General features: G+C 42.5%; 1 protein-coding gene across 2 annotated transcripts; it reads right to left on the reverse strand.

Annotated features, from left to right (window-relative positions):
- Window positions 1-3,512: 3,512 nt before the first annotated feature.
- On the reverse strand, window positions 3,513-32,345 carry LOC138764544 (zinc finger protein 420-like). Of its 2 annotated transcripts, XM_069940633.1 has the most exons (4): window positions 31,998-32,345; window positions 17,433-17,543; window positions 9,889-10,049; window positions 3,513-8,893 (listed from the first exon to the last, which is right to left on the reverse strand). In XM_069940633.1, the coding sequence occupies exon 4, from the start codon at window positions 8,650-8,652 to the stop codon at window positions 7,333-7,335; it is 1,320 nt and encodes a 439-aa protein (XP_069796734.1). In that variant the 5' UTR covers window positions 8,653-8,893; window positions 9,889-10,049; window positions 17,433-17,543; window positions 31,998-32,345; the 3' UTR covers window positions 3,513-7,332. The 2 variants fall into 2 exon arrangements, with proteins under 2 accessions (XP_069796734.1, XP_069796735.1); XM_069940634.1 differs by lacking the exon at window positions 17,433-17,543.
- Between the last annotated feature and the right edge of the window lie 39,744 nt (window positions 32,346-72,089).

Consider the following 72,089-nt stretch of genomic DNA (forward strand, 5'->3'; position numbering starts at 1 on the left):
AGGACCAATATACTGACAGGAGGGTATGCTAGAGCTGTTGGGGAGGGTTTAAACTAGTTTGGCACAGGGGTGGGGGTTGGGAATCAGATCGTGAATGCAGAGACTAGGGTAGTAGGACAAAAGCAGGATGCTACAAGTTGAGGAAAGACAGGAAGGGGACAAATCATAAATGGAACCAGTCAGAAATGTGTCTTTCAATGCTAGGAATAAAAGGGATGAGCTTGGATCAATACGTGGAACTATGATGATGTGGGCGTTACTGAAACCTGGCTGGAGGAAGGACAGGATTGGATGATGCAGGTTTCAGGGTATCGCAGTTTAAAAAAAAACAGGGGTGGAAGGGGGGTTGGGGGAGTGGCATTGCTGCTTAAGGATAGTATCACAGCTGTACAGAAGGAGGACACTGAGGAATGTGAGTCCACTGAGTCGGTGTAGGTGAAAATTGGAAATAGGATGGGAGCAATCACTGGCTGGGAGTTATCTATAGGCCCCCACATACTCTCCCGGGCACTGAGGAACAGATAAGCAGGCAGATTTTAGAATGGAGCAGGAAATACAGGATTCTTGTCATAGGAGATTTTAACTTCCCTAATATTGACTGGGACCTCCTGACTGCAAAGGGTTGTTAGGTGTGTTCAAGAAGGATTCTTGGCACAGTATGTGGACAGGCCGATGAGAGGAGAGGCCAGACTGGATCTGGTGCTGGGTAATGAACGGGACAAGTGGCGGACCTCTTGATGGGGAAGCACTTTGCTGAAATTGATGACAACTCCCTTAGCTTCAGTATAGCTATAGAAAAAGATGAACTCTGGTTAAATGGGAGATTAGGGAATAAAAATTGGAAAGAAATGTTTGGGGTGGGGGGGGGGGGGGAGTGAAGCACAGAAGTAATGTGGAGAAAGTTAGGGGACCAATTGAGCTGGATCCAGAACAGGTTTGTAAAAAATGGTAGGAAAAGGGAAACAGTTAAGGTTACTTGTGGAGAGGAAGAAGCAAGCCTATGTTAGATATAGGAAGCAGGGAACAGATCGGGCTCATGAGAAATATATAGAAGCCAGGAAGAGCTTAAGAAGGAAATTAGGAGAGCTCAAAGGGGGAATGAAAAGACCTTGGCAGGTAGGATTAAGGAAAACCCCAAGGTTATCTTAGGCATATGTTTAAAAAAAAAATGACAAGAGTGAAGGTAGGCCACTAAAAGAGGCAACATGTGCTGAGAGGATGAGGAAGTAGAGGAGGTCCCGAATGAACACTTTGTGTCAGTATTTACAAGAGAAAAGGACCTTGATCAGAATGAAGTCAAAATAGAGCAGGACTATGTGGTGGACAATGTGGTGATTATGGAAGAGGAAGTGCTAGATCTTCTAAATAACATCAAGATTGATGTCCCCGGGGCTGGATGAGATGTACCTAGGTTGTTGTGGGAGGTAAGAGAAGAAATTGCTGGAGCATAAGCTATCATCTTTGTCTTTGAATCCTCTTTGACTATGGAGGTGTCAGAAAATAGCAAATGTAGTCCCTTTGTTTTTTTAAAAAAAAAGTAATAGGGAAAATCCTGGGAATTATGGACCAGTGAGTCTCACAGCAGTGGTGTGTGAATTATTGGAAAGGATTCTAAGGATAGGATCTACCAGCATTTGGAGAGGTATAATTTACTCAAGAATAGCTTTGTAAAGGGAAGGTTGTGCCTCACGAGCCTAAATTAGTTATTTGAGGAAGTAACAAAAGAAAATGATAACGATTGGATATGTATGGATTTCAGTAAGGCATTTGATAAGGTCCCCCACAGAAGGTCAAGAGGCATGGGATCAGTGAAACTTTGGCTGTCTGGATAAAAAATTGGCTTGCAGGAAGAAGACAGGGTAGTGGTGGAAGGGAGGTTCTCTGCATGGAGGGCAGTGATTAGTGGAGAGCCACAGGGATTAGTTCTCGGTTACTTGCTCTTTGTAAATTTTATAAATGATTTGGATGATGATACAGAAGGTTGGATGAGTGAGTTTCTGGATAACAAAGATTGGAGGAATTGTAGATGGAGCTGAAGGTTGTCAGAGGATGCAAGAGAACATAGACAGGATCCTGTGTTGGGCATAAAAATGGCAAATGGAGTTCAATCCAGACGAGTGTGAGATGATGCATTTTGGTAGGACAAATTGAAAAACTGAATACAGGTTAAGTCGGTTAATTCAGAGCATGGATGAACAGAGGGATCTTGGAGTTCATGTCCATATATCCCTCAAGGGAGTTGCTCAGGTTGATAGGATAGTTTAAAATGCCTTTGGGATTCTGGCTTCATTAATAGGGGATTGTGTATCAGAGTAGAGAAGTCATGTTGCAGCTTTACAAGTCTTTATAGGAAGGATGTGGAGGCTATGGAAAGGGTGCAGAGATTTACTCGGATGTTGCCTGGATTGGACGGCATCTCATGAGGCAAGATTGGCAAAGCTTGGGCTTTTCTCTTTGGAGCTTAGGATGAGAGGGGGCTTAACTGAGGTTGACAAAATCATGAGAGGCATTGATATTTTTGACGGTCAATACCTGTTTCCTAGGGTGCGAATAACAATCACTATAAGATTAAGGGGGATACATCAGTTCTAATTTTTTTTTTCCACACGATGTTGTTGAGGCCTGTAATGCCTTGCCAGGAGTGGGGATAGAGACTGAAACATTTGGGGCCTTTAAAAGGCTATTAGATAGGCACATGGACAAAAGGAAAGTAGAGGGTTAGAGGATAGGAAGGGTTTAGCACTTTAATGTGGTTCAGCACAACATGGAGAACTGAAGGGCCTGTACAGCGCTGTAATGTTTAATGTAATGAAGCATGCACTGCACAATCACACTCAATTAACCTCGCAAACCTCATTCAACTGACTCTGGTTTTAATCCAGTCCTGCCTGTAAGGACTCTGTAAATTCCCCCTGTGATTGACAGGTTAATTGGGCAGCATGGGTTTCATGGGCTGGAGAGCTGTAAACGTGATGTATTGTTAATTTTTTTTAAATTTAATCGGAGACACTAACATTGAGGGAGAGAATCCATTCCACCTCCACTTCCCGCTGCCTTGGAAAAGCAACCAACATCGTAAAAGACTCACCCCTCCCCAGACACACTCCCTCTACCTTCCACCATCACATCCATCAGATTCAATGACAGTTTATTTGCCATGTTATCAGACACTTGAATGATCCTTGTAAAATGCTGCTTTTGCTTTGTACCAACTGATCTGTCCCTGGAACTTGCACTCCTGCACTGTGACTTATTTGCTAGGTGTCTTGCTGGATTGCTCCAGAAGAAAACTTTCTCACATGTGACAAACTTGAACCTGAAAACAAATTGTGAAGTGACAACAAAACCAAGACCCATTTTGATATGTTGCCTCAATAACCACAAGACTACAGTCCCTCCTGGTATTTGAGTGAGTGATGTTCTTTCTTTTTATAATATTTTTAATGATTTTAATAAAGAACATACAAACAAAAAGGGTACAATTCAATAAGATCATATGAACAATTACATAAACTAAATAAAATATTCTGTACATCACTAACAGACACAAATTGTAAATCAGATCCATTATTCACATCCTAAATAGTATAAACCTTTTTTTCTTCCTTTTTAAAATATTTTGTTGATGTTTACATTATACCCAATTGAACAGGACAATTATATATTGTGTTGACCAATTTAGAAGAGAAAATCTTACAAGCTGACCCAATCATTCTTGACTTTAACGAGGCTATTCTTAAATCAAGCAAATCATTATAAATAAGAGATTTATGAATTTACCTTGGGGATTCACGGAAAGTCAGGGATCTGAGATTGGACAAAATGTCTAACTTGTAAAAATGAGTGTTTGGCAAGTTAAATTTTTACCACCAAAGCAAAATTGTTTCAAATAAAAAGATCTTTAAAACTTTTAATACCCAATCTGTGCCCGTCATTAAAGACAGTATCTGACAAAGAAGGTTGAAAAAGGGCTGGGAAGAGAAAAACTCTGTAATCCAAAAAAGTTGTGCCCATTTTCTGAAACTATCTCTGATCATCAGATAATCAATTAGTTTATATAAAGAGGATAAAAAAAGACCCAAGAATTAACAACAAAGAAGTTTTTCTATCTATGAAAGGCGGCCAATTAGATTATTAAAAGGTAACAAAAGAAGCAAATTCTGTATATTGAAGCCCAATAATAAAATCTAAACTTAGGAAACGCCAATCCACCATTCCTTTTAGCATTTTGAAGATGTGCTTTACTTAAATGAGGGCATTTTATTTGCAATATGTAGGAAGATATGAGTGAATCAAGTGAGTCAAAAAAGGATTTGGGAATCAAAATTGGTAAAGATTGGAAAAGTTACAAACATTCATGTTTCATGTTAAAATGTTCATTTTAATAGAATGAAATAGATGGAAATAGATCAAGGTGACCATCTCGATAGCAGTAATTTCACCTGATTAAATAAAGTAGAAACATTTTCCTTAGAAAAGATGTTTATAACTCCTAGTAATTATAATACCGAGATAGGTAAATTGATCCCTCAGAATCTTAAAAGAAAATTTGGACCAACTTGGTATAGAACTATTTAAAGGTGAAAGTTAACTTTTATGAAGAATCACCTTGTACCCAGGAAACAGACTAATATGAGAAAGCAAAGCTAATTTGCTTGGTAAAGAAACATCAAGATTAGATACAAAAAGCAAATGATCACCTGCATATACAGAAACCTTGTGTTCAATACCGTACCTATGATGCCCTGTAAAATCTCTACTTTCACGAAGAGCAATTGCTAAAGGTTCTAATACCAAGTCAAAAAGTAATAGACTTATAGGACATCCTTGACTAGTGCCCCGTTGAAGATTAAATGGTTTTGACTCCTGCAAATTAGCAAGAATTGAGGCACTGAATCCAATATTGTTTTTATTGGGTAATATTTCAGCAATAAGACCAAGATTGACATTGAACTTGTATCAAAAAGAATGAAAATTGCATTTGCAGTTGCAAGAAAATGTATGGCAGTGATGTGGAAATTGGATTCACAGGTTTGGAAAGATGGCATGAAGGAATTGATAGTTACATATAATTTAAGGAATAAATATGATGTTTTTTAGAAAATTTGGTGCTCATATTTACATAATATAAAGTTTTCCCTAAACCTTGTGAAACCTTGTTAACTCCTTGGAACAAATAAATAAATCTCAAAAATAATTGAGGTAGTAGGACATAAATATAATAATTTAATCCATTTAATAAAACATGGTCCAAAATGGCAAATAGATAACCCCATTCCACCCGATCAAAAGCCTTCTCTGCATCTAAAGAAAGGACACATCCAAGGGCCGGAGTAAATATGAAGCATTCAATTAACAATTTTTAATAAAACTGGATTGATCCTCAGAATTATTAATGATAAAATATTCTTCAGTCTATGGGTTTTTTTGATTTTTTTGACAAAAATCTTCATATATCGAAAGAAATAGGCCAATAAGAAACACATTAACAGAATAAGAGAAATACAAGCTTCATTAAAAGATGTTGGAAGATTTCCTTGCTTAAATGAGTCATTAAACATCCATTATTTCAATGCTGACCACATTTTCCCATGTTCCTAGAATAAACTAACTGGACACACCTACTTTCCCACCATCTAATAATAAACTGCATACATTATATCACTTACGGAGTTAATAAATGAAGAAGTAACATAGGTAAATACTGTCCACGTTAATAAGATTAATACAATCTATTAAATGTTTAATATCAATGATAAACTAAACAAGCCTAATGAAAATAAAAACCACATCATTATTAAATCAATTGACACAAGAAACAAATGGTCAGACTTCCCCCACTCGAAAAAAGACCCCCCTTCAAGATAGAACAAACTTCAGACACAGACTATTTGTTCATATTAAGCTTGCTGTTTGAACAGAACCAACCAAAACTTTGCAAGCTTCATCCACTGAATTAAAAAAATTCTTGTGGCCGTTTTCCAAGGTGATCCACAGATGAACTGGATACAACAAAGCAGGTCTAAATCCTTTCTTGTACAGCTTAGTCATAACCTCTCTGTAATCTTTCCACATCTCCACAACTTCATGGCATAAATTTTCCACAGATCTCATTTGTTGACCCTAATCATTAAAATTTCTGATCGGATGAGTTTCACGAATAACACGATCTTTTTCTTGGTAATATTGAAAATGAAGAATTACTGAATGTAATCGATGTTCCGAGGTTGCCTTGGGAACCAGAGACCGACATGCTCTGTCGAGCTTGGGCTTAGCAGCAAAAATCTCTCTTCCAAACACTTCCATGAATAGATTTGAGAAGAAGTCAGTTAATCGCCTTTTTCAGCATCTTCCTTTCAGCCCAGGATCTGAGTATTGTGGCATCCGCTCCTACTCTCCAAATCAAACATCTTCCAGGCCAACTTGGAATTGGAGGCTGACATTACTTCACATCGAGTTTCTAGCAAGAAGGCCAAACTTTTGAGACTTCCGACCTCTTTGGAGACTATATGGTCCCAAGCAAGGAAGGAATGCTGGTGTTGGACTGGGGGGTGGGAAAGAGGGTTGAACAGGTGGGCTGGATGGCTAGAGGGGGCTGAATAGGGTGACCAGACATTGAGTTTTAGGCCACCTCGAGCCAGATATTAATTTGTCCTCCATTTGGATGTGTAAATGCTGCAGCCTGAGATAGAGGACAAATTAATGGGCAGAAAGGGCACTTGTTAAATGCAGCATCCCAGGGTCCACAGGCTGTGCGTGTCCAGCTGGCACATACACGATGAGGGGGAAATGTGATGGTGATGCTCGAAGTGCTGGCTGGCTGGCACATGCAGGTCGAGAGGGAAGTGCAACGGCAGAGCATGACGGTTCCTGGCAGGTCAGCCTCCTTCCCCCCCCACCCCACCCCCCCCACCAACACCACCTTGCCAAACTGGGGAGGGGGAAGGGGGGCTCTGTCATTGTGGGGAGTGTCCCTCCCGCATTATTGACCTACTTACATTTATCGACTCCTGGATGGTCCCATTGCCCCTGGGAGTTGATAACAACCATTTTGGAGATTCCTAATCTATATGGTCATTAACAGACCAAACCATCCTCCACAGTTTTCAAATGCTCTTCAATTGCTGAAATCACTTGTTAAACCTTCTCAATTTGACAATTAATCTCTCATTGACCTTCTTTCACCGATGTGGTTATTTCTCATGTTATCTCCTGTGATTGCTTTATCACCATTTTTTGATGCTTTAGTTCAGCATCTGGGAGGACTGGGTGAAGCCTTTCCTATACTAGGGGAAAATGAACGGCCTCTTCCTGAGTGAACCCGCTGGTGGGTCAGCAGCTTAGAGTACTGGATGAAGCCTTTTCCACATTCTGGGTAGACGAACAGCCTCTCCTGCAATGGACCCGCTGGTGGGCCAACAGCTCATATGACTGGATAAAGTCCTTCCCACACTTGGGACAGGTGAAGGGCCTCTTGCCGGTGTGGACCCGCTGGTGTCTCCTCAACTTGCTGGAGTCACTGAACCTCTCGCTGCATTCAAAGCAGGTGAAGGGCATCTCCCCCTTGTGCGTACGTTGGTGTGTCTCAAGGGTGGACAGCCTGGTGAAGGCCTTCTTGCATTCGGGGCAGGCGAAAGGCTTCTCCCCAGTGTGGACCCGCTGGTGCATCCGCAGACCGGACATCTGGATGAACCCCTTGCTGCACTCAGGGCAGGTAAAGGGCCTTTCCCCGGTGTGGACGCGCTGGTGAATCCGCAGGTTAGAGGACCTGGCGAACCCCTTACTGCACTCGGGGCAGGTGAACGGTTTTTCCCCAGTGTGGACCCACTGGTGGTTCTGCAGGGTGGAAGAAAAGGTGAAGCCTTTGCCGCACTTGGGACAGGTGAAGGGCCTCTCAGCAGTGTGGACCTGCTGGTGTACCGCAAGGTTGGAACTGTTGGTGAAGGTCTTCTCACACTCTGGGCAGGAGAATGGCTTTTCCCCAGTATGGACCCGCTGATGCATCCGCAGGCTGGACATCTGGATGAACCCCTTGCCGCACTCTGGGCAGGTGAAGGGCCTCTCCCCAGTGTGGACCCTCCGGTGTATCTCAAGGCTGGATAACGTGGTGAAAGCCTTCTTGCACTCGGGGCAGATGAACGGCTTTTCCCCAGTGTGGACCCGCTGGTGGGTCAGCAGGTTGGTTATCTGGGTGAACCCCTTGCCACACTCGGGGCACGTGAAGGGTCTCTCCCCAGTGTGGACCCTCCGGTGTGTTTCAAGGCTGGACAACCTGGTGAAAGCCTTCTCACACTCGGGACAGGAGAATGGCCTCTCCCCGGTGTGGAACCGTTGGTGGGTCAGCAGGTTGGTGATCTGTGCAAACCCCTTGCCGCACTCATGGCAGGTGAAGGGCTTCTCCCCAGTGTGGACCCGCTGGTGGGTCACCAGGGTGGAGGACTGGGCGAATCCCTTCCCACACTTGGGGCAAGTGAAGGGCTTCTCCCCAGTGTGGACCCGCCGGTGTATTTCAAGAATGGAAAACTTGGTGAAGCCCTTTTTGCACTCAGGGCAGGTGAAGGGCCTCTCTCCAGTGTGGACCCGCTGGTGTCTCGTTAACTGATTCGACTTTTTAAAGTTTTTCCCACAGACGGGGCACTGAAATGGGTTCATCGCTGTGGGGATGAGAGAATGTGACTCGGGGATAAATAAATGCAGTCCTGCCCCAGGGCGCTTGCTCAGCCAGATGGAGGCTCCCGGAGAGCTAGGCAGTGGGTTAAATCAACACCAAGGCTGGGACTAGGGCCAGGACCCAGGGAGAAGCGTCCTCAAGCTGGGCGTTGCAAGCTCTGGAACCATGGGAACCCTCGTTGCAGAACCTGGTGCTGTGCTCTGTTCTTGGAGAGAGGGGAGGCTGAGAGAGGGGAAAAAAGAGAGGGAGGAGGTGAAGGGAGGGAGGGAGAGGGAGGGGGAGGGGGAAGAGGTGACAAGGGGGGAGAGAAATCAGAGGAAAGGGGAAAAGGAGAGAAAAGCGAGGTGGATGGGGAAGGGGAGGAATGGGGACAGAGGGAGTGGGAAGAGGGGAGAAGAGGGGAGGGGAGGGGGGAAGAGGGATGATAATGTGGTAAATTGGATCAACTTGGCAGATGATAAAGAATGATGGAGTTGTGGAGAGTGATCAAGGTTTTCCAAGCTTATAGGGCGAGCTGAACTTGATGGAAAAATGGCAGATGGAATTTAATGCAGACAAGTGTGAAATGTTGCATTTTGAAATGATAAACCAAGTGAGGACATATATGGTAAATGGTAGGGCACTGAGGAAAGTCATAGAAAACACGGATCTGGGAATATCGATGTTGCTGGGATCTCAGGAACGGAGTTACAGGGGAAAGTTAAACAGGTTTGGACTATTACCTGGAGCGTAGAAGAATGAGGAAAGATTTGACAGAGGGAGACAAAACCATGAAAGATCTGGAGAGAATAAATGCAAGAATGCTTTTTCCATGGAGCTGTGGTGAGATACAAACCAGAGGACATGGGTTAGAGGTAAAAAGAGAAAAGTTTAGGAGGAACATTAGGGGGAATTTGGAACGAGCTACCAGCTCAAGTGATGAATGTGGGTATATTTTAATATTTAAGAAAAATTTGGACATGTGCATGGATGGGAGTGGAATGGAGGAATTTGGACTGGGTATAGGTCAGTGAAACTGGGCTGATTATAGTTCATCACAGATTAGATGGGCCAAACACCCTATTTTCTGTGCTGAATGTTCTACGGTTCTAATATTATATTTACGGAACCCTAATTTATAGGAATTTTATACCTTGAATGCACAATACTACTCCATATAACAACAAATTTCGTGACACATGCTCATAACAATAAACCTGATTCTGACAGAAACTCACTGTTCACTGCCCAACAGGCAGGAAGAGAAGACACCGACCCCACTTCAGTTCAGGCCTTGAGCTCAGGCTCCAATTTTCAGATGGAAAGAAAACACTGCAGATGCTGTAAACCCCATATAAAGTCAGAAACTGGTGGAAATCTTCAGTCACTCAGGCAGTGTCTGTGGAGAGAGAAGCAGGAGAAGATAAGAAATAGGACCGTCGAGCCTCTACCACTATTCAACAGCTGAAGTTAAAGAAAGGAGACCTCAAGGAGGGATAACAGAACCTACTTTTGATGCAGTTTTTACAATTCTTGAAAGCATTGCTCAGCAAATGGCTAACAGATAGATCGAGGATTTATGAATATGACAGTGAAAATGAATAATATTTGTGATGAGGTGGTGTCTGTGAAGAAAGATATGTCTGTTGTTAAGGTTGATGTGAATAGACATTTAAAAATGGTGGATACACTTCAAGATAATTTTAAGAAAATTGAAGGGGCATTTCAAGATTGGAGATAACAACTGGAATGAAATAGAGAAAAAATAGAAAAAGTGGAAGATTTGTTCGTAGGATGGGAAATTCAGAAGAGGGAATTATTGAAGAAGATTGACTCTTTGGAAAATCAAAGTTGGCGGAATTATGTGAAAATAGTCGGAGTTCCAGAAGATATTGGTTCCAGAAGGGTTTGGATCCAGTGAAATTTTTTTAAACAATGGATCCCTGATGTACTAGGTGCTGAATTTTTTCCGGATGGTTTGGAGTTGGATAGAGCACATAGGGCATTGAGAAGTAAACCATATCCTGGTCAACCACATCAAGCAGTTTTGATTCATTGTTTGAAGTATCAAGAAAGGGAGATCCTTTTGCGAATTGCGGTGCAAAATGCACGCAGACATCAATCTCCATTGATGGTTCAAGGTAATAGGGTCTTTTTTAAATCTTGATTTGAGTCAGGAGATTATTAAGAGACATAAAGAATTCAATTCTGCAAAAGAGGTGTTGTGGAGGAAGGGATATGCTTTCTTTTCGATATCCTGGGGTATTGAAGATCTTTTATGGTAATTTTCAATCTCAGTTTTTTGAGAATGACCATGATGCTTTAATTTTTGCTAATTCTTTGCCAGATAGGGAAGATGTCTGATAAGAAGAATGGAAATGGGAATGGAAAAGGGAAAATGTCAAAAAGTCTGATTGATATTGATGACTTTGGGACTGAAATCATTGCAAATATAATATGATTCAGATTTATGATTGTTGGAAAGTCCGTCTAGATGACACTGAAGCTTTTGGAAGTCATCTGCCACTAGTGGGTTCTTTTTTACCACACCCAGTTAATTGGGGATTTACTACTCGTTTGTAGTTTTGGGGTTCTGCTTTGCTTGTATTTGTGTAACTCTGTTGATAGGGTTTGTAATGGAGGATTTAGACCAGCTTATGCAAGAACGGATGCAGTTGCATCAGAAGACATAATCTAAATTCCACCATGGGACCCAGGGATGCATTTGAATAGGAAGACATAATTTACACCATGAGGCCCAGGATGCATATGAATTAGTAGACACTAAAATTTCACCATGAGGCCCATAGATGATGCAGTTTTCTTTTGTTGGTTGCAGACTGTCAGAGACTTGAAGATAATTAAATCATTTGTTTAAAGAGATTAGCTATGAAGTAAACAACTTTTGGGTAATATAAGGCATGGTCTCACTGCTGAAGTTTGAGACTCTCTGAGAGGTGGCAAGATCTCTCAGCAAGAAGAAATTCTAGAGTCCAGCTAACGTCCCGGTCGAGGGAGGTGGAGAAGCTGCTACCGGTCAGTGCCCTAACACCCTACTAAGTGTGCAGTCATTGCCTTGCTTCAGCAGTTGGGACCAGTCCAGGCGTTGATAAGTATAGTTGGGAAGGGCTAGCATATTGTAGTTTGAAATCAGCTTTTGAATTTGTATAAACTGAACTGCTCTCGGTGTGTGTGTTATTTTCTTTCGGTAGCTCAAGCACTGTGACCAATCTAAAACGAAGAAAAAGAGAGGTACAAGTTGACCCAGGACAATTCATCAATTACATCAGGATCGTCGCCATTCCTTATCATGGCACGAATACGATGTGGATCGGGTTCTACTCCATGCCTTTCTTTATCTGCACAGAGCTGCTGCCGGAGTTTAATATTACGGCAGATCGTTTGGACTTGCTTATCCTCCCATTCTTCGGCTCGGTCCTGACTGGTGCGAACAATCTCGATCATCATGGAACAGCATTGTCGCAGGGCTTCTAGCTCCTCCTCTTGTTGCTCTCTCTTATGCTGAGATTCTACTTCTCGCTGAACTGATTCTGCTTCACGCTGAACGGAGTGGCGTAAGGCTGTGGCCAGCAGCCAAAAACCATCCCTCAGCATCCCCTTTTTAACAGGAAATTTACTTTCTCGAAGGAGAGTGGCAACCCACTCTCCCAGAGGCGCACTTGATGCATCTATCTTCTCATCCCAACAAAGGGGTGGTCCCAACAAAGACAGGGTATTGGCCAACATGCCAAACCCATTGTCTTTGGAAGTCCATCCTGGAATCAAGAACTGCTCAGGGCTCACCTCTTTCTTTCGGCGAAACATCTTGAGACCAATCCTGTCGACTACGCCAATTGTCCTGGGTAAATTTGTACCTCTCATTTTCTTCATTTTAGATTGGTCACAGTGTTTGAGCTACCAAAATAAAATAGACACACACACCGAGAGCAGTTCAATTTATACAAATGTTTATTACAAATTCAAAAGCTGATTTCAAACTACAATATGCTAGCCCTTCCCAACTATACTTGTCAATGCCTGGACTGGAACCAACTGCCGAAGTGAGGCAACGACTGCACATTTGTAGTAGGTTGTTGGGGCGCCGGTAGCAGCTTCTCCATCTCCCTCGACTGGGACGTTAGCTGGACTCTAGAAGTTCTTCTTCTTGCTGAGAGATCTTGCCCTCTCGGAGAGCCTCAAACTTCAGCAGTAGAACCATGCCTTATATTACCCAAAAATTGTTTACTTCATAGCTTATCTCTTTAAACAAATGATTTAATTATCTTCAAGGTCTCCTGACAGTCTGTGACCAACAAAAGAAAATTGCATCCCTGGGCCCCATGGTGGAATTTAGATTATGTTTTCTGATGCAACTGCATCCCTTCTTGCATAAGCTGGTCTAAATCCTCCATTACATTCCACCCCTTGGTCGCAGCCTGTCACTTACGAGACCTAACAACCATTTGAGTACAGAAGGAGCGAAAAAGAGAAACTAAAACTATAATAAGCACAAAAATAAGCAATAATGTGAGCAACCAACGGAGAATATTGTGGCCCAGTCCCCCAAATGTACCAGCTAACCATGAAAAAGGATTCCAATCAAGGCTCAAACTATCATTGTGGCCCACAATACCCAGATACTGAAACTCACGAACAGATTTTGAAACATGCTTAACAATATCAGATATACATCGGGCCGTGTCCCCCACGGGCAACTCCCTCGGAACGTCCTCGACATTACAAATCCAATTGCTGGCATCAAAGCAGCTGTTAAGCCAGATCAGCAGGAGTGCAAGACAGTGGACCTGGAACAAAGAAGCCTGACATATGTCACTCACAATGCCGTTAGCATTCAGTATTTAAACAAACTAAACCATCCTGTCCCTCAATAGCTACCCACCGAGTGTTACCCTGGGCAGGAGTCACTATTTCCCCTTTTACAGGAGGGCCACTACCTGCTGGTGCCACCCATACCTTTTGTCCGGCATTCTCTGGCTCGGGAATGGGGGGCAATGACTGTTTTTCTTCCAGAATAGGCTGTAGTTCAGAAGCGTGAAGAAGTTGGTGGAAAGGTGTACCTCCCTTCAAAGGGTGATGATTCAAATTGTCGACTGCCTGCTGCAGCACATGACACCACCCCTTCAAGGTCCCCAGTGGTGTTAACAAACGAATTTGTTCCTTCGTTCAACTAACCCTGCGGGTAATAAGGAAATATGGTGGACCCATAAAATACTGTTGTCAGCTGCCCAATCACAGATTGCCTTCCCGGAGAAGTGCGAGCCATTATTTCCGGAGAAGTGCGAGCCATTACCAAACTGAATTTCCTCTGGTACATCATAACGAGAAATTAAATGATTTAGTCCTTGAATAGTGCTAGCTTGGTCAGCCGTCTTGGTGGGAAAAGCAAAACCCAGGCCTGAAAAGGTGTCAACCATTACTAGGACGTAACGTTTACCCATACAGTCTGGCATAGGGCCTATGTAATCAATTTGCCCGACCGCAGCTGAGAGAGCTCCCCATCTTATTCGGCCATGCGGACCAGGAGGAACGGTGTGGGACATCTCAAGCCGGCATGCTGGGCACGTATGCACGACCTGATGGACGGGTAAGGCATGTGCATGGGCCCACATAGCTGATCCCTTCTCCCCCAAATGGCCACTCTGTTCGTGTGCCCATCGAGCCAGGGGGACAGTATCGGTGCGGCTGATAGAGGCAAGCTGATCTGCCACTGCATTATGTTGTGGCATGTTCGTTGTCGTATTGGTATGGGCGTCAACATGATATACAGTTATCTCACGATGATGGGAAGCATCCCACAACAGCTGCCACAACTGTTTGCCCCATACTGGGTGGTCATGTACCAGCCAGTCATTCTTTTGCCAATCAGGCATCCATACCAATAGTTCATTAGCCACAGCCCAGGAATCAGTAAACAAGCGAAGAGGGTGATCATGGGGGTCTAGTGGTAAAGTGACCACCTTCAACTCAGCATACTGACTGGAGCCACCATCCCCCTCCTCCAATAAGTGAGTTCCTGACCTGGGATGGTAAGCCACCGCCTTCCACTTCTGCTTTCCTTGCACCCTCCGGCTGCTATCATCAGTAAACCAGGCGTCCTCTTGTTCTGCTTTCTGTACCATCTCTTCCATGGCCCCTTGGATCATCACATCATCAATATAATGGTGAATTGAGAGGGAAGGCGATTCTGAGACCGTCTCCAAATCACGGGCAATTAGGCTGTGGCAAATAGTGGGAGAGTGTACATAGCCCTGAGGGAGGCAGGTGAAGGTATACTGACACCCCTTCCAGGTAAAGCTGAACTGATCCTGTGAGACCTCAGCTATAAGAATACTTAAGAAGGCGTTAGCGAGATAAATGACAGCATACCATGTTCCTGAGTTCCCAGTAGCAATGTTTTCAATAAGGGTAACAATGTCCGGACCTGCCGAAGCAAGTGGTGGGGCATGTTTGATCAAGAAACAATAATCAACTGTCATTCTCCAGGAGCCATCTCTCTTCTTGCCCCTAGGGAAGCAATATTGTGGAATGCATACTGGTTTCGGGCAGGGGGAGAGGGTCCATCACAGGATCCCACTTAGCCCGACCCACCACTAGTCTCTTAGTAATAGTCCGAATTCCAAATGCAAATCCCCCTTGGCTAGTATTAAGGGCCGTACTGGCCAACATATTAATACCCAGGATACATTCGTCAGTGGCAGCCACCAGGGCATGTAACCATATAGGGGGCCATCACCCACCGTGGCGTGGACTTTTATTTCCTTCGCCAGGGTGATTGCTCCTCCCATCCCCTCTATTCAAAATGTCGGTCCAGTCCAGAGGTCGGGATTACCAGGAATCACTGAGTGCTCCGCACTGGTGTTGACCAAGGCAAAATATTGGCGGTCATTACCCCCACCCCAATGGATTGTTAACAGTATATAGGGCCGCAGGTCCCCGTGTATCCGCCGTGTCTCAATAGAGTAGACACGGGGGCCCTGCCCACACCCTCATGCTTTAGTAGGGTTCGGGGGCTTCCAGGCCCACATGCCACTATTATCCATGAGAGCCTTTTTAACCAATTGTTGTATCTCATCAAGGGTAACTGGAGCAAGAGAAGCTGGCTCAATAGGAGCAGCAGTGGGAGGAGAAGGCACAGCTGGGCCAGGAGGACTCAGCAGCTGGGGATGATGTTCCCCTACTTTTCTCTTATAAAGGGCATAAAGGACTGTAGTAGATTTCCCATCAATATCACTTTTAGGTACGCCTAACTTTAACAAGGTTAGAAAAAGGTCCTTTCTTGTCGGTCTGTTATTAGCAGCAGACCCTCTCTTTTCATCCTGCTTGTCTGATTTAACCTGGGCTGTACGTCAGTTGATTTTACCTCCCAACTCTAATTCTTGAAGCCCAGATAAGGCGTGCAACGCCTCAGACACAGGGTGCCCAATTATCGGACTCGTTACGGACAGAATCAGTCCCCGTACAGTGGGTTGGGCGGAACGAACCAATCTGGTATGCATTCCGGCCGTGAATATCTCTTCATCAGGGCTCCCCCCATGTACCCACAGCCTCAAATGCCCTGCATACAAGGCAGAGGCCAGGGTCTGTTGACGAATTACTGCTATATCCTCCTCTGGAGTGCCCCAATTGTTCTGTAAATGTAAATCCAAATCTACTGGTGATGGGTATACTCGTAGCAGGGCATCCCCTCGAGTAGCAAGTAAGTAATCCACCTCTTCCTCTAACCCGCAGCTCAGCAGTGACCCGGATATCAGTAGTCAATGTTCCTAATCCCAACAATTCCTCAGGGGTTAAATATACATTACCCCCTCCTTGCTCCCAAACACACAGGAGCCAGGCCACCAGAGTTTCTCCCGCGTTTTGCCTAAATCGATCTCTGATGGCAGCCAGCTCTTTTATAGAGAAGTCACATATTAATGACTGCTCTAGACCTCTGCTCCCACTTTGGCCCACAGGGTCCTTTGCCCAGTGGACAGGACGAGGCCTAGGCCATCCCGTAGAGGGGGTAGGTCATAGAGCATAAGCAGGGGTTCGGGTATTATCCCCTGGGTCCGCTTGGGGGATCGGGGTATCTATCCCTTCAATCTCTACCCTTACATCATCCCCCCTTCTGTCTGTTTGAGAAGTCTGCTGCCGTATGGGGTGGGTGTGAACAGCAGGTGGAGAGGGCAGTATGTTAGACACATGCTGAGGAGTATCTGCATTATTACCATGGTCATCATTCCAGATATTCCCATCCCATTCATCAATTACATCAGGATCGTCACCATTCCTTATGGCACGACTACGATGTGGATCGGGTTCTACTCCATGCCATTCTTTATCTGCACAGAGCTGCTGCCGGAGTTCAATATTACGGCAGATCGTTTGGACTTGCTTATCCTCCCATTCTTCGGCTCGGTCCTGACTGGTGCGAACAATCTCGATCATCATGGAACAGCGTTGTCGCAGGGCTTCTAGCTCCTCCTCTTGTTGCTCTCTCTTATACTGAGATTCTACTTCTCGCTGAACTGATTCTGCTTCACGCTGAACGGAGTGGCGTAAGGCTGTGGCCAGCAGCCAAAAACCATCCATCAGCATCCCCTTTTTAACAGGAAATTTACTTTCTCGAAGGAGAGTGGCCACCCGCTCTCCCAGAGGCGCACTTGATGGACTTCTCATCCCAACTAAGGGGTGTTCCCAACAAAGACAGGGTATTGGCCAACATGCCAAACACATCGTCTTTGGAAGTCCATCCCGGAATCAAGAACTGCTCAGGGCTCACCTCTTTCTTTTGGCGAAACATCTTGAGACCAATCCTGCCGACTACGCCAATTGTCCTGGGTAAATTTGTACCTCTCATTTTCTTCGCTTTAGATTGGTCACAGTGTTTGAGCTACCGAAAGAAAATAGACACACACACAGTTTATACAAATGTTTATTACAAATTCAAAAGCTGATTTCAAACTACAATATGCTAGCCCTTCCCAACTACACTTATCAATGCCTGGACTGGTCCCAACTGCCGAAGCGAGGCAATGACTGCACACTTGTAGTAGGTTGTCGGGGTGCCGGTAGCAGCTTCTCTACCTTCCTCGACCAGGACGTTAGCTGAGAGATCTTGCCACCTCTCGGAGAGTCTCAAACTTCATCAGTGGGACCATATCTTATATTACCCAAAAGTTGTTTACTTCATAGCTTATCTCTTTAAACAAATGATTTAATTATCTTCAAGATCTCCTGACAGTCTGCGACCAACAAAAGAAAACTGGATCTCTGGGCCTCATGGTGGAATTTTGATGTGTCTACTAATTCATATGCATCCTGGGCCTCATGGTGTAAATTGGATTATGTCTTCCTATTCAACTGCATCCTGGGCCCCATGGTGGAATTTAGATTATGTCTTCTGATGCAACTGCATCCCTTCTTGCATAAGCTGGTCTAAATCCTCCATTACAGGGTTCTTGTTTGCAGTTTATTAGTTTAGTTTATTTTTATTATTGTGCAAGGGGAGCCTTATTCTATTGTTTTTTTGTGATTTGTAAAGTTTTTTTTGTTAAAATAAAATGTCTAGTTTGAATTTTGCGACTTTAATGTTCAGGGTTTAAATAAATTGATTAAGCATAAAAAGATGAAAATGGACGTAGCTTTTTTGCAGGAAACACATTTAACCAAAAAAGAACATTAAAAATTGAAGAGAGATTGGGTGGGTCGGTCATGTAATTTTATCTTCTTTCAATTCAAAAGCACAAGGAGTGGTGATTTTGATTCATAATAAAATACCATTTGAACTTGAATCTTTCTTGGAAACAGCTGGTCGAATTTTAATGATTTGCGGAATCATGGACATTGTTAAATGTGTATGCGAGTAATTTATGTCTGAAATTTTTCTAATAGAGTCAAGCTAAGGAAAACATTTTAATTGGGGGTGATTTTAATTGTGTATTGGATCCGCTATTGATAAACTTCTGAAAACTTTAAAAAAATCGAAGGCAGATGATTTGAATCTAGTAGAGATTTGGAGAAGGTTAAATCCTACTGAAAAAGGTTTTTCATTTTATTCTTCTCAGCATGATTCATTTTCTAGGATAGATTTATTTTTGGTATTAGCACATTTGCAAGCTCATATTACTCAGGCTGAATATAAGAGTAGAATTCTGTCGGATCATTCATTGTTACTTATTTCTTGTGTTGGATCTGAGGTTATGCAATCAACCTTTCGTTGAAGATTTAATGCATTGTTATTGAAAAAACCTAAAGGCTTACTTACAAGGTCAAATTATTACTTATTCATCAAAAGATAAGAAGAAATTTTTGGTAGAAAGTCCGACGTTAGAGAAACAGATAACTGAGTTGGAAAAGGAATTTCAGAAGAATTGCATGGAAGATAATAAGGCAGCTTTAACTAAATTAAAATTACGTTATAATACATTACAAATGTACCAATATGAGCGTTTGATTCAAAGATCTAAACAGCGTTACTATGAATTAAGTGATACAGTTCATAAAGTTCTAGCCTGGCAATTGAAAACAGAACAAGTTTGAGAACTATTAATTTGTGAGAAAGAACTCAACAGTTACTTATAAACCTCAGGAAATTAATGATCAATTTTTATCATTTTATCAGAAATTATATACTTCTGAGGGAGTTTGAGATGATGATTCTATTGAATCTTTTTTTGTCTGGTTCAAATTTGCCAGTATTAGGGGAGGATGACGTGAAAAAATTAGACTCTCCATTTACAGATTTTGAGATAAAGGATGTTATACAACAGATGCCAAATGGTGGGGATGGATTTTCTGCTGAATTTTATAAAGTATTTTACGAAGATTTGTCTCCTCCATTTATGGATGTTCTTCAACCGGTAACACAGGAACAAGCTTTATCGGAATCATGTTCAAGTGCAATAATAACAGTAATACCAGAAAAAGATAGAGATCCATTGAATGTGGCTTCTTTATTGAATATGGATTATAAAATAATAGCGAAAATATTGGCAAACAGACTTCCTAAATATTTGTCTCAATTAGAACATGTAGATCAGGCAAGTTTTATTAAGAACAGGTATGCTTCTGACAATATTCTTAGAATGATTTCATTGATCAATGCATTAAGTCAGCAACCCAACTGGATGCGGAAAAAGCATTTGACCGAGTTGAATGGAATTTTTTAATTAAAGTATTGGATAAGTTTAAATTTGGATCACATTTTATTGGTTGGTTTAAGGCATTATATGAGAATCCAGTTGCGAGGCTGGTGACAAATGGTTAAACCTCTTCATTATTTAAATTATCACGTTTGACACATCAAGGTTGTCCATTGTCACCAGCTCTATTTGCATTGGTCATAGAACTGTTAGCTTAAGCGATAAGACAGAATGAGAATATTAGAGGCATAAAGATATTAGATGATGAATATAAGATTAATTTTTTTTGCTGATAATGTTTTGATATATTTTGATATATTTAACATATCCGGAACAATCTTTAAAATCTTTAAAGATTTGACTATCTTTAAAAACTTGCAAAAATGTTTGGAACAATATAGTGTATTGTCTGGTTATAAAGTAAATTGGGACAAAAGTGAAATATTGCCTATTTCAGATGGAGATTATAATCAATGTAGGAAAATTACTAAATTGCGATGGACTGATAAAGTTAAATATTTAGGGATAATGATTGATGTAAAAATTCAATCATTATATAAATTAAATTTATGTACCTTTAATGAAAAAGATTAAGGCAGATTTGATTAAATGGAAAGATTTACCGCTATCATTAATAGGTCGAGTAAATTGTATTAAGATGAATATTTTTCGGAGGGGAGTGGCCGGACGGTGAACTCCAGTCCTCTCCAGAAAAGTCGGAAAAAACAAAGGAAAACACAAAGGCACAGAAATAAAAATTAAAGAAAAGTGAGTATAAAGGTGGAAAGAAGATGGCGACGAAAAAAGAAAAATCGAAATCAACGGTAAGAAGAGAGGAAGAGAAGACAACGGAAGAAGAAGGAGAAGGCCTTACCTGTTCGAAGAGGCCCGCGGTGGAGAGAGAAACCCGCTCCCTCAGGTCGGTAGAAATTGGACTACAAAAATGGCTCGCTGAGCCGAGTAAAAGTGAGCAACTGCGCATGAAAAAAAACACCGACGGGAGGGGTGACCAGCTGGGGAGTCGATCTCCACAGCCGGCAATGACAGCTGCAGAACCTGCAGCAAGAGGAGAACACAGAAGACAACGAAAACAAGAAAGAAGAGAAGAAAAGGGCAACAAAGAAACAACAGATGGCCAACCCAGAGGAAGAAGAAGAGGAAGAGGAAGAGTACAGTGAAATAGAAGAAGAAGCGAAAGGCAAGATAAAGGATATACTTTCTCTTATTAAAGAATACATGGAGTCATTTAAAGAATGGCAAGCGCAGGAATTTAATGATTTAAGAAGAAGAATAAACAACACAGAAGAGAAAATGAATGAAATAGATATGACCTTAACAGAAATGGGAAAGAAAATGGACAAGATGGAAGAGCGGGAAGCAGCAGTCGAAATGGAGGTAGAGGACTTAAAAAAGAAATTAGAGGAATCTAATAAAAAAATTATAGAGACACAAGAACTGTTAGCTCAGAAAATAGATATAATGGAAAATTATAACAGAAGAAATAACATAAAGATAGTGGTCCTTAAAGAAGATGAAGAAGGCAAGAATATGAGAGAGTTTATAAAAGATTGGATCCCCAGGATCCTAGGATGTCCAGAACTACAGCAAGAAATGGAAATAGAAAGGGCACATAGAGCATTGGCCTTTAAACCACAACCACAACAAAAACCAAGATCTATTTTAGTAAAATTCCTAAGATATACTACAAGAGAAAAGGTACTGGAGAAGACAATGGAAAAAGTAAGAGAGGGCAACAAGCCACTGGAGTACAAAGGGCAAAAAATCTTCATTTATCCAGATATAAGTTTTTATCTCCTGAAGAAGAGAAAGGAGTTCAATACAGCAAAGGCGATTTTATGGAAGAAAGGGTATAAATTTATACTAAAGCATCCAGCGGTATTGAAGGTATTTGTTCCAGGACAGCAGAACGGACTATTCTCGGATCCAGAGGAGGCACGAAAATTTGCAGAACAATTACAAAATAGACTGAGGGATGAAGATGTGTAATGAGAGTACAAAAGACTGAGAACTAAAAAGACACATAAGTTTTGAACTCCTGAAGAAGAGAAAGGAGTTCAATACATCGAAAACGATCTTATGGGAAAAAAAAAACAATTCTCGGATCCAGAGGAAGTAAGGAAATTTGCAGAGCAAGTACAAAACAACCAGAGAGATGAAGACATGTAATAAGAGTAAAAATGACCACGATTTATATGTATATAGGTAAAGAGGTATATGTGTGTATATGTATAATGTGCATACATGAATGTATCCGTATTTAGAGGAAAATATAGATAGTATAGACAAGAATTAATAAGGGAAGGAAATGGAATAGAGGGAATAAGGAGGGAACTAAAAGAGTGACCTTTGTTACATATGAAAAGTGAAATCTTTTCTGGGGGGGCGCTGGGTGGGGAGGAGTTGCGGTCACTGCAAAATCAGCTGACGCTTGCGAGTGAATTCGCAAATCCAAATGGAGAGGGGAGATGTGGTTGTCCGACAAGGGATAACGGACAACTCAGGAGTGGAAGGGGAGATTGGGGCTAAAGAAGTTTTAAATAGGAGAATAAGGAAAATGTTTGATGTTTTAGGAATGTTGTCTTATAAAGGGTTTAAAATAAGAAAACAGAAATGGAGAAGGAGGAAAGGTAATGATGGAGAAACGGAAAGGGAAGATAAACAAAGTATAAAATGGCTACGATGAACTATATGACTTTAAATATTAATGGAATACATAACCAAATTAAAAGGAAGAAACTGCTAAATTTACTGAAAAAAGAAAAAATTGATATAGCATTTGTGCAAGAAACACACTTCACTGAATTGGAGCACAAGAAATTAAAGAGAGATTGGGTAGGACACGTAACAGCAGCATCGTATAATTCAAAAGCAAGAGGAGTAGCTATATTAATTAGTAAAAATGTGCCTTTAAAATAGAAGAGGAAATAATAGATCCAGCAGGGAGATATGTAATGATAAAATGTCAGATATACTCGGAGTTTTGGAATCTACTCAATGTATATTCACCTAACGAAGAAGATCAAAAGTTTATGCAAGGTATCTTTTTGAAGGTAGCAGATACGCAAGGGAACATATTAATAGGAGGGGATTTCAACCTAAATTTGGATTCAACTGGGAAAAAAATTAACAGAAAGAACAAAGTAACCTAATTTATAATTAAATCAATGGAAGAAATGCAACTTTTGGATATATGGAGGAAACAACACCCAAAAGAAAAGGAATATTCATATTACTCGGCTAGACATAAAACATACTCAAGAATAGACCTATTTTTGTTATCAGCTAATATGCAAGATAGAGTAAGAAAAACAGAATATAAAGCTAGAATACTATCAGACCATTCACCCTTAATATTGACAGTAAAGCTAGAGGACATCCCTCCAAGAATGTATAGATGGAGATTAAACCCCATGTTACTTAAAAGACAGGATTTTAGAGAATTTATTGAAAAACAAATAAAAATGTATTTTGAAATAAATACGGAATCACTGGAAGATAAGTTTATACTATGGGACGCAATGAAAGCATTTATTAGAGGGCAAATAATAAGTTATGTAACCAAGATGAAGAAGGACTATAATCAGGAAACAGAACAGTTGGAAAGGGAAATAGTAAATATAGAAAAAGAATTAGCAATGAAGGAAGATACAACTAAAAGAAGAGAATTGGCGGATAAAAAAAATAAAATATGAAACACTACAAACATATAAGGTAGAGAAGAATATAATGAAGACAAAACAGAAATATTATGAACTAGGTGAAAAAAACACACAAAATCCTAGCATGGCAGCTTAAGACAGAACAAGCTAAGAAAATGGTATTGGCATCAAGGAAAAAAGACAAACAAATTACATATAATCCAAAAGAAATTAAGGAAAACTTTAGAGAATTCTATGAACAATTATACCGAACTGAAAACGAAGGGAAAGAAGGGAAAATAGATGAATTTCTGACTAAAATTGAACTACCAAAACTACAAATAGAGGAACAAAATAAATTAACAGAGCCATTTGGAATAGTAGAAATACAAGAGATAATAAAAAAATTACCAAATAATAAGACACCAGGAGAGGATGGATTCCCAATAGAATTCTACAAAACATTTAAAGACTTATTAATTCCGCCCCTCCTGGAAGTAATCAACCAGATTGATGAAACACAAAGCTTACCAGATTCATGTAAAACAGCAATAATTACAGTAATACTAAAGCAAGGGAAAGATCCACTCTCACCAGCGTCATATAGACCAATATCTTTACTTAACACAGATTATAAGGTAATAGCTAAACTATTAGCAAACAGATTAGCAGAGCATGTACCGAAAATGGTAAATTTAGACCAAACTGGATTTATCAAAAAAAGACGCACAACAGACAATATTTGTAAATTTATTAACTTAATTCATGCAGTAGAAGGAAATAAAGCACCTACAGTAGCAGTTGCTTTAGACGCAGAGAAGGCCTTTGACAGAGTAGAATGGAATTATTTGTTCAAAGTATTGCAAAAATTCAGTTTACTGGAGAAGTATATTAATTGGATTAAAGCATTATATAAGGGACCGTTAGCGAAAGTGACAGTAAATGGACATGTATCAAAGCAATTTAACTTAAGCAGGTCAACACGGCAGGGATGCCCACTATCACCTTTATTGTTTGCGTTAGCTATAGAACCACTAGCAGAATTGATAAGAATAGATAATAATATAAAAGGAATAAAAATAAAAGACAAGGAATATAAAATCAGTTTATTTGCGGATGATGTTATAGTGTACTTAACAGAACCAGAACTATCAATAAAAGAATTATATAAGAAATTGAAGGAATATGGAGAAGTGTCGGGTTACAAGATAAACGTAAATAAAAGTGAAGCAATGCCCATGAATAATGCGGATTTCTCAAAATTTAAGAAGGAATCACCATTTAGATGGCAAATGCAAGCAATAAGATACCTAGGTGTACAAATAAACAAAAATCTCGGCCAACTTATATAAACTCAATTATTATCCACTAATGAAAAAATTACAGGACGATTTAGAGCATTGGAAAGATTTACCACTAACACTAATAGGAAGGATAAACTGTATTAAAATGAAAATTTTTCCAAGGATATTATACTTATTTCAGGCATTGCCAATACAACTGACAGAGAAATTCTTCAAGGAGTTAAAGAAAATAATAAGGAAATTTTTATGGAGAGGGGGGAAACCGAGGATAGCACTAGATAAATTAACAGAATGGTATAAACAAGGAGGTTTACAACTGCCAAACTTTAAAAATTATTATAGAGCCGCACAATTAAGATACCTATCAGATTTTTATCAAACAAGGGAAAAGCCAGATTGGACGAGATTAGAATTAGATAAAACAGGGGAAAAGATACCTGAACACATATTATATAAATGGGATGAAAAATTGATACAACATAGAAGTTCTCCAGTATTACATCATCTCCTCAATATTTGGAAGAAGATTCATGTAGAAAGAAATAAAACAAATTATCAATTACCAAAACTAATATTGACGCAAAACAAGTTACTCCCTTTTACAATAGATAACCTTTCCTTTAGAGAATGGGAAAAAAAAGGGATTAAAAGAATAGAAAATAGATTCTTATCCTTTGAACAAATGAAAGATAAGTACAATATAACTCAAGATACAGCGCTGGCATATTACCAATTGAGATCCTACTTGAAGGATAAATTAGGAAGCAGTTTGAGTTTGCCAGAGGCAAGTAACCTTGAATATGTGATTACAGATACAATGATAATCAAAAGATTTATAACAAATATGTATATTAAACTGCAAGAAAAGGAGAATGAGGAAACAAATGGTAAAACTAAACAAAAATGGGAACAAGATTTAAATATAAAGATAAAAAAGGAAACATGGGAGAAGTTATGCTCCGGAACGATGAGAAATACAATAAATACGAGGTTACGTATGATACAATATAACTGGATACACAGGCTATACATTACACCTCAAAAGTTAAATAAATGGGACCCAACAGTATCTGATAGATGTTTTCGATGTAAAAAAGAAATGGGAACAACAATTCATGCAATCTGGACATGTGAGAAAGTAAAAAAATTTTGGGAAGATCTAAATCAGATATTAAATAAAATAACAGAAAACAATATACCAAAGAATCCAGAGATCTTCCTCCTAAGTAACATAAAAAACAAAGAATTTGGAATTGATTTGGAGGATGCACAAAAAAGATTTGTTAAGATAGCTCTCGCCGTAGCAAAAAAATGTATTATGTCAACCTGGAAATTGGAAGATAATTTGAATATTACCCCTAATAAATTGAAGAAGTATGGATTTTGTGATTCAGAGATGTGTTTTAGATGTGGATATTGTATAACCATATAACAATTACAGCATGGAAACAGACCAATTTGGCCCTTCTAGTCCACACTGATGCAAGTACCCTTCTCTAATCCCACCTACCAGCCCTCTGCCCATATCCCTCCATCCCCCTCCCATCCATATACTCATCCAACTCTTTTGTAAATGTCAAAATTGACCCTGCCTCCACCACCTTTCCCGGAATCCCATTCCACACAGTAACCACTCTCTGAGTTAAGAAGTTCCCCCTCATATTACTCTCAACCCATGACCTCTTGTATCCATCTCTCCTACTCTCAATGGGAAAAGCCTTTTCACATCAACTCACTCTATCCCTCTCATTATCATAAACACCTCTATCAAATCCCCTCTCAGCCTTCTACGTTCCAAGGAATAAAGACCTAATTTGCTCAATCTCTCCTTGTATTCCAGATGCTGAAATCCAGGCAACATTTTTGTAAATCTTCTCTGCACTCTCTCTATCTTGTTAATATCCTTCCTATAAATCGGTGACCAGAGCTGCACAGTACTCTAAATTTGGCCTCACCAATGCCTTGTACAGTTTCATCATTACTTCCCAACTTCTATATTCTATGCACTGATTTATATAGGCAAGCATACTAAGTTATTCCTAGATCTTCCTGCTCCACTGGATTCTTCAATGCCCTCCCATTTACCACATATGTCTTGCTTTGAATATTCTTTCCAAAATGAAGCACCTCACACTTATCAGCATTAAACTCCATCTGCATTCTTTCTGCCCACTCCTCTAAGCAGTTTAAATCCCTCTGCAATCTTTGAAAACCCTCTTCATCATCCACAGTTCCCCCTATTTTAGTATCATCTGCATATTTACTAATCCAATTTACCGCCCCATCCTCCAGATCATTTATATATGACAAACAGCAACGGTCCTAATACCGAACCCTGAGATACACTGCTTGTCACCGGCCTCCATCATGACAAACAATTATCTACTACTACTCTCTGGCACCTTCCTTCCAGCCACTATTGAATCCATTTGACTATCTCCAAATTAATACCCAAGGACTTAGCCTTCCTAACTAATGTTTAGGAACATTCTTATATTCAGTGATAAGGTTCAACCATTTTGGGAAAAAAATTAGAGAATTTATTCAAAAATTGTTTAAGATCAAATTTTCAATAATCTGAATTTTTTTATTGGGTTATACTGTTTTTTTGAATGTTCTGGGGTTGGGTAAGTTTCAGATAGCTTTTGTTCATTTAGCATTGGTAAGTGTGTGGCGATTTCTTGGAAGGATGATGTAGAAGTGAATATGGCTCGTTGGCATAATGAATTGAGATCCTGTATTTATATGGAAAAAATAATATAGTTTGCATAAGAAATATAATCTTTTTGTTCAAATGTGGTCGCCTTATTTGAAATGCATTGGTTTAGTAGTATCTTAACATATTAGTTAGTTTTTTTTTGGACTTGATTTTTTTTTTTCTGGCTCCCCTTGTGGGGTGTGCTGAAGATGTGGGGTGGGGTTGGATTTAGTTGCAGATTATTTTGACTTTTACTTTATGTATTGTTTCGTATATACTTTGAAAATTTTAAATAAAGTTTTAAAAAAAGAGAATCTGGACTTCTTGAAAAACACTCGGCTTTTGTGTGCGTGAATGCATAAGCACCACAGAGACAACAAGTGTCCATGCAGAAGTTGTGGAAATTCAAGACAAAATAATTATTTTTTTTGTACTTCGTATTTTATATGAAAACTGTTTCATTAATAAACTATTAAATTTATCTCTTTATTCTCCTTAAATTTGAGATTTATATGTATTGCCCAAGAATCCGGAAAATCTGAACTGACCTGATCCCCGAGCGGTCCAGACTTTAGGACCTTTACTGCATGTAAACATCGATCCAACCTTGTCTTAAATATATTTACTGAGGTCATCTTCACTGCTTCAATAGGCAGAGAATTCCATCGATTAACCAACCTCTGGGAAAATCAGTTCCTCCTCATCTCCAACCAAAATCTACTACCCTGAATATTGAGGGGATGTCCCCCAGTTCTAGTCTGTACAAGAAATAGTTTACCCACCTCAATCTTATCTATGCCTTTCATAATTTTATATGTTTCTAGAAGATCCCCTCTCATTCTTCTCAATCCCAGCAATCTCGCCTCATAGGCTAACCCCCTCATCTCTAGAATCAACAGTGAACCACCTCTGCAACACCACTGTAAAGGTTAAAACCTTGTGTTTTTGAATCTTTTGTCAATTTTGTGCCTATCCCTTTAAGGAAAATTATTGCTTGTAGTGTTACCATAGTGACTATGATGTCATATATTGTAATATCCAAGCAGTCAGAGAGTTTGCATCTCATTCTTCAAAGTCCAGAAATGTTATTACAAACACAAAATACCATGTGTGGTTTGCAAAATTGGCAACGCACAAGTATGTGTTCTTTGTAAAGTAACACAGATTCAAGATAGAGAAAGGGACCACACAAGATTTCAAAAGGGCAAAAGAATTATTGCATCATCATTATGGTGGTGAACATAAAATCAGAAGGGCCACAAAGTCAGTAATAAAATCAGAGGACTCAAAGGCTTTACAAGCATATACACTCTTTCTTAGAGAATGTTGTAACACAATGACAAGTAGTGTATAATTGCAAGAGGTGATTGCTTGCTCTTGGCGCCTCACAGTTCGGTGGGCAGCAACCTCCTTTGAAGAAGACCGCAGAGCCCACCTCACTGACAAAAGACAAAGGAGGAAAAACCCAACACCCAACCCCAACCAACCAATTTTCCCCTGCAACCGCTGCAACCGTGTCTGCCTGTCCCGCATCGGACTTGTCAGCCACAAACGAGCCTGCAGCTGACGTGGACATTTACCCCCTCCATAAATCTTCGTCCGTGAAGCCAAGCCAAAGAAAGATCAATAAATAAGATGAGGGAATTATGGAGAAACAATGCTGCAGAGCTTAAGATGCTTCCCAGAAGGAACGCCACTTTTGAGGATGTTGTACAGTTTTTGGAATGGCACGTGGAAATATTAAGCATTTGGAAATATTAAGGATACTTCAATAGTTCCTAAAGATGTAAAGTCGTCTAAATCATCGTTATGTGGAAAAGGTATCAGAAGATATCTTGGAATGTAAAGATGGTAGAAAATGGTGTTTACCTCATCATGGAGTTATACATTCACAAAAGGAGAAACTATGTGTAGTATTTGATGGTGGGGCATCATTTCAAGGACTTCCATTGAATTCTCAACTTCTACAAAGTCCAGACTTAACTAGTACTTTAATAGGCATTCTGATAAACTTTTGAAAGGAGCCTATTGTAATTGCTGCAGATATTGAAGCGATGTTTCGTCAAGTGAAAGTACCATCAGAAGATCATGATTTTTTATATTTATTATGGTGGCCTAATGGTGATTACAGTAAAAACATGATTGAATACAGAATGACAGTTCATCTATTTGGAGCAACTTCATCACCGAGTTGTGCAAATTTTGCTCTCAGGAAATGTGCTGAAGATAATGAAGAGTAATTTTGTTCTCAACATAAAAAACATCATCAGAAATAATTTCTATGTTGATGATTGTTTTAATTCAGTGGTTTCAGAAAAAGAAGCAATAGATCTTTATCATGAGTTAAAAGAGTTCTGTAATAAAGGTTCTTCTTTCTGAAATGGATTAGCAACAGTCGAGATGTGGTGGTTGTTATTCCGAAGTAGAAAGAGCAAAGGAGATAAAACACCTCGATTTGGATTGTGAAAGAATTCTAAGGGTGCAATGGTGGGTTCAATCTGATGTTTTCAAATTCAAAATTATTGTGAAAGAACAACCTTTGACAAGAGGTATTCTTTCAATCGTAAGCTCAATATATGATCCTTTGGGAATAGTAGCACCAGTATTAGCACCAAAAAATTCTGCAAGAATTAGAAAATTTGGATGGGATGAAGATTCCATCGCACAAGATTGGATGAATTGGATTGAGTCTTGAAATGTTAGAAAGTTTTGAAGTCAACAGATGTTTTAAACCTAAAGACTTTGGAGTTGCCATATTTGCTCAGTTACACCATTTTGCAGATGCAAGTGAAGGTGGTTTTGGTTCTGTCAGTAATTTACTACTGTGAAATAATCAAGAGTAAATTCGTTGTGGATTTGTAATGGGAAAAGTCAGAGTGGCTCTATTAAAGCCAGTCACTAGACCTCGAATAAAATTGATTGTCGCTACTATGGTGAGCAAAGTGGACACTGTGTTAAGAAGGGAATTACAGATGGTGATGTCACCTTGATGAAGGACTCAAGCCTGAAACAATGATGATGTATTTTTACCTTTGCTACATAAAGGCACTGTTTGACGTGCTGAGTTTCTCCAGCATTTAAGTGGTTTTATTTTTAACCTTTAATCTGTTTATCAGCCACAGCTTTCTCACCTGCAAGATGATGGGTTGGGTCAACCCCCTGCCAGACTAGTCCCAGCACATCTCCCTGATGTGATCTGGGTAGTCGTCCACTTCAGGCCCACCTGTCCCACCCTGCACCAGTTCATCAGAACAGAACCAACTTCACCATCTTTCAATTCCTTGCCACTCCATGGCACGTGGAGTAAAGCTCAGATCAGAATACTCAGTCTTTAAACTTGCTACCAAAGTCTCCAATTTTTCTTTGGAGAACCTCACCTTGTTTGTTGCTGATTTTGTGGGTATGAAGAAGCACACTGATCTGCCCCATAGTACCTGCCCTACCTACTGAGGAAGAGAGCCCCATGGTCCATATATCTGAAGCTCCTTAGTCACATGTTTGACTGGAAGGTTTTCCAATTTCTCCCCTCACTCCATCACTGGTTCAGGACATCCTGAGATGACAATACTGCATTTCTAATCTTGGATGCTGTAAACTCTACCTGCAAGATCTCATCTCTCTTCCTGCCAATGTCATCAGTACTATGCACCACCAGCTGCGGCTGCTCTTTCTCCACGTCCAGGATACTGGACTGTGAAACTGCTGTGAAACATCCGTGATCCTGGCACCAAGGAGGCAACTCCCCGTGCTGGATCCCACACAAGTGTGTGTCAGTGCCCCAGACCCCAGAGTCCCCAGTCCCTGATCGCCACCCGGCTTCACCGCAGCCCCCGTGGTGGGGCCACGGACCCAGCTGATGCTGCAGTTACACCATTCTATGGTGAGACGGGGACGGTGACAGGGGCCTCCTGTCCCTCCCCCAGCGAGCCGGCCCGCCCTGTGGTGGGGACCCCGTCCCTGTCCCTCCTGTTAGGGACACTGTCTGCCCCTGTCCCCCCTCGCCCCGTCAGTCCAACTGCTGCCCCCGCCCATCCGTGCGGCGGGGCGGGGTGGGGGAACAGGGGCTGCAGCTGGGCACACTCGCTGCCCACGGCGTTGTTAGGGACCCTTCTCCCTGATTTCCCCCCCCCCCCACTTCCCGTGTGACAGGAGGCGCGGTCCCTTCCCTCAACCCCCCTCCCCTTCCCTCAACCCCCCTCCCCTTCCCTCACCCCCCCTCCCCTCACCCCCCCTCCCCTTCTCTCACCCCCCTCCCCTTCCCTCACCCCCCCTCCCCTCACCCCCCTCCCCTTCTCTCATCCCCCCTCCCCTTCCCTCACCCCCCCTCCCCTTCCCTCACCCCCCCTCCCCTTCCCTCACCTCCCCTCCCCTTCCCTCACCCCCCTCCCCTCCCCTCACCCCCCCTCCCCTCACCCCCCCTCCCCTCACCCCCCCTTCCCTCACCCCCCCTTCCCTCACCCCCCTCCCCTTCCCTCACCCCCCCTCCCCTTCCCTCACCCCCCCTCCCCTTCCCTCACCCCCCCTCCCCTGCCCTTCTCTCACCGGCCCGACTGTGGGGGGACGAGGCCCCGACCGGACTTGGTGCCGCTCGCCCTCCTCCCCAAGGCGGTCCTCACCCCCCGGCAACACCAGCTCCACCTCAGGGTAGCGCGGATCCTCCTCCCCTCCCTCTCTTCACTCTTGCGCCTGCGGCCTCCTCCGTAGACCTCCCAGTTGCTGAGGGAACGGCGGTCAGGAACGCTCACGGGCCCTGTGACGTCAGTGCGTACAATGATCTCAGATCGGGAGGAGGGACGGAGGGAGCTGTCAATCAGAGGAGCCAGAGGTGGGCATTTATCTCCAGTGTGGAAACAATAAATGGGAACCTTTCCAACAGCCCTAACTCCACATTGGATGAGAACTCAGATCAATGACGGATCTTCACTCATATGGTTCCAATTCTGTTCAATGAGGAAGCTCATGTTCACCAAGTTCAGGCAGATGACAGAGCTCCGCCCCTTTAAGGAAGGCCTGACGGGGGCGTCCCACGGGGTGCTGTCATCACGTTGGACGGCAGGATGACGCGGGGCTGCAGCCCATGGTCCTTCACAGGCATGCGCAGTGCGTGTCTCCGCAAGGGGCTGCAGGTGTTCAAGGCGCAGACGCTTATCGGGCACCGAAGGGGATTACTGCCGGGAATAGAGAGCCGCACTGGGTCCTGGAATAGGGGCTCCCGTGGTTCCGGGGCTTGCAATCCCGGCCCAACTTGCCTTCTCCCGGCCCAACTCCCAGCCTCGGTGTTGATTTAGCTCTCTGGGACCCTCCATCGGGGTGAGGTCGCGCTGTGGCCCCGGAGCAGGACTGCATTGATTTATCCTCTCGTCCCTGAACTGACAATAACCGCAACAGCAGTGCGAGTATAAGACAGCTTTAATAAACTAATATGTCCACGAAGATGTCTTGTCTCTCTGCAAGACGAACCTGGAAGGCTAGACTGCTTTATATACAAGGTCACCAGAAGGATGACCCCTGGTGACATAGTGGTGTAATGACATATCACCACATTCACCCCCACTTAAAAAAAATGTTATTCCCCACACCGTCCTCCTTCCCTTGTTTGTAAGTTCATAAGTCCAACATTTTCTGTGGCTTCCGTTGCCTTCTGGACCTCCTCGATAGTGGTATAGGGATGGGGAGTGCGGTCTGCCTTTCGGCCTTTCTTGGTGGAAGTGTGGGAGTGGGAAGTACTAGATGGCCATGTGGGCTGGGGATCTTCTTGTATGGGATTAGGTCCTGCCATCAAGTCCAGGGTGGTGATATTTTGTGGGGCGGGCGTACCCAGGGTCCTGAGTGGTATAGTCCTCTGGGGTGACTCGATGGACAACTGTTCTAGTGACTGCTGCTGCGCTCCTTGTTGATCTGTAGACATCTGTGTCTCCTCCACGTTCTTCACACATCTGGCAGGCGCAAGATCCCTGGTGGCCACCGAGTCTTCTCTTCCATCTGGGAATGTGACCAAGGCGTATTGAGGGTTCGCGTGCCTCAACTCCACTTGATCCACAAGTGGGTCCACTTTGTGGGATCTGCAGTGCTTCCAGAGGAGAACAGGTCCCAGTATCATCATCCATTTAGGCAGCACTGTGCCCGTTGTGGCTTTCCTTGTGAAAGAAAAGATATGGTCATGTGAGGTCATGTTAGTGGCAGTGCACAACAAAGAATATTGTGTAGGGGCTCTGGCAACACTTCTTGTCATCTAGTAATAGGCAGGTCTTTTGCTTTTAGGGTCAAAAGGACCGTTTTCCAGATAGTGGCATTTTCCCTTTTGACTTGTCCATTCCCCCTGGGATTGTAACTTGTAGTATGGCTGGTAGCAATCCCTCTTTTGTGCAGGTACTGCTGTACTTCTGCGCTCATGAATGCAGCACCCCTGTCTGTGTGTATGTAGTACCCCTGTCTGTGTGTATGTAGTTCGGGTACCCAAATATGCTGAAGATGGGTTGGAGGCATTTTAGAACAGTGGCTGCTGATACATCAGAACACGGGATTGCGAAGGGGAAATGGGAATATTCATCTATTACGTTGACAAAAATAGACATTTCTATTATTGGATGGGAGCAGGCCTTTAAGATCGAGGCTGAAGCGCTGAAAAGGTTTGGTAGCTTTTATCAGGGTGGCTTTGACTGGCCGGTAAAATTGCAGTTTGCATTCTGCACAGATGGGGCAGCTCTTGTTCACTGACCTCACTTCTTCTACCAAAAATGGGAGGTTTTGGGTTTTAATGAAGTGAAACAGTCTAGCGACCCCTGAGTGGCCCAGCTCATTTTGCAAGCTCTGCAACTGGGTCATGTGGTTAAGGATGGCACAAGTGCCTCTGGACACCACGTCCGGGGGCTCGGTATAGAATGTTGTAGTTAAATGTAGACAATTCTATCCGCCAGCGCAGGATTTTGTCATTTTTAATTCTCCCCCTGTTCTGGTTAACGAACGTAAAAGCCATAGACCGTTGGCCGTGATGAAGGTGAAGTGTTTGCAGGCCAGATAATGTCGCCAGTGCATTACTGCTTCCACAATGGTTAGGGCCTCCTTCTCTACTGCTGAATGTCTTACCACTGACCCCTGTAGTGTTCGCGAGAAAAAAGCCACTGGTCATCCATCTTGGTTTAGGGTGGCTACCAGAGCCACATCGGATGCATCCACTTCTACTTGAAACGGGATCGACTCATCTATGGACCACATAGTAGCTTTAGCAATATGGTCCATAATGTCCCTGAATGCTCTGGTGGCTGCTGGGAACAGTGGGAAAACTGAGGCTTTTATAAGTGGGTGGGCCCTGTCGGCGTAGTTGGGGACCCATTGGGCATAGTAAGCGAACAGTCCCAAACACCTTTTTAGTGCTTTCAGCGTGTGTGGCACTGGGAGATCTAGGAGAGGGCGCATACAGGCTGGGTCTGGGCTGATTTTCCCGTTCTGCACTACGTAGCCCAGGATTGGCAACTTCCTGGCGCTAAAAACGCATTTCTCCCTGTTGTACGTTAGGTTGCTTTCCTCAGCAGCCTGGAAGAACCGTTTTAAATTCGTGTCATGATCCTCCTGAGTGTGGCCAAAGATTGTTATGTTGTCTAAGTAGGGGAACACCACTTTCAGTGGGAACTCATCTACTATTCGGTCCATTTCTCTCTGAAATAGGGACTCTCCATTGGTGACACCGAAGGGGTGTCGCAGAAATTGATTCAACCTGCCGTCTGCCTCAAATGCTGTGTAAATGCGATCGTTGTTTCTAATGGGCAGTTGGTGGTATGCTGCCTTCAGGTCTATGGTGGAGAACACATACTGTGCAATGTTGCGTGGCAGGGGGTAGGCATCTAGCTGTATAAATGTGTTGATTGTCTGACTGTAATCCACTACCATGCACAGTTTTTCTCCTGACTTTACTACAACCACCTGGGATCTCCAGGGGCTGGTGCTCTGCTCTAGTAGTAGCCTGCGGACCACTGTCCTAATGAAGGCTCTGTCCCTTGGGCTGTACCTCCTGCTCTTTGTGGCTGTTGGTGTGTATTCTGGGGTCAGGTGTGTGAACAGTGGAGGGGGTTCTACGTTCAGGATAGACAGGCTACAGGGTTGTTTCTTCGTAAGGCGCAATGGGGGGTGAGGCCCGTTGTGCACTATTGTTATGCTTTCTAACTGGCACTGAAAATCTAACCCCAATAGTACCGGGGCACAGAGTTGATGGAGTTCTAGTAATTTGAACCCTTTGTATTTTGTCCCCTGGATTTCGAGAGTAACCCTGCAAAACTGTTTTACCTCAGCCGCAAGGGAGAGGCTGCTAACAGGATCTGATGCTCACTCGGGCGTATGGGGAGGGCAAGGCAGTTGACTAACCCCTGGTCAATAAAACTTTCAGTGCTTCCACTATCTATTAAGCAATTTACCCTCACATTATTAATTTTGATGCACACAGAGGCATCAGATAAATTGTGTGGACTCGCCTGATTCATGCATAGGGAAGCAAGTCTGGCGTGTCCTTCGTTTCCTTCCATCCAATAGTACTCGGTGTCATATTCATCTCCTGAAGACTGTCCTCTGCTTTGTAGCATTTCTCCAAGATGGCCGGCTGCACATGGCATTCTTCTTGTTCTGTTTGTCTGTGGAGAGAAAGAAGAGCTTTCCTGCCTCTTATCAGCATGAGAATGGGCCTTGGCTGTGGCCTTGGGGCTTCTGCAGACTTTTGCATAATGCCCACGTTTTTCACAGTTGGAACAGATGTTATCTCTGGCAGGGCAGAGGGCTCTGGGGTACTTTCTCTGTCCACTGAAAGAGCACTTGGGATCCTCAAGGTGTGCTGTTGCTGCTGTGAATTCCAGTGAAGCAGCATACTTTTTTTTTCGTGGGGCTCGAGAGTCCAGCAGTGTGACGTTTATCCCAGCCCCAGGGTCCTGTGAATACTCCTCCAATTCTTTCCTGGTGCTTTCTAAAGCTTCTGCAATAGTCTCTGCCTCATTTAGCCCCACCATTCCTTTCTACAGCAATCGATGTCTCGTCTCAGTGGACCATATGCCTGCAATAATTCTGTCCCTAATAAGGTCCTCCGCATACTCCTGAGCTGATACTGCTTTAAAGTTGCAGGTCTTTCAGAGAGAGTATAAAGTCTCTGGCAGACTCCCCTACTTGTTGTGACCTGGTCATGAGCCTGTACCGGGAGTGGAGTTCGCTATGCCCCTTACTGTAATGCCTCTGTAAAGTGCTCATTGCCTCTTGGTAAGACCTGGCATGCTGTATATGTGTAAGGGTGGTCTCCCAGCTGCACTAACAACAGCATTAATAGCTCTTTATCTGATGCCTCAGCACCCTCCACGTAATTCAGAAAGCATCTCTGCCAGTGGCCGAAATGCGTACCGGCTCTGGGATTTCTGGGGTCGAGCTCCAGCCTGTCTGGTTGCAGCACATGGCTAAGCCACTGTCTCTGGTCCCTAAGGTGTAGCAAAGGTGGACCCTGGGGTACTGGGAGCTGCTGGTAGAGCCTCTATGGGGCTTGGGTCTACTGGAGGAGTAACCTGAGCGCTTCAGGCTGAGTTTCTGGCTTTGGGTTATTTGCAGCGGGCTTAGGGGAGATCCCAGCAGAACCATCAGGTCTCCGTGGTACTGGGGAAACTGCTGCTGGGGGAGTGACGGTAGTGGTGTGACTCCTTGGCTCTGGAGTGGTCGGGAATTCTGCACATACGTGGCAATCGGGAGCACAACTTGTGGAGATCCTTCCACCTACGCTTGTAGTGACCCCTTTCTAATTGGACTGGGGTTTAGGGTTGGCAGCACTTGAACTGGCGAACCCATAGACAGGCAGGGCTCTTGGCCGTTTCTTACCTGCCCTACCATACTTCTGTGGTCTTCCCTGCATTCCACCATGATTCCAGTACAGCGGTCCCTCGCCCTCTCTGTCCTCGGATGCACGTGTGTGCTAGTCATCCCCAGATTCCTTTCCTCAAGAAGAGTCTCCAGGTGGTTGGGAATGCGCATTGGAGCAGAAGCAGTTTCTATCCTAGTCGCTATAATATCAGTTTATTACATTGTACTGACAATAACCACAACAGCAGTGCAAGTATAAGACAGCTTTAATAAACTAATATGTACACTAAGAGGTCTTGTCTCTCTGCAAGACGAACCTGGAAGGCAAGACTATAGCTCTGGACTGCTTTATATACAAGGTCACTGGGCTGACCCCTGGTGACCGAGTGGGGAAGGCGAGACAGGTTCGTATACGGGATGACATCATCATGTTCGCCAGTCCGATGATGCGGAGCTGCAGCCCATGAAGTCCTTTATAGGCATGCGCAATGCTTGTCTCCGCAAGGGGCTGCAGGTGTTCCCGGGATGAATGCTTGTTGGGAACTGAAGGGGATTCACCTCCGGGAGTTGAGAGCCGCACCGGGTCCTGGAACGGGGGGCTCCCGTGATTCCAGGGCTTGCAATGCCCAGCAAGAGGAAACTTCTCCTAGCCTTGGTGTTGATTTAACCCGCAGCCCACCTCTCTGGGACCCTCCATTGGGGTGAGCTCACGCTATGGCCCCGGGACAGGACTGCATTGATTTATCCCCTGGTTACATCCTCTCATCCCCACAACGATAAACCCGTTTCAGTGCTCCGATTGTAGGAAGAACTTTAAAAGTCTGGGTAACTTGAAGAATCAGCTGCGGGTCCTCTCTGGGGAGAAGCCCTTCACCTGCCCTGAGTGCTGCAAGGAGTTTGCTCAGTCCTGTAACCTATGGTAAGTCTGGATAACTTGAAGAAACACCAGCAGGTCCACTCTGGGGAGAGGCCCTTCACTTGCTCCAAGTGCTGCAAGGAGTTTGCCCAGTCTTCTAACCTTCTGACCCACCAGCGGGTCCACACTGGAGAGAGGCCATTCATTTGCCCTGAGTGTGAGAAGGCCCTCACCAACAGGTCCAGCCTTGAGATTCACCATGGATTCTCAAGGGACAGATGCCCTTTGCCTGCTTTGAATGTGGTGTGAGATTCAGTGAGTCTTGCAAGATGAGGAGACACCAGCAGTTCCGTACCACCAAGAAACCCTTCACCTACCTGTGGGCAACAAGAGCTTCAGCGAGCAATCAAACTTGCTCACTTGCCAGAAGATTCACAGCAGAGACAGTCCATTCATCTGCCTCGAGTGCGGGAAGGGCTTCATCCAGTCCTCCCACCTGCTGAACTGCCAGTAGGTATACTTCAAGGAGGGGCCATTCATTTGTCCCAAGTGAGGAAGGGGTTCACTCAATCCTCCAACCTGCTCAACCATCAGCAAGTCCACACTGGGGGGAGGCCATTCATCTGCTCCCAGTGTGGAAAGGAGTTAATCTGCTCATCCCACTTGTTAACCCACCACTCTGGGAAGAGGTTGTACATTTGCTCTGAGTGCGGGAAGGGATTCACACAGACTGATTAACACTGAATCATCATTCACACTGATGATCCACCAGCAGGTCCACACCAAGGAGAGGCCTTCCACTCTCCCGAGTGCAGCAAGGGATTCACCCAGTCGAACAGCCTTGTGAAACACCAGTGAGTCCACACAGAAAGTTTGCAGAGTGTGGAATATTTAAACATCACTCACTCAAACACCAGGAGGGTCTGAAGTCTTGTGATTATTGAGGCAACAAATCAAAGCAGGTCTGGGTTTAGTTGTCAATTTACAATTTGATTTCAGGTTCAAGTTTATAGTCCAGCAAATAAGACACAGTGCAGGAGTGCAAGTTCCAGAGAAGGATAAAAAAAATTTTGCATCTGTATTTAGGCATGAAACTGGCATTGGGTATAAGGAAGGAAGGGAAACAAGCAGCAGTGGCATGGAACAAAGAGAGATTAAAGAACAGGAATTGCTTGTAAAGCAAATAAAGGGAGATAAATCCCCCAGGCCTGACATGATGGTGCCTCGGACCTTGAGGGAGATGAGTGTAGTAACTGCAGGAGCCTTGACAGAAATATTTAAAACATCCTTATCCTCGGGTGAGGTGCTGGAGGTATGGAAGCAGGGCTGGATTTAGCTCGTGTGGGGTCTGTAGCAGATGTTATAAAGGGTCCCAAAATGTAAAAAATACACAAAAATATTAAAACACCTAACCCCGTTTCTGTGTGTGTGATAAGTGACACTGTGAAACACATTTTTAAAAATTACTTTGAGCAAAAAGCCTTTTTCTAACAACAGGGAGTAGTTTATACTTGGGCAAATCAATGTTTAAAAATGTATTTTCACATGGTTAATTATTGGAAGCATAGGCACGGGGTTAGGTGTTTTAATATTTTTGTGTATTTCGCTTTATGAGTGAACAGCTAGTTAAAATGCATTTTTAATAAAAGTTGGAGACTTTTTCATTGGAGACAAAAACAATTGAAAATACAAGAATACAATCTATTTTAGAATTCAAAGAATTTTGTCCACGAATTATTATTTTTTTAATTGAAATATTCACGTACCCTGGGCACGGGTAAACTGAGGGGGGAAGATTCACTGCTTAAAATGTACAGTGATGCCCGTCACAATCACCAAATGAGTTAAGTTCTGTAGCAAATTCGATGAAGGGCCCTGCCACTCAATATAATTTCATCTGCAAACTTGGAGATGCTGCTTTCTATGCCCTCATCGAGATCATTAATATGTTTTGTAAATAACTGAGGTCTCACGGTGAGCCTTGTGGTTCCCTACTAGTCACTGGCTGCCATTCTGAAAAGAACCCATTTATTTCTATTCTTTGCTTCCGGTCTGTCAACCTCAAAACAATGTCAATACCAACCTCAATCCACCTCAATACCATACCAATACTCACCTCGATATCGTCAATACGAACATGAATCCGCCTCAATACCATATCAATACCAACCACATTTCACATCAATACCATATCAATACCAACCTCAATCCAACTCAATACCATACCAATACTAACCTCGATACCATGTCAATACGAACATGAATCCGCCTCAATACCATATCAATACCAACCACATTTCACATCAATACCATATCAATACCAACCTCAATCCAACTCAATACCATACCAATATTAACCTCGATACCATGTCAATACGAACATGAATCCATGTCAATACCATATCAACACAAACCTCAACCCACCTCAATACCATGTCAATACCAACATCAATCATCCTCAATACCTACCTGCCTCAAATTACTTCAATATCATATCAATACCATCCTCAATCATCCTCAAGACCATATCAATGCCAACCTCAATACCATACAATACTCACCTCAATACCATGTCAATACCAACCTCAATGCAATGTCATATTAACCTCAATAGTTCTCAATACAATATCAATATGAACCTCAATCCATCTCAACACCATATCAATACAAAACTAAATCAACCTCAATGCAATATTAAGACCACCTTCAAACCAGCTCAATCCACTTCAATACCATATAAATACCAACTTCAATGCACCCCAATACCTTGTCAATACCAACCTCAATTGATCTAAATACCATGTCAATACCAACCTTAATACAGATCAATACCAACCTCAATTCACTTCAACACCATATCAACACCAGTCACGATCCACTTCAACACCATGTCAATACCAAACTCAATGATATATCAATACCAACCTCATCCACCTCAATACCAACCACAATACAATTTCAATATCATCCTCAATACACATCAATACTATATAAATACCAACCTCAGTCAACATCAATACCATGTCAACACCAACCTCAATAAACCCCAATACCATGACAAACCAAACCTCAATCCACATTAATACCAACCTCAACCCACCTCAATACAATCTCAGTCCACCTCAATACCATATCAATACCAAACTCAATCCACCTGAATACTCAATCCACCTGAAGCTCAATCCACTTCAGTACCAATTCATTATCAACCTCACTCCACCTCAATGCCAACTTCAATCCACTGAAAAAACAACATAAATCCACTTAAATACCAACCTCAATACCGTCAATAGCAATCTCAATCCATCTGAATACCAACTTCAATCCACCTCAATCACATATCAATACCCACCTCAATCCTGCTCAGCCCACTTCAATACCAACCTCAATCAACCTCACTACTATGTCAATACCAACCACAATCGAACTCAACACCATATCAATGCCAATCTCAATCCACCTCAATACCAATGTCAAATGACCTCAATTCCAACCTGAATCTATCTCAACACTTTTTAATACCAACCTCAATCGACGTCAATACCATGTAAATTCCAACCTCAATACACCTTAATACCAACCTCAACCCACCTCAATACTAACCTCAACCCACCTCAATACTAACCTCAACCCACCTCAATACAAACCTCAATTCACCTCAAAACCATATCAATACCAAACTCAATCCACCTCGCCATCCTTGAAAAATACCCAAAATGTCACGTATATTAAAAAACTGGGCCTCCTCAGGCGCAGGCTCAGTTTCATCAATTTCAACCCTGCCTGTGGAGGGATCAAAATATTTCCATGCAGCAACCTCCTTCCGGGTGAAAGGGATGGGGATCATGGGAATACCTGAACCGGAATGCAAAGGGCCTATGGTACAAACCCAACAATCAGAAACATTCAATCGGTGAGCGTACGCATAGGAAACATGAAGAAAGGAATTGTCGGACAAATTTGGAGGAATGTTAATGTTTGATGAAGGCCACCAATCCTTCACGGACCCGGAATCTGCCCACCATTTAGTTACAGACGGTGCAGAGGTATTACAGGATGCAAAGTGGATACATACACGATCATCACAGAAGTAGGGGGCGACTCCATCAGTCGGTCCATCCACAAACAAAACAAAGGAACCGTGATCGGCAATAACATATTTATACAAGCTGCACTTGAGGCGGGTGACCGAGGACTTCTTTGGTGTAACGCATTGGGCCGTGTCCCCCACAGGCAATTCCTTGGGAACATCTTCCACATTGCAAATCCAATTGCTGGCACCAAAGCAGCTGTTAAGCCAGATCAACAAGAACACAGGACAGAGAACCTGGAACAAAGAATTCTGACACAAGTCACTCACGACGCCGTAAGCGTTCAGTATTTAAACACATCAAGTCATCCTGTCCCGCAATAGCAACCCACCGAGTGTTACCCTGGGCCGGTGTCACTATTTCCCCTTTTACAGGAGGGCCACTACCTGGTGGTGCCACCCATACCTTTTGTCCAGCATTCTCTGGTTCGGGAATGGGGGAAGGAGGCACTGACCGTTCCTCTGGAATAGGCTGTAGTTCAGAAGCGTGAAGAAGTCGGTGGAAAGGTGTACCTCCCTTTAAAGGGCGATGATTCAAATTGTCGACTGCCTGCTGCAGCACATGGCACCACCCCTTCAGAGTTCCCTGTGGTGTTAACAAACGAATTTGTTCCTTCAATAAGCCGTTCATCCGTTCAACTAAACCTGCAGCCTGTGGGTAATAAGGAATATGGTGAACCCAAAGGATACTGTTGTCATTTGCCCAATCACAGATTGTCTTCCCAGAGAAGTGGGAGCCATTATCAGACTGAATTTCCTCTGGTACATCATAACGAGAAAGTAGATGGTTTAGTCCTTGAATAGTGCTAGCTTGGTCAGCTGTCTTGATGGGAAAAGTAAAGACCAAGCCCGAAAAGGTGTCAACCATTACCAGGACGTAACGCTTACCCATACATTCTGGCAGGGGACCGATATAGTCAATTTGCCAGACTGCAGCAGAGTGAGCTCCCCTACTTATTCGGCCATGCGGACCAGGCGGAACGGTGCGGGACTTTGCTAGCTGGCAGGCTGGGCATGTACGTACAACCTCGCGGACATCATCCTGATGGACGGGTAAGGCATGGGTACGGGCCCACATAGCTGATCCCTTCTCCCCCAGATGGCCACTCTGTTCATGCGCCCATCGAGCCAGGGGAACAGTATCAGTGCGACTGATCGTGGCAAGCTGATCTGCCACCGCATTATGTTGGGCCATGTTTGTCATTGCAGTAGTATGGGCGTCAACGTGGTATACAGTTATCTCCCGATGGTGGGAGGCATCCCACAACAGCTGCCACAGTTGTTTGCCCCATACAGGACGGTCATGTATCAGCCAGTCATTCTGCTGCCAATCAGACATCCATACCACAAGTCCATTGGCCACAGCCCAGGAATCGGTATACAGGCGGAGAGGGTGATCATGGGGGTCTAGTGGTAGGGTGACCGCCTTCAACTCGGCATACTGGCTAGAGCCACCATCCCCCTCCTCCGATAAGTGAGTTCCTGACTTGGGGTGGTATGCTACTGCCTTCCACTTCTGCTTTCCTTGCACCCACCGGCTGCTACCATCAGTAAACCAGGCATCTTCTTGTTCAGCTGGAGTGAGTGAATCATATGGTTTACCCCATTGAACTGGTGAAGGGGGTAAAGGAGGGGGCAGGGCGGGTTCAATGTCCTCACGAAGAGACGGAAGTTCAGCCACCTGTTCGTGTATGTGGCTCACCCCTTCAGGCCCACTGGTGGCGCAACTCTGAATGTACCATTTCCATTTAACAATAGAAGACTGCTGAGCCCGTCCAATCTTTAAATTAGCATCATTAGCCAGGACCCAGTTCATTATGGGGAGCACAGGTCGCAACTGAATACCTGCATCGCCCGTCATTCTTTCCGTCTCCAGCAGGGCCCAGTAACTGGCTAGTAGCTGTTGTTCAAAAGCAGAATAACGAGTGGCAGCCTCGGGCATAGTTCGTGACCAGAATCCCAGCGGGACTCGGCGACCCTCTTGTTTCTGCCAGAGGCTCCAGGATGCCACCCGATCAGTGACGGAGACCTGTAATTCAGAGGGGGTATTTGGGATGCGGGGGGAGATGGGCAGGGCCTGAAGAATAGCCTGCTTGGCGGACTGGAATGCCCTCTCCTGATCGTCACCCCATACAAAGTCTGTTTTCTTTCGGGTAACCTTATACAGGGGGCGTAAAAGCAATGCCAAGTGTGGAATATGACGTCGCCAGTATCCCAATAACCCCAGGAAACGCTGGGTCTCCTTTTTATTCGCAGGCCTGGCTAGGACTGCGATCTTATTGCGAACCTTATCAGGAACCACCTGTTCTCCAGCATGCCACTGAACCCCAAGGAAAATAACCGTCTGGGACGGGCCCTGTATCTTGGCGGGGTTAATGGCCCAACCCTCTGCATCAGGGCACCTTGGACATTCTCCATACCTTCTCGTACCATCTCTTCTGAGGCGCCTTGATTCATCACATCATCAATATAGTGGTGGATCGAGAGGGAGGGCGGCACTGGTACTGCCTCCAAATCACGAGCAATTAGGCCGTGGCAAATAGTGGGAGAGTGTACGTAGCCCTGAGGGAGGCGGGTGAAGGTATACTGGCGCCCCTTCCAGGTAAAGGCAAACTGATCCTGTGAGACTTCGTCTATAAGAATACTGAAGAAGGCGTTAGCGAGATCAATGACAGCATACCATGTTCCTGAGTTCCCAGTAGCAATGTTTTCAATAAGGGTAACAATGTCCGGAACTGCCGAAGCAAGTGGTGGGGCATGTTTATTTAAAAAACTATAATCAACCATCATTCTCCAGGAGCCGTCCGGCTTCTGGACAGGCCAAACTGGGCTATTGAAGGGCGACGTTGCAGGCCTCACTACCCCTTCTTCTTTCAAAGCATCAATGGTGGCGGTAATCTCCTCCTGCCCTCCAGGGAGGCGATATTGCGGAATGCATACAGGTTTTGAGGGGGGTGGCACCACCACGGGATCCAACTTGGCCTGACCCACCACTAATCTTTTTGTAATAGTCCGAATTCCGAATGCAAACCCCCCTTGGCTAGTATTAAGGGCTGTACCGGCCAACATATTAATACCCAGAAAACACTCGTCAGTGGCAGCTACCAACGCATGTAACCATATGGGGGAAGGGCCATCACCCACCGTGGCACGGACTTTTATTTCCTTCGCCAGGGTGATTGCCCCTCCCATTCCTTCTATTCGAAATGTGGGTCCGTTCCAGAGGTCGGGGTTACCAGGAATCACCGAGTGCTCTGCACCGGTGTCAACCAAAGCCAAGTATTGGCGATCATTACCCCCACCCCAGTGAATTGTTAACGGTATGTAGGGCCGCGGATCCCCGTGTGTGCGCCGTATCTCGATGGAATAGACACGGGAATCCTGCCCACACCTTCAGGCTTCAGAAGGGTTCGGGGGTTTCCAGGACCACATGCTATTGTTATCCTTAAGAGCCTGTTTAACCCATTGTTGTACCTCATCACGGGTGACTGGGGCAGGAGAAGCTGACTCGATAGAAGCAGCAGTGGGAGCAGAAGGCACAGCTGGGCCGGGAGGACCCAGCATCTGGGGATGATGTTCCCCTGCCTTCCTCTTATAAAGGGCATACAGGACTGCAGTAGGTTTCCCATCAATATCACTTTTAGGTACGCCTAACTTTAACAAAGTTAGAAAAAGCTCTTTTCTGGTCAGTCCATTATTAACAGCAGCCCCTCTCCTTTCATCCTGTCTGTCTGCTTTAACCTGGGTTGTACGTGAGTGGATTTTACCTCCCAACTCCAGTTCTTGGAGTCCAGATAGGGCGTGCACCGCCTCAGACACGAGGTGCCCAATTAGCGGACTAGTTACAGACAGGACCAGTCCCCGTATAGTAGGTTGGGCTGAACGAACCAATCGGGTATGCATTCCAGCTGTGAATAATTCTTCATCAGGGCTCCCCCCATGCATCCACAGCCTCAGGCGCCCCGCATACAAAGCAGAGGCCACGGCCTGTTGGCGAATCACTGCTATACCCTCCTCTGATGTGCCCCAATGGTTCTGCAAATGCAGATCCCAATCTACTGGTGACGGATACACCCGTAACAGGGCTTCTCCTAGAGTAGCAAGTAAATAGTCTACATCTCTCCTTCTGCCACGTAATTCGGCAGTGACTCGAATATCAGTAGTTAATGATCCTAACCCCAACAATTCCTCAGGGGTCAGATATATGCTACCTCCCCCTTGCTCCCAAACCCGCAGAAGCCAGGCCGCCAAAGTTTCTCCTGTCTTTTGCCTAAAACGATCTCCAATGGCGGCCAGCTCTTTTATAGTGAAGTCACGTATTGTTGTTGACTGTTCCCGACCCCTGTTACCACTCTGGCACATAGGGCCCTCTACCCAATGGACGGGAGGCTGCTGAGACCATCCCGTTGAGGGGGGGAGCCCATCTAGCATAAGCAGGGGTTTGGGAGCCTTCCCCTGGGTCCGCTTGGGAGATCGGAGCACTGGTCCCTTCAGTTTCTACACTTACATCATCCCCCCTTTCACCTTCATCTGCTTGGACAGTCCGCTGCCTTACGGGGCGGGCTTGAACAGCGGAGGGAGAGGGGAGTATGCCAGGCACATGCCGGGGGGTATCTGCGTTATTACCATTATCATCATACCAGATATTCCCGTCCCAATCATCAATTACATCAGGATCATGGCCATTCCTTATCATGGCACGAATACGATGTGGATCAGGTTCTACCCCTTGCTTTTCCTTATTCGCACAGAGCTGCTGCCTGAGTTTAATATTACGGCAAATTGTTTTAACATGCTTATCCTCCCATTCTTTGGCTCGATCCTGACTGGTGCTAACAATTTTGCTCATCATCGAGCAGCGCTGTCGCAGAGTCTCTACTTCCTCCTCTAGTTGTTTTCTCTTATGTTCAGACTTCACCTGCTGCTGAACTAATTCAACTTCACGCTGAACGGAGTGGCGTAAGGCTGTGGCCAGCAGCCAAAAACCGTCCGTCAGCGTCCCCCGTTTTTTTGGAAATTTACTTTCTCGAAGGAGAGTGGCAACCCGCTCTCCCAGAGGCACACTTAAGGGTTCTAACCTTTCATCCCAACTGATGGGTGGTCCCAACAAAGACAGGGTATTAGCCAGCATGCCAAACCCATCATCTTTGGAAGTCCATCCCGGAATCAAAAACTGCTCAGGGCTCACCTCTTTCTTTCGGCGGAACATCTTGAGACCAACCCTGCTCGCAGCGCCAATTGTCTTGGGTAAACTTGTACCTTTCACTTTGTTCGTTTTAGATTGGTCACAGTGTTTGAGCTACCGAAAGAAAATAGAGACACACACCGAGAGCAGTTCAGTCTACACAAATGTTTATTACAAATATAAAGCAGGTTTCAAACTACAATATGCAAGCCTGCCTAATCATACTTAACAACGCCTGGACTGGTCCCAACTGCCGAAGCGAGGCAATGACGGCACACTTGTAGTAGGCTGCCGGGGCGCCGGTAGCAGCTCCTTCACCTCCCCTGACCGGGACGTTGCTCGGACTCTAGCTGTTCTTCCTTCTTGACAAGGGATGTTCCCATCCCTCGGAGAGTCTGAACTTCAGCAGCAGGACCACAGACTTTTATACCCCAAAAACAATTAATCATGCACCCACTCCCTCTAACATTTGTCAGTCAAAATCAAAGCTGAGCATACTATTCTACAATTTAGAAGATTAATTATTATGGAGCAGGATGCTATGATATCCTGGTTTATCTCGTAGATACAAAGACTCATTAAAACTTCTTGAGCAAGACAGGTTGTGACCAATACATCAATTTCAGAGTGTCGTATTTGACAACTGCTTTCCCTGGGCCTCACGGTGGAATTCCATTTCAAAGTGTATCTTCAGATAAATCCCCATGGCTGAGTTTAATTACATCTGCTAATTCTGAAAGTAAGGTGACCTGAGTGTGGCCCCAGTGTTGTCAGTTTCACATAAGCAAGGAAGCATCTGAGCACATGGTTTTAACCCTCCATTACATTAGTTTCACATAAGCAAGGAAGCATCTGAGCACATGGTTTTAACCGTCCATTACAATAGATTAGCTCAATATCTGCCTAAAATTATACATGGTGATCAAACGGGATTTATAAAAAACAGGTATGCATCAGATAATATTTTACAGTTAATAACCTTGATAAATAAATCTAAATTTCAGTTGAATTATCCAATAGCGGTTTCATTGGATGCAGAAAAGGCTTTTGATAGAGTGGAATGGAAGTTTCTGTTCAAAGTACTTGAGAAATTTTGTTTTGGTTCTTCATTTATTGGGTTGATAAAGGCTTTATATAATAGTCCGAAGGCGAGAATTGCTGTTAATGGTCAAATTTCAGAATCTTTTAGTTTGACAAGATCTACTAGACAAGGATGTCCGTTGTCACCTGCTTTATTTGCTATAGTTATTGAACCTTTAGCACAATTAATACATCAAAATGAAAATGTTAAAGGTATGAGAGTTCTGAATGAGGAATATAAGAATAATTTATTTGCTGATGATGTTTTATTATATTTGGTGGATCCGGATATTTCTTTACCTGCAATTCAAGAATGTTTAGAAATTTATGGCCAATTATCTGGTTACAAAGTAAATTGAGCTAAAAGTGAAATTTTACCAATTTGTAAAGGTGATTATTCAGTATATAAAAATATTACAAATTTGAAGTGGACTACACAAATTAAATATTTAGGAATTAATGTTAATACGGAATTTCAAGAATTATATTCAATTAATTATTTTCTTTAATAAAAAGGATTAAATTAGATTTGATTAGGTGGAAGGATCTACCTTTGGGTTTACTAGGGAGGATTAATACCATAAAAATGAATATTTTTCCTAGAATACAATATTTGTTTTAATCAATTCCTTATTTTTTAAAAAAAAGTTTTTTTAAGTATTTATATAAAGCGATTAGAGAATTCTTATGGAATGGAAAATTTCCGAGAATAGCAATGAGAAAATTGATGTGGGATTTTCAATTTGGAGGTTTAAGATTACCGAATTTTCAGCATTATTATGAAGCAGCTCCATTCAAATTTCTTAATGCATTAATGAATATGGACGACCCACCTAGTTGGGTAAAGATAGAAATGGTGGTTATTTTAGAAAAATTTCCTCATGAGTTTTTGTTTCGATGGAATAAAAATTTATTATGAACTTATGATGTACCAATATTGAAACATTTATTGAATTTATGGACAAGTAAACTTAAAAAATTGGGACTTAAAAATATATATTCTGGAAGATTGCCATTATATAATAATCAACTTGTTCCTTTTACGGTCTCCAATGCCACTTTGAAACAATGGAAAAAGAAGGGAATAAAAAATTTATCTGATTGTTTTTCTGAGGGTTGTTTTTGTTCCTTTGACGAATTACAAAGGAAATATGGTAGTGCAAATTCTATATTTGTATATTATCAATTATGATCTTTTGTAAAACAGTTATGTGGTCGACATATGATTTTATTGCCTGAATCTAGTTTTGAAGAATATGTACTTTCAATACCAAAAAAGGGATATATATCTGATTTGTATTATATTTTACAAGGAATTGATAGTAAAAAAGACTGGGATAAAGATAAGTTGAAATGGGAAAAAGATTTAGGACATAAAATAGCTGAAGAAGCTTGGATGGAAATTTGTCAGAATAGTATTCGGAAATTAATTAATGCTAGACTAGCGATGATTAATTATAATTTTATTCATCAGCTATATTTAACGCTGGAGAAATTTAAAAAATTTGGTTTTAGTAAGTTGGATTCTTGTTTTCGATGTGATCAGACGGTCAATACATTTTGCATACTGTTTGGCTTTGTGATCGATTGCAACAATTTTGGAAAGGTATTCAATCTGTTTTTAACAGTTTATATAATATCCATCTTGTATTAGATCCCGATATATTTTTATTAGGGAACATGCAATCATTAATCGATTTAGGTTTAGAGGATTATCAGATTTCATTTATTTATTTAGCTTTAGTTGTGGCTAAGAAATGTATAGCACTTACTTGGAAAGATAGAAATATACTAACTTTAGATAAGTGGTATTTGGAAATGAAATTTTGTTTGACTATGGAAAGGATATCTTTTTCAATTCAGGATAAGATGTCTTTTTATAAGTTAAAGTGGACTCCGTTTGCTAATTATATGCATTTAAGTTTGATTTAAATATATGTTTAAGTGTGATATTTTAGTATTGACAATTTTTTTTGTTGTTGTTGTTAGAATTTTTTTAGGTTAAGTTTTATCTCTTTTTTTTTAAGTGGGTATTTTTTTTCATATATAATATTGTCAATTTTATTAACTCTTCACTCTTTATTTTGGGGGGAGGGTTGGACTAATTTTAAGTTAGACTATTAATATTGTGTTACAATTAACGGGGGGGGGGGTTATTTTGTGTAGTTTTCTGACGTAATATTGTAATCATACCTTTTTAATTTTTTTTTTCTATTTTTCTTTAAATGTAATTCTTTATTGTATTCATGTTATAAAAATTTTAAATAAAGATTTTAAAAAAAACAACATCTCAACACAAATCACATTCCACCTCAACACCATGTTAATACCAAACTCAATAACATATCAATAACAACCTCAATCCACCACAAAACCATGTCAATATCAACTTCAATACACATCAATACTAAATAAATACCAACCTCAGTCAACATCAATACCATGTCAACACCAATCTCAGTAAACCCCAATTCCATGACAAACATAGAAGATAGGAGTAGAAGTAAGTCATTCGGCCTTTCGAGCCTGCTCCGCCGTTCAATGAGATCATGACCCCATCCCCGCCTTCTCTCCGTAACCCCTAATTCCTTTCTACTGAAGAAATATATCTCATTACCTCTTAAATATATTCAATGAACCTGCCTAAACTGCTCTCTGTAGCAATGAATTCCACAGATTCACCACCCTCTGGGTAAAGAAATTCCTCCTCATCTCAGTTTTAAATGGTTTGCCTATTATCCTCAAACTATGACCCTGGGTTCTGGACTCTCCCACCATTGGAAACATCCCTTCCGCATCCATTCTGTCCAGTCCTGCCAGAATTTTATATGTCTCTATGAGATCCCCTCTCAATCTTCTAAACTCCAGCGAGTACAATCCCAAATTGAGCAATCTTTCCTCATAAGTTATTCCTGCCATTCCAGGTATCAGCCTGGTGAATCGCCTTTGCACTCCCTCCATTGCAAGAATATCCTTCCTCAGATAAGGCGACCAAAACTGCACCAAGGCTCTGAACAGCTGCAGCTGCAGTGAGGTATCCTTATTCCTATACTCAAACCCTCTTGATATGAAGGCCAACATACCATTTGCCTTTTTAACCGCCTGCTGTACCTGCATGCTCACCTTCAGTGACTGGTGCACAAGAACCCCTAGGTCTCTCTGCACTTCCCCATCTCCCAATCTATTGCCATTCAAATAGTAATCTGCCCTCCGGTTTGTATTACCAAAGTGGATAACTTCACATTTATCCACATTGTAGTGCATTTGCCATGTATCTGCCTATCCCCCAATTTATCCAAATCACAATGGAACTTTCTGACTTCCTCTTCAGTGCACACAACCCCTCCTAGCTTAGTGTCGTCTGCAAATTTGGAGATATTACATCCAATCCCCTCATCTAGATCATTAATGTAAATTGTGAACAGCTGGGGTCCCAGTACAGATCCCTGTGGCACCCCACTGGTCATCGCCTGCCACTCAGAAAATTAGCCGTTTATTCCAACTCTCTGTCTTCTATCTGCCAGCCAGTTTTCAATCCACATCAATACCTTGCCCCCAATCCCATGAGCCAGTCGTTTGTGTGGGACCTTATCGAAAGCCTTTTGGAAATCCAGGTACACCACATCCACTGGCTCTCCCCCATCTATTTTACCTGTCACCATCTCAAAGAATTCCAATAGATTTGTCAAGCACGATTTACCTTTTGTAAATCCATGTTGAGTCTATCCGATCCCTTCTCTGCTAGTCATATGCTCCGCTATTACATCCTTAATAATGGATTCCATTATTTTGCCCACTACTGATGTAAGGCTCACCGGCCTATAATTCCCCGCTTTTTCTCTATCCCCCCCCTTTTTCAATAGTGGGGTAACATTAGCTACCCTCCAATCCATGGGTACCAATCCTGAGTCTATCGAGTTCTGGAAAATAATTCTTAAAGCATCTGCTATCTGAATGTCCACTTCTTTAAGTACCCTAGGATGAAGATTATCAGACCCTTGGGATTTATCAGCCTTCAATCCCTTCAATTTCCCCAAGACCATGTGCTTAGAGATACTGATTTCTTTCAGCTCCTCCCTTGCATTAGTCTCTGTTTCCCAACATCCTTGGGAGGTTATTTGTATCCTCTCTTATTAAAACAGAACTAAAGTAAGAATTTAATTGGTCTGCCATTCCCTTATTCCCCATTATATATTCCCCTGATTCTGACTGCAACGGACCTACTCTGGATTTCACCAATCTTTTCCTCTTCTCATATCTATAAAAGGTTTTGCAGTTGGTTTTTATGTTTGCTGCAAGCTTACATTCGTAATTTATTTTTGCCCTCTATTTAATCCCTTTGTCCTCCTTTGCTGCATCTTGAACTGTTCCCAGTCTTGGGATTTCATACTTTTTTTTGACAATTGATATGCTCTCTCTTTGGACCTAATGCTGTCTCTAATTTCCCTTGTTATCCACAATTGAGTCATCTTTTTTGGTTTATTTTTATGCCAAACGATTTCTGCAATTGTTCCATTAGATCTTTGAATGCTTTCCATTGTCTATCCACCATCAACCCCCCATAAATACCACCCAATCAATCTTACTCAACTCCCGTCTCATACCATCATAATTCCCTTTATTTAAATTCAGGACCTTAGTCTCGGTTTTAATTTTGTCACTCTCCATGTCGAGTGAGAATTCGATCATATTATGATCGCTCCTACCCAAAGGGCCTCATACAACAAGATTGGTGATTAGCCCCTTTTCATTGCATAATACCCAGTCTAAAATGGCCTGCTCCCGAGTTGGTTCCTCGACATATTGGTCTAGTTAACCATCCCGTAAACATTCAAGGAATTCCTCCTCCTCAGTATTTTTACTAATTTGGCTAGTCCAATCTAAATGTAAATTAAAGTCTCCCATCATGACAGCAGTTCCCTTATTGCACACTTCTCTAATTTCTCTTTTTATGCCTTCCCTCACCTCTACATTACTATTTGGAGGCCTATATACCACCCCAACTGATGTTTTCCACCCCTTGCTATTCCTCAGTTCTACCCATATAGATTCCGCATCTTCCGAGTTAATATCCTTCCTGTCAATCGTGTCAGTCCCTTCTCTCACCATCAATGCTATCCCACCCCCTTTTCTTTCTTGCCGATCCTTCCTAAATATTGTATAGTTCCCAGGCTTGCCCACCTTATAATATGTTATAATATGTAAAGTTCCCAGGCTTGCCCACCTTGCAGCCATGTTTCTGTAATCCCAATAATATAAGTACCAACCTCAATCAATCTCAATACCAACCTCAACCCACCTCAAAACAAACCTCAATTCACCTCAATACAATGTCACCTCAATCAACCTCAATAACATGTCAATACCAATCTCAACCCAGCTCAATATCAACCTTAATCTACCTCAACACCTCATCAATAGCCACCTCAATCCACCTCAATACCTTGTCAATACCAACCTCAATCCACCTAAATACCATGTCAATACCAACCTTAATCCAGCTCAATACCAACCTCAATCTACCTCAATACCATACCAATAATCACCTCAAAACCATGTCAATACAAACATGAATCTGCCTCAATACCATATCAATACCACCCTCAATCCACCTCAATACCATACAATACTAACCTCGATACCATGTCAATACGAACATGAATCCAGCTCAATACCATAACAATACCAACCTCAATCCACCTCAATACAATGTCATTACCAACCTCACTCCACTTCAATATTATATCAATACCAACCTCAATCCACCTCAATACCATGTCAATACTAACCTTAATCTACCCCAATACCATGTCAATACCAACCTTAATCCACCCAAATACCATGTCAATACCAGCCTCAATGCAACATCAATGGCAAGATCAAACAATCCCAATAACATGTCAATACCAACCAGATCAACCTCAATAACATATCAATTCCAATTCAATCCACTGCAATACCTTATCAATACAAAGCTCAATTGACCTCAAGACCATATCAAAACCAACCTCAATCCAGTCCAACATCATGTCAATACCAACCTCAATCCTCCTCAATACCAAATCAATACCAACTTCAATCCACCACAATGTCATGTCAATATCAACCTCAATCCACCACAATACCATGTCAATATCAATCTTGATCCACATCAATACCATGTCACCCTCATCAATGTCACATCATACTAACCTTAATAGTCCTCAATACCATATCAATACAAACCTCAATCCACCTCAACAAATTATCAATACCAACCTCAATACACCTCATTTTAATGTCCATATAAACCTCAATCCACCCAAATATCATGTCAATACCAACGTCAATGCAACATCAATGACAAGTTCAAACAACCCCAATAACATGTCAATACCAACCAAATCAACCTCAATACCATGTCAATACCAACATCAATCTAACTCAATGCCATATAAATACCAACCTCAATAACATTATCAATTCCAACTTCAATCCACTGCAATACCATATCAATACAAACCTCAATCCACCTAAATACCAACCTCAATCCACCTTAATACCTGCCTCAATCCACTTCAATATCATACCAATACCAACCTCAATTGACCTCAAGACCATATCAAAACCAACCTCAATCTAGTCCAACATCATGTCAATACCAACCTCAATCCACCACAATGTCATGTCAATATCAAGCTTGATCTACCTCAATACCATGTCAATACCAACCTCAATGTCACATCATACTAACCTTAATAGTCTTCAATACCATATCAATACCAACCTCAATCCAACTTCAACCCAACTCAATACATACTCAGTCCACCTCAATACCATATAAATACAAAACTAAATCAACCTCAATGCCATATCAATACCACTTTCAAACCAACTCAATCCACATCAATACCACATAAATACCAACTTCAATGCACCCCAATACCTTATCAATACCAACCTCAATCGACCTAAATACCATGTCAATACCAACCTTAATACAGATCAATACCAACACAATCCATTTCAACACCATGTCAATACCAAACTCAATGATATATCAATACCAACCTCATCCACCTGAATACCATGGCAATTCCAACCTCAATACACCTCAATAACATATCAATACCAACCTCAATCCACCTCAATACAATTTCAATATCATCCTCAATACACATCAATACTATATAAATACCAACCTCAATAAAACCCAATACCGTGACAAACCAAACATCAATCCACATTAATACCAATCTCAACCCACCTCAATACAATCCTCAGTCCACCTCAATACCATATCAATACCAAACTCAATCCACCTCAATACCATATCAATACAAAACTCAATCCACTTCAGTACCAATTCATTACCAACCTCACTCCACCTCAATGCCAACTTCAATCTACCAAATAAAACAACATAAATCCACTTAAGTACCAACCTCAATACCAAGTCAATACCAATCTCAATCCATCTGAATACCAACTTCAATCCACCTCAATCACATATCAATACCCACCTCAATCCTGCTCAGCCCACTTCAATACCAACCCCAATCAACCTCAATACTATGTCAATACCAACCACAATCCAACTCAACACCATATCAATGCCAATCTCAATTCACCTCAATACCAACGTCAAATGACCTCAATTCCAACCTGAATCTACCTCAACACTTTTTAATACCAACCTCAATCGACGTCAATACCATGTAAATTCAAACCTCAATATACCTTAATACCAACCTCAACCCACCTCAATACTAACCTCAACCCACCTCAATACTAACCTCAACCTACCTCAATACAAAACTCAATGCACCTCAAAACCATATCAATACCAAACTCAATCCACCTCAATATCATGTCAATACCCACCTCAATCCACCGCAATATCATGTCAATACCAACCTCAATGAACCTCAATAACATGTCAATATCAACCTCAATTCAACTCAACACCATATCAACACCAATCTCAACCCACCTAAATAGCAACATTAATTACCTCAACCCCTTATCAATACCCACCTCAATCCACCTCAATACCTTGTCAATACCAACCTCAATCCACCTAAATACCATATCAATACCAATCATAATCCATCTTAATACCAACCTCAATCCATATCAACACCAGCCTTATTGCACCTCAATACCATTTCAATACCAACTTCAATCCACCTGAATATTATATCAATAACAATATCAATTCCATGTCAATACCAACCTCCATACACATCAATATTATATCAATACCAACCTCAATACCATGTCAAAGCTAACCTCAATTCACCTCAATAACATGTCAATTCCAACTCAATGAACATCAATACTAACTTCAATCCACCTCAATACCATGTCAATACAATCTGCAATCCACCTCAGTACTATATCAATACCAACCTCAATCCACCTCAATACTAGGTCAATACCCACCTCAATACACACCAATACCAATCTCAATTCATCTCGAATCCATGTTAATACCAACCTCAATGCACCTCATTATCAACCTCAATCCACCTGCACACCATATCAACACCAATCTCAATCAAACTCAATACCAACCAAAATCCACCTCAATATGAACCTCAATCCACCTGAACACCATATCAATCTACCTCAATGCCATATCAATACCAACATCAATCCATCTCAATACTAAGTCAATACCCACCTCCGAAATAACAACCTCAAACCATCTAAGTAGCAACTTGAATAAACCTCAACACCATATCAACCCTAACCACAATTCTCCTCCATACCATGTCAATACCAACCTCAGTCTACCTCAATACATTGTCTATATCAACCACAATCCACCTAAATACATTGTCAATACCAGCCTCAATTGACCTCAAGACCATATCAAAACCAACCTCAATCTAGTCCAACATCATGTCAATACCAACCTCAATCCACCACAATGTCATGTCAATATCAAGCTTGATCTACCTCAATACCATGTCAATACCAACCTCAATGTCACATCATACTAACCTTAATAGTCTTCAATACCATATCAATACCAACCTCAATCCAACTTCAACCCAACTCAATACATACTCAGTCCACCTCAATACCATATAAATACAAAACTAAATCAACCTCAATGCCATATCAATACCACTTTCAAACCAACTCAATCCACATCAATACCACATAAATACCAACTTCAATGCACCCCAATACCTTATCAATACCAACCTCAATCGACCTAAATACCATGTCAATACCAACCTTAATACAGATCAATACCAACACAATCCATTTCAACACCATGTCAATACCAAACTCAATGATATATCAATACCAACCTCATCCACCTGAATACCATGGCAATTCCAACCTCAATACACCTCAATAACATATCAATACCAACCTCAATCCACCTCAATACAATTTCAATATCATCCTCAATACACATCAATACTATATAAATACCAACCTCAATAAAACCCAATACCGTGACAAACCAAACATCAATCCACATTAATACCAATCTCAACCCACCTCAATACAATCCTCAGTCCACCTCAATACCATATCAATACCAAACTCAATCCACCTCAATACCATATCAATACAAAACTCAATCCACTTCAGTACCAATTCATTACCAACCTCACTCCACCTCAATGCCAACTTCAATCTACCAAATAAAACAACATAAATCCACTTAAGTACCAACCTCAATACCAAGTCAATACCAATCTCAATCCATCTGAATACCAACTTCAATCCACCTCAATCACATATCAATACCCACCTCAATCCTGCTCAGCCCACTTCAATACCAACCCCAATCAACCTCAATACTATGTCAATACCAACCACAATCCAACTCAACACCATATCAATGCCAATCTCAATTCACCTCAATACCAACGTCAAATGACCTCAATTCCAACCTGAATCTACCTCAACACTTTTTAATACCAACCTCAATCGACGTCAATACCATGTAAATTCAAACCTCAATATACCTTAATACCAACCTCAACCCACCTCAATACTAACCTCAACCCACCTCAATACTAACCTCAACCTACCTCAATACAAAACTCAATGCACCTCAAAACCATATCAATACCAAACTCAATCCACCTCAATATCATGTCAATACCCACCTCAATCCACCGCAATATCATGTCAATACCAACCTCAATGAACCTCAATAACATGTCAATATCAACCTCAATTCAACTCAACACCATATCAACACCAATCTCAACCCACCTAAATAGCAACATTAATTACCTCAACCCCTTATCAATACCCACCTCAATCCACCTCAATACCTTGTCAATACCAACCTCAATCCACCTAAATACCATATCAATACCAATCATAATTCAGCTCAATACCAACATCAATCCACCTGAATAAAAATCAACCTCAATGCCATGTTAATACCAAACTAAATCCACCTCAACAATATGTCAATGCCAAACTCAATCCACCTCAACAAATTATCAATATCAACCACAATATACCTCAACTCCATGTCGATATCAACCTCGTTCCACTGAAATACCATATCAACACCAACCTCAATCCACCCTAATAGCATATCAATATCTACATCAATCCACTTCAATACCAACCTCTATCCACCTCAAACCTCAATACAATGTCAATACAAACTCAATCCACCTAAATACCATGTCAATAGCAGCCTAAATCCAGCTCAATCTCAAAATCAATCCACATCAACAGCATTTCAACACCAACCTCAATCCACCTCAATACAATTTCAATACCAATCTCAATCCACCTCAATACGATATCAATACAAACCTCAGTCCAAATAGATACCATGTCAATACCAACCTCAAAATATACCTCAATATCAACCTCAAACAACCTAATTACCATGTCAATACCAACCTCAACCCACCTCAATACCCATTCAACCCACCTTAATACAAACCTCAATCCACCTCAACACCTTATCAATACGAAACTCAATCCAATCAATACCAACTTCATTGAACCTCAATGACATATCAATACCCACTTCAATCCAGATGAGCCCACTTTAATACCAATCCCAATCAACCTCAATATTATGTCAATACCAACCACGATCCACCTTAATACCAACCTCAACCCACCTCAATACCAAACTCAACCCACCCCAATACAAACCTCAATTCACCTCAATACGATGTCAAAACCAACCTTAATCCAGCTCAATACCAAACTCAATCCACCTGAATAACATCTACCTCAATGCCATGTTCTTCTTTGGCTTGGCTTCGCGGACGAAGATTTAAGGAGGGGGTAAATGTCCACGTCAGCTGCAGGCTCGTTTGTGGCTGACAAGTCCGATGCGGGACAGGCAGACACGGTTGCAGCGGTTGCAGGGGAAAATTGGTTGGTTGGGGTTGGGTGTTGGGTTTTTCCTCCTTTGCCTTTTGTCCATGAGGTGGGCTCTGCGGTCTTCTTCAAAGGAGGTTGCTGCCCGCCAAACTGTGAGGCGCCAAGATGCACAGTTTGAGGCGATATCAGCCCACTGGCGGTGGTCAATGTGGCAGGCACCAAGAGATTTCTTTAGGCAGTCCTTGTACCTTTTCTTTGGTGCACCTCTGTCACGGTGGCCAGTGGAGAGCTCACCATATAACACGATCTTGGGAAGGCGATGGTCCTCCATTCTGGAGACGTGACCCACCCAGCGCAGCTGGATCTTCAGAAGCATGGACTCGATGCTGTCGACCTCTGCCATCTCGAGTACTTCGACATTAGGGATGAAAGTGCTCCAATGAATGTTGAGGATGGAGCGGAGACAACGCTGGTGGAAGCGTTCTAGGAGCCGTAGGTGATGCCGGTAGAGGACCCATGATTCGGAGCCGAACAGGAGTGTGGGTATGACAACGGCTCTGTATACGCTTATCTTTGTGAGGTTTTTCAGTTGGTTGTTTTTTGTGTAGTCTTCCAAAGGCACTATTTGCCTTGGCGAGTCTGTTGTCTATCTCATTGTCGATCCTTGCATCTGATGAAATGGTGCAGCCGAGATAGGTAAACTGGTTGACCGTTTTGAGTTTTGTGTGCCCGATGGAGATGTGGGGGGGCTGGTAGTCATGGTGGGGAACTGGCTGATGGAGGACCTCAGTTTTCTTCAGGCTGACGTCCAGGCCAAACATTTTGGCAGTTTCCGCAAAACAGGACGTCAAGCACTGAGAGCTGGCTCTGAATGGGCAACTAAAGCGGCATTGTCTGCAAAGAATAGTTCACGGACAAGTTTCTCTTGTGTCTTGGTGTGAGCTTGCAGGCGCCTCAGATTGAAGAGACTGCCATCCGTGCGGTACCGGATGTAAACAGCGTCTTCATTGTTGAGGTCTTTCATGGCTTGGTTCAGCATCATGCTGAAGAAGATTGAAAAGAGGGTTGGTGCGAGAACACAGCCTTGCTTCACGCCATTGTTAATGGAGAAGGGTTCAGAGAGCTCATTGCTGTATATGACCCGACCTTGTTGGTTTTCGTGCAGTTGGATAATCATGTTGAGGAACTTTGGGGGACATCCGATGCGCTCTAGTATTTGCCAAAGCCCTTTCCTGCTCACGGTGTCGAAGGCTTTGGTGAGGTCAACAAAGGTGATGTAGAGTCCTTTGTTTTGTTCTCTGCACTTTTCTTGGAGCTGTCTGAGGGCAAAGACCATGTCAGTAGTTCCTCTGTTTGCGTGAAAGCCGCACTGTGATTCTGGGAGAATATTCTCGGCGACACTAGGTATTATTCTATTTAGTAGAATCCTAGCGAAGATTTTGCCTGCAATGGAGAGCAACGTGATTCCCCTGTAGTTTGAGCAGTCTGATTTCTCGCCTTTGTTTTTGTACAGGGTGATGATGGTGGCATCACGAAGGTCCTGAGGCAGGTTTCCTTGGTCCCAACAAAGCTTGAAAAACTCATGCAGTTTGGCATGCAGAGTTTTGCCGCCAGCCTTCCAGACCTCTGGGGGGATTCCATCCATACCTGCTGCTTTGCCACTTTTCAGTTGTTCGATTGCATTATATGTCTCATCCTGGGTGAGGACCTCATCCAGCTCTAGCCTTAGGGGCTGTTGAGGGAGCTGGAGCAGGGCGGAATCTTGGACTGAGCGGTTGGCACTGAAAAGAGATTGGAAGTGTTCTGACCATCGGTTGAGGATGGAGATCTTGTCGCTGAGGAGGACTTTGCCGTCTGAGCTGCGCAGCGGGCTTTGGACTTGGGGTGAGGGGCCGTACACAGCCTTTAGAGCCTCGTAGAAACCCCTGAAGTCGCCAATGTCCGCGCTGAGCTGGGTTCGTTTGGCGAGGCTAGTCCACCACTCATTTTGCATCTCCCGGAGTTTGCGCTGAAGATGGCTGCATGCGCGATCGGGATTTGATAAAGGTATCATGCCATGTTAATACCAAACTAAATCCACCTCAACAAATTATCAATACCAACCACAATTCACCTCAACTCCATGTCTATATCAACCTCATTCCACTTAAATACAATGTCAATACCAACTTCAACCCACTCAATACATACTCAGTCCACCTCAATACCATATAAATACTAACTTCAATGCACCTCAATACCTTGTCAATACCAACCTCAATCCATCTAATTACCATGTCAAACTTCAATCCACCTGAATAACAACAATCAAACTCAATGCCATGTTAATACCAAACTAAATCCCTCAACATAATGTCAATGCCAAACTCAATCCACTTCAACAAATTGTCAATATCAACCACAATACACCTCAACTCCATGTCTCAATCAACCTTGTTCCACTTAAATACCATGTCAATTCCTACATCAATCCACCGTAATACCATGTCAACACCAACTTCAATCCACCCTAGTAGTGTCAATACCAACATCAATACACTTCAATACCAACATCAATCCACCATAATACTATATCAATACCTACCTCTATCCACCGCAATATCATGTCAATACCAACCTCAAGAAATCTCAATACCACCACAAACAACCTGAATACCATGTCAATACCCAGCTCAATCCACCTATATACCAACTTCAATCCACCTAAATACAAACCTCAATCCACAACACCTTATCAATATCAACCTCAATCCACCTCGACACCATGTCAATATAAACTTCAAACAACCTGAATGCCATATCAATACCAACATCAATCCAACTAAACACTCTTCAATAACCTCAATCTACCCCAAAACCACTTCAAAACCAACCTCAATATCAAACTGAATCCATCTCAATACCATATCAATACTAGCCTAAATCCTCCTAAATACCATATCAATGCCAACATCAATACCATGTCAATACCAATGTCAATCCACCTCAATACTAACCTCAATCCACCTCAGTATCAACTTCAATACACTTCATACCATACTAACACCAACTCAATCCACCTCAATACAAACTTCAATCCACCTCAATCCCAAACTCAATTCATGTCAACACCATGTCAACAGCAACCTCGATAAACATCAATACCAATCACAATTTACCTCAATAACATGGCAATACCAAACTCAATGAAACCTTAATACCATGTCAATACCAACCAAAATCCACCTCAATTCCAACCTCAAGCCATGTCAATACAAATCTGGATCCATCTCAATGCCACATCAATACCAACCTCAATACCGTCAAAACAAACCTCAATCCAACTCAACACCTTATTACAAAATTAAATCAATCTCAATGCCATATTAAAACCAACTTCAATGCAGCTCAATCCACCTCAAGTACATATAGATACCAACTTCAATGCACCTCAATACCAAGCTCAATCGATCTAAATACCATGTCAATACCAACCTTAATACAGATCAATACCCAATGCCAATCCATATCAATACCATATTAACACCAATCACATTCCACCTCAACACCATTTCAATACCAACATGAATACACCTCAATATATCAATACCAACCTCATCCACCTCAATACCATGTCAATTCTAACCTCAATACACCTCAATACCAACCACAATTCACCTCAATAATATATAAATAACCTCAATCCACCTCATTACCATGTCAATACCAACCTCAATCCACTTCAATAATATAAATGCAAACCTCAGTCAATCTCAATACCATGTCAATACCAACGTCAATACCAACCTCAATCCAACTTAATACCAACTTCAAACCACCTAAATACCAACTTCAAACCACCTCAATACATACTCAGTCCACCTAAATACCACATAAATACAAAACTCAATCCACTTCAATACCATTTCAATACCAACCTCAATCCTCATAAATACCATAACAATGCCAACCTTAATCAACCTCAATACCATGTCAATACCAAACTCAATACACCTCAACACAATATCAATACAAAACTCAATCGACCTCAATGCCATATCAATATCAACTTCAATCCAGCTCAATCCACCTCAATACCATATAAATGCCAACTTCAATGCACCTCAATCCCTTGTCAATACCAACCTAAATCGACCAAAATACTGTCAATACCAACCTTAATACAACCACAATCCACATCAACACCATATCAACACCAATCACATTCCACCTCAACACCATGTCATTACCAAACTCAATAATATATAAATATCAACCTCATTCACTTCAATACCATATCAATTCCAACCTCAATACACCTCAATAACATATCAATACCAACCTGAATCCACCTAAATAAAATCTCAATATCATCCTCAATACACATCAATACTATATAAATACAAACCTCTGTCAACATCAATACCATGTCAAAACAAACCTCAATAAACCCCAATACCATGACAAACCCAACGTAAATCCACATAAATACCAACATCAACCCATCTCAATAAAATCCTCATTCCACCTCAATACCATATCAATATCAACCTCAATCCACCTCAATACCAAATTCAATTCAGCATAAAAACAATACATACACTTAAATACCAACCTCAAAACCTAGTCAATACCAACCTCAATCCAACTCTGAATACCAACTTCAATCCATCTCAATGACATATCAATAACCACCTCAATCCAACTCAGACCACTTCAATACCAACCCCATTCAACCTCAATATTATGTCAACACCAACCACAATCCAACTCAACAGCATATCAATGCCAATCTCAATCCACCTCAATATGAACATCAAATGACTTCAATTCCAACCTGAATCTACCTCAATACCATTTTAATACCAACCTCAATCAACCTCAATACCTTGTCAATTCAAACCTCAATCCACCTTAATACCACCCTCAACCCACCTCAATACAAACCTCAACCCTCCTCAATACAAACCTCAACCCTCCTCAATACAAACCAGAATTACATATCAATACCAAACTCAATCCACCTCAATAATATGTCAATACCAATGACAATCAACCTCGATAACATGTCAATACCAACCTCAATCCAACTCAACAACAATCTCAACCCACCTCAATACCAACCTTAATCTACAATAACACCTCATTAATTACCACCTCAATACCTTTTCAATACCAACCTCAATCCACCTAAATATCATGTCAATACCAACCTTAATCCAGCTCACTACCAACCTCAATCCACCTGAATAACAACAATTAACCTCAATGCCATGTTGATAACAAACTAAATCCACCTCAACATAATGTCAATGGAAAACTCAATCCACCTCAACAAATTATCAATATCAACCACAATACACCTCAACTCTATGTCTATATCAACCTCATTCCACTTATATACCATGTCAATTCCAACATCAATCCACCATAATACAAACCTCAATCCACACTAATAGCATGTCAATACCAACATCAATCCACTTCAATACCAAACTCTATCAACTGCAATACCATGTCAATACCAACATCATTCCACTTCAATACCAAACTCTATCCACTGCAATACCATGTCAATACCAATGTCAGTCCACCTCAATACCAACTTCAATGCACCTCAATATTAACCTCAATCCACCTCAGTATCAACCTCAATACAATTCAATACCATATTAACACCAACTCAATACAAACTTCAATCCACCTCAATACCAACCTCAATCCCAAATTCAATTCATCTCAACACCATGTCAACACCAACCTCAATAAACCTCAATATCAACCTCAATCCAGCTCAATACCAAACAAAATTCACCTCAATAGCATGTCAATACCAACCTTAATGCAGCATCAATACTATGTCAAAACAAACTTCAATCCACCTCAACACCTTATCATTAAAAAACTTAATTTATCTCAATGCCATATCATTACTAACTTCAAACCAGCTCAATCCACTTCAATATCATATAGATACCAACTTCAATGCACCTCAATACCAAACTCAATAGACCTAAATGCCATGTCAATAACAACGTTAATACAAATCAATACCAACCTCATCCACATCAATACCATATCAGTACAAATCACATTCCACCTCAACACCATGTCAATACCAACCACAATCCAGCTCAATAATATAATCAATACCATCCTCAATCCACTTGAATACGATATAAATACCAACCTCATTCAATCTCAATACCATGTCAGTCAACCTCAATCCACTTCAATATTAAAAAACACCAACCTCAATCTTCATCAATACCATATCAATGCCAACCTTAATCAACCTCAATACCATGTCAATATCAACGTCAATACACCTCAACACCATATCAATACAAAACTCAATCAAACTCAATGCCAAATCAATACCAGCTTCAATGCAGCTCAATACCTTGTCAATACCAACCTCAATCGACCTAAATACCATGTCAATACCATCATTAATACAGATCAATACCAAACTCAATCCACATCAACACCATACCAACACCAATCACATTCAACCTCACCACAACCAAACTCAACAATATATCAATAGCAACCACATCCACCTCAATACCATGACAATTCCAACCTCAATACACCTCAATACATATCAATACCAAACTCAATCCACTTCAATACCATGTCAATATCAACCTCAATAAATCCAAATACCATGACAAACCCAAACTCAATACACATTAATAACAACCTCAAACCACCTCAGTACAATCCTCAGTCCACCTCAATAGCATATCAATACAAAATTCAATCCACTTCAGTACCAAGTCATAACCAACCTCACTCGACCTCAATGCCAACTTCAATCCACCAAATAAAACAACATAAATCCACTTAAGTATCGGCTGACAGCCACCGACCTGAACGTCGGTCTGCCCTCATCGCACATGAACTCCTCAGACTTGACATCGACATAGCCGCTCTCAGTGAAGTCCGCCTGGCAGATGTAGGCAGCCTCCAAGAACGCGGCGCAGGCTACACACTCTACTGGTCTGGCAAGCCTTCGGATGAACGACGCCTATCTGGTGTAGGCTTCATGGTCAAGAGCTTCATTGCCTCCAAACTCGAAAACTTTCCGACAGGCCTCTCGGACCGAATCATGTCCATGCGACTCCCCCTTCAAAACAAGCGTCACATCACCCTCATCAGTGTCTATGCTCCAACCCTCCAGGTGGAACCAGCAGAAAAGGACAAGTTCTACACCGACCTGCGCAACCTCATCCAACGTACCCCTACAGCCGACAAGGTTGTCATCCTGGGCGACTTCAACGCTCGTGTCGGCAAAGACTCAGAAACCTGGCCAGGAATCCTGGGCAAGCATGGCGTCGGCAAGTGCAACGACAATGGGCGCCTCCTGTTGGAGCTCTGCGCAGAACAGCGGCTTGTCATTACAAACACCCTTTTTCAGCAGAGGGACAGCCTTAAGACCACCTGGATGCATCCCCGATCCAAACACTGGCACCTCCTGGACTACATCCTGGTGCGAGAAAGTGACAAACGAGATGTGCTCCACACCAGGGTCATGCCTAGCGTGGAATGTCACACTGACCACCGGCTGGTTCGCTGCAAGCTCAACCTTCACTTCAAGCCAAAGCCCAGGAACAGTTAAGCCCCCAGAAAGAGGTTCAATGTTGGAAACCTGCAGTCAGTCGAAGCGAGAGGAAACTTCCAGGCAAACCTCAAAGCAAAGCTCGACGATGCAATCCGCCACACGGACCCGTCCCCTGAAACCCTCTGGGATCAGTTGAAGACTACCATACTGCAATCCACTGAAGAGGTACTGGGCTTCTCCTCCAGGAAAAACAAGGACTGATTTGACGAAGACAGCCAGGAAATCCAGGAGTTGCTGGCAAAGAAGCGAGCTGCCCACCAGGCTCACCTTACAAAGCCGTCCTGTCCAGAGAAGAAACAAGCCTTCTGTCGCGCATGCAGCCATCTTCAGCGCAAACTCCGGGAGATCCAAAATGAGTGGTGGACTAGCCTCGCCAAACGAACCCAGCTCAGCGCGGACATTGGCGACTTCAGGGGTTTCTATGAGGCTCTAAAGGCTGTGTACGGCCCCTCACCCCAAGTCCAAAGCCCGCTGCGCAGCTCAGACGGCAAAGTCCTCCTCAGCGACAAGATCTCCATCCTCAACCGATGGTCAGAACACTTCCAATCTCTTTTCAGTGCCAACCGCTCAGTCCAAGATTCCGCCCTGCTCCAGCTCCCTCAACAGCCCCTAAGGCTAGAGATGGATGAGGTTCTCACCCTGGATGAGACATATAAGGCAATCGAACAACTGAAAAGTGGCAAAGCAGCAGGTATGGATGGAATCCCCCCAGAGGTCTGGAAGGCTGGAGGCAAAACTCTGCATGCCAAACTGCATGAGTTTTTCAAGCTTTGTTGGGACCAAGGAAAACTACCTCAGGATCTTTGTGATGCCACCATCATCACCCTGTACAAACACAAAGGCGAGAAATCAGACTGCTCAAACTACAGGGGAATCACGTTGCTCTCCATTGCAGGCAAAATCTTCGCTAGGATTCTACTAAATAGAATAATACCTAGTGTCGCCGAGAATATTCTCCCAGAATCACAGTGCGGCTTTCGCGCAAACAGAGGAACCACTGACATGGTCTTTGCCCTCAGACAGCTCCAAGAAAAGTGCAGAGAACAAAACAAAGGACTCTACATCACCTTTGTTGACCTCACCAAAGCCTTCGACACCGTGAGCAGGAAAGGGCTTTGGCAAATACTAGAGCGCATCGGATGTCCCCCAAAATTCCTCAACATGATTATCCAACTGCACGAAAACCAACAAGGTCAGGTCAGATACAGCAATGAGCTCTCTGAACCCTTCTCCATTAACAATGGCGTGAAGCAAGGCTGTGTTCTCGCACCAACCCTCTTTTCAATCTTCTTCAGCATGATGCTGAACCAAGCCATGAAAGACCCCAACAATGAAGACGCTGTTTACATCCGGTACCGCACGGATGGCAGTCTCTTCAATCTGAGGCGCCTGCAAGCTCACACCAAGACACAAGAGAAACTTGTCCGTGAACTACTCTTTGCAGACGATGCCGCTTTAGTTGCCCATTCAGAGCCAGCTCTTCAGCGCTTGACGTCCTGCTTTGCGGAAACTGCCAAAATGTTTGGTCTGGAAGTCAGCCTGAAGAAAACTGAGGTCCTCCATCAGCCAGCTCCCCACCATGACTACCAGCCCCCCCACATCTCCATCGGGCACACAAAACTCAAAACGGTCAACCAGTTTACCTATCTCGGCTGCACCATTTCATCAGATGCAAGGATCGACAATGAGATAGACAACAGACTCGCCAAGGCAAATAGCGCCTTTGGAAGACTACACAAAAGAGTCTGGAAAAACAACCAACTGAAAAACCTCACCAAGATAAGCGTATACAGTGCCGTTGTCATACCCACACTCCTGTTCGGCTCCAAATCATGGGTCCTCTACCGGCATCACCTACGGCTCCTAGAACGCTTCCACCAGCGTTGTCACCGCTCCATCCTCAACATTCATTGGAGCGCTTTCATCCCTAATGTCAAAGTACTCGAGATGGCAGAGGTCGACAGCATCGAGTCCATGCTTCTGAAGATCCAGCTGCGCTGGATGGGTCACGTCTCCAGAATGGAGGACAATCGCCTTCCCAAGATCGTGTTATATGGCGAGCTCTCCACTGGCCACCGTGACAGAGGTGCACCAAAGAAAAGGTACAAGGACTGCCTAAAGAAATCTCTTGGTGCCTGCCACATTGACCACCGCCAGTGGGCTGATAACACCTCAAACCGTGCATCTTGGCGCCTCACAGTTTGGCGGGCAGCAACCTCCTTTGAAGAAGACCGCAGAGCCCACCTCACTGACAAAAGGCAAAGGAGGAAAAACCCAACACCCAACCCCAACCAACCAATTTTCCCCTGCAGCCGCTGCAACCGTGTCTGCCTGTCCCGCATCGGACTTGTCAGCCACAAACGAGCCTGCAGCTGACGTGGACTTTTACCCCCTCCATAAATCTTCGTCCGCGAAGCCAAGCCAAAGAAGACCCCTCAATACATATCAATACCAAACTCAATCCACTTCAATACCATATCAATATCAACCTCAATAAATCCAAATACCATGACAAACCCAAACTCAATACACATTAATAACAACCTCAAACCACCTCAATACAATCCTCAGTCCACCTCAATACCATATCAATACAAAACTCAATCCACTTCAGTACCAAGTCATTACCAACCTCATTCCACCTCAATGCCAACTTCAATCCACCAAATAAAACAACATAAATCCACTTAAGTATCAACCTCAATACCAAGTCAATACCAATCTCAATCCATCTGAATTCCAACCTCAATCCACCTCAATGACATATCGATACCCACCTCAATCCTGCTCAGCCCACTTCAATACCAACCCCAATCAACCTCAATACTGTCAATACCATCCACAATCCAACTCAACATCATATCAATGCCAATCTCAATCCACCTCAATACCAACATCAAATGACCTCAATTCCAACCTGAATCTACCTCAACACTTTTTAATACCAACCTCAATCGACGTCAATACCATGTAAATTCCAACCTCAATATACCTTAATACCAACCTCATCCCACCTCAATACCCACCTCAATCCACCTCAATATCATGTCAATACCAACCTCAATTAACCTCGATAACATGTCAATATCAACCTCAATTCAACTCAACACCATATCAACACCAATCTCAACCCACCTAAATAGCAACATTAATTTACCTCAACCCCTTATCAATACCCACCTCAAACCACCTCAATACCTTGTCAATACCAACCTCAATCCACCTAAATACCATGTCAATGCCAACCTTAATCCAGCTCAATGCCAATCTCAATCCACCTGAAAAACAACAATCAACCTCAATGCCATTTTAATACAAAACTAAATTCACCTCAACAAAATGTCAATGCCAAACTCATTCCACCTCAACAAATCATCAATATCAATCACAATAAACCTCATTTCCATGTCTATATCATCCTCATTCCACTTAAATACCATGTAAAATCCAACATCAATCCACCATAAATTACATGTCAACACCAACCTCAAACCACCCTAATAGCATGTCAATACCAACATCTATCCACTTCAATACCAACGTCAATGCACCTTAATATTATATCAATACCAACCTCTATCATGTCATGTCAATATCAACCTCAAGAAACCTCAAAACCACCTCAAACAACCTCAATACCATGTCAATACCAAGTTCAATCACTTAAAAACAATGACAATTCCAACCTCAATCCAACTAAATACCAACCTCAATCCACCTCAAAACAAACCTCAATCCACCTCAACACCTTATCAATATCAACCTCAATCCACCTCAAAACCATGCCAATATAAACTTCAAATAACTACAATGCCATATCAATACCAACATCAATCCAGCTAAACCCACCTCAATAACAATCGCATCTACCTCAATACCATGTCAATGTTAACCCCAATCCACCTCAATACCAACCTCAATATCGCACTCAATCCATTTCAATACCGCCAATACCAACTTCAATCCTCCTCAATACCATATCAATGCCAACATCAAAACCATTTCAATAGCAATGTCTGTCCACAATACCAACTTCAATTCACCTCAATACTAACCTCAATCCACTTCAATATCATCCTCAATAAACTTCAATACCATATTAACATTAACTCAGTCTATCTCAACCCCAAACTCAATTCACCTCAACACCATGTCAATACCAACCTCAATAAACATCAATCCACCTCAATACCAAACAAAATTCACCTCAATAGCATGTCAATACCAACCTTAATGAAGCATGAAAACAAACCTCAATCCACCTCAACACCTTATCATTAAAAAACTTAATCTCAATGCCATAACATTAACTTCAAACCACCTCAATCCACCTCAATATCATATAGATACCAACTTCAATGCTCCTCAATACCAACCTCAATAGACCTAAATACCATATCAATACCACCATTAATACAAATCAATACCAACCTCATCCACATCAATGCCATATCAACACCAATCACATTCCACCTCAACACCATGTCAATACCAACCTCAATCCAGCTCAATAATATAATTAATACCAACCTCAATCCACTTGAATAATAAATAAACACCAACCTCATTCAATCTCAATACCATGTCAATATCAACCTCAATCAACTTCAATATTATATAAACATCAACCTCAATCCTTATCAATACCATATCAATGCCAAACTTAATCAACCTCAATACACCAC

Source organism: Narcine bancroftii, chromosome 5 (genome assembly GCF_036971445.1).
Source record: "Narcine bancroftii isolate sNarBan1 chromosome 5, sNarBan1.hap1, whole genome shotgun sequence".
Lineage (NCBI taxonomy): Eukaryota > Metazoa > Chordata > Chondrichthyes > Torpediniformes > Narcinidae > Narcine > Narcine bancroftii.

What these genes read in the sequence shown, in the direction of transcription:
- LOC138764544 (XM_069940634.1), bottom strand. Translation starts at nt 8,652, where the DNA reads ATGAACCCATTTCAGTGCCCCGTCTGTGGGAAAAACTTTAAAAAGTCG.